This window comes from Pseudophryne corroboree, chromosome 9, assembly GCF_028390025.1.
Source record: "Pseudophryne corroboree isolate aPseCor3 chromosome 9, aPseCor3.hap2, whole genome shotgun sequence".
Lineage (NCBI taxonomy): Eukaryota > Metazoa > Chordata > Amphibia > Anura > Myobatrachidae > Pseudophryne > Pseudophryne corroboree.
In genome coordinates this window covers 89840940-89913028 of record NC_086452.1, presented here as the reverse complement: position 1 = coordinate 89913028, position 72089 = coordinate 89840940, and the positions used below count along the sequence as shown (strand labels likewise).

At 47.0% G+C, this 72089-nt stretch overlaps 1 protein-coding gene across 2 annotated transcripts; it reads left to right on the top strand.

Annotated features, from left to right (window-relative positions):
• The first annotated feature begins 13906 nt into the window (after positions 1-13906).
• Positions 13907-68748, top strand: LOC134957587 (protein kinase C delta type-like). 2 transcript variants are annotated; one of them, XM_063939592.1, is made up of 12 exons: positions 13907-14141; positions 21091-21173; positions 28345-28464; positions 33549-33649; positions 35964-36134; positions 36510-36601; positions 38103-38165; positions 41500-41638; positions 56195-56317; positions 59803-59931; positions 64664-64878; positions 66473-68748. In XM_063939592.1, exons 5-11 carry the CDS (start codon positions 36015-36017, stop codon positions 64835-64837), a joined length of 840 nt encoding a protein of 279 aa, XP_063795662.1. In that variant the 5' UTR covers positions 13907-14141; positions 21091-21173; positions 28345-28464; positions 33549-33649; positions 35964-36014; the 3' UTR covers positions 64838-64878; positions 66473-68748. The 2 variants fall into 2 exon arrangements, with proteins under 2 accessions (XP_063795662.1, XP_063795661.1); XM_063939591.1 differs by having other exon boundaries at positions 28345-28485.
• Positions 68749-72089: the final 3341 nt, after the last annotated feature.

The following is a 72089-nucleotide window of genomic DNA, read 5'->3' as shown; positions in this document are numbered from 1 at the left end:
CCACAGTCCAAAACATACTCAAGCAAGGACTTTGTCCATAGCCCTCCTAAATTATTCCCCCTGATCAATGGTGGTGTATAGCTGGGGTGATATAGATATCAGTGAGGTCACTCTGAATCCTCCTGAGCTCCGAGTGTCTGTGGCTTCTGCTGCTGCAGGGTAAGGTCTGGGATCTGATTGGCTCTCTGAGTTAGTGAGAGCCAATCAGAGTTTGCATTGGGCCCTGTTGCCTAGCAGCAGCCTAGAGAGGGGAGGGGGTGAGGGGACTGGCTGAGCAGGCTAATGTCTGAAACAGACAGCTTCCAACGGACTTAGGAAGTTTCCCTGATAGACACAGCAGCAAGGGGAGGCATAGCTATTTGGAATTAGAAAAAAACAAGCCACCATCGGAAGACCATCGAATGACTATCATTCGATAGTGAAAAACATCGGGAGGGCACCATTAAATGCTAAAAACACTACCATCGAAACGAAAACATCGATGGTTCGGAAACATCGACCATCGATGTCCATCCCTAGGACAGGCACAGCAGCCGGCAGCTAGTGGCCATCCTCACCTCCATACTGTAAGGTAGGGTCTTGCACCTGACTGCTGCTGGCGCTGGGTATGGAGTAGCTCCCTGCAGCAGATGCAGTTGACTCCGCCCAGCTCTGTGACTCCGCCCAGCGTTACGAGCACAGAGTCACAGATTAAGGAAAATATATAGGAGATGTATGGTACGTTGCAGTGGGCTGTAGCTCGAGCACAGAAGTGATAGTATTTTGTGGTGGCGTCCTAGTGAAATTAGGTATGTGTTTCCCTCAGATCCCTCGGTATCACAAAAATGTTATTTTGCCCAGTCACTACTCCCTGTCGTCGACACGAATACTATGTTCTATGTCGGCCATAATGTTTCCTGATTAGATCCGCAACACTGGCATTCAGTACATGTTCATACACAATCAGAACACATTAATGTCACTAGGGACCCTGATGTTCCTGACAGATTATATATATATATATATATATGAGATGTATATATAGGTATATGTGTATATATGTGTATTTAAATGTGTACAATTATATTACAATTTATTATGAATGCTGAAATAAAGTTATTCTTTCTCATGTGCTGGTCGCTCTGTTGATAAAGCTCTAGGTCAGCCGTGACAAGATGGTCTCAAATCCTCACGAGGAGTCCGAGTGTTTATTCTTTTCCTGCCGTGGATAGAATATAGTGAATGTCTACCCCTGGTCTACACGGGGCCCTGTCAACAAGTATCGTATACAGGAAGCTAAGTTATAATTTTAATTATATGCTTTGATGATAGTGGCGTTACATGCGCATGGGGGTGTAATTGTATTCAAAGATGGTCGGTTACCTGGTTATCCGATATATATTTAATTCCTTGGGTCTTATCTAGAACATTGCAGCATGCTGCCGTGCGGCTACAAGAGGTATACACTGACTCCGAGAAATACTGGAGCATCTTCCCTATGTAGGGATAATCTGGTTTGGGGATGGCTTGGTTAAGTGGATCTCGGCAGATACCACGGGTATGTCTACCGTCCTGAGCTATGTTCCCTCACAACGGTTGCTGACGCATTTTTTTGTGGATTGTAGTAATTTTGACCGGTTGGATACCGTTTTTCAAGTTCGCAGAGCAAGATATCGTCCTCTGTTTCTACCACGTCCACCGCAGATCGCTGGGTTTATCTTGCTGGAGCCCTCACCGGTGGGAACTCGTCTAATGCTCCTCAGTCAGTCCTGGAATGGACTTGACACAGTGGGTAAGAATACAGTCCATAGGGGGACATACTCGAGTTTCCAGATGATTCCCCTCGCTGATTTTTAAAATAGATCTTACGATTCTCCTATGGACGGGGAGGTAGTAGGCGACGCCATACAAGGTTTGGTTCTGGATCAGGACATTGTCCTGCTGTCCCTAAAAAAAAAAAGAAAAAAAATAGGGGGGATAAACTGGCTTTTTCGGGCTTCTGAGACCAGACAGCTCGGTCAGAACAATCCCAAGAAGATTTCTTCTTAAGAAGTTAGAACTACAAGTCTCTCAGGGCAGTGATTTCCGACCTGTAAAAGAAGAAAGAGGTTTTAAGTGCGGTGTCATCCGCGTTAATCTTACCTATTTTTGCTATTCAGGTTTGTCATTGCTAGTTCACCAGACTGATGGTGGCAGGATGGTTTCCTTCTATAGTAAGAGCCATTATTTCTCTAACGTCCTAAGTGGATGCTGGGGACTCCGTAAGGACCATGGGGAATAGCGGCTCCGCAGGAGACTGGGCACATCTAAAGAAAGCTTTAGGACTAACTGGTGTGCACTGGCTCCTCCCCCTATGACCCTCCTCCAAGCCTCAGTTAGATTTCTGTGCCCGACGAGAAGGGTACACACTAGGGGCTCTCCTGAGCTCTTTGTGAAAGTTTTAGTTTAGGTTTATTATTTTCAGTGAGACCTGCTGGCAACAGGCTCACTGCATCGAGGGACTAAGGGGAGAAGAAGCGAACTCACCTGCGTGCAGAGTGGATTGGGCTTCTTGGCTACTGGACATTAGCTCCAGAGGGACGATCACAGGTTCAGCCTGGATGGGTCCCGGAGCCGCGCCGCCGGCCCCCTTACAGAGCCAGAAGAGCGAAGAGGTCCGGAAAATCGGCGGCAGAAGACGATCCTGTCTTCAGATAAGGTAGCGCACAGCACCGCAGCTGTGCGCCATTGCTCTCAGCACACTTCACACTCCGATCACTGAGGGTGCAGGGCGCTGGGGGGGCAGCGCCCTGAGACGCAATAAATCGATAAAAACCTTATATGGCTAAAATAAATGCATCACATATAACTCCTGGGCTATATGGATGCATTTAACCCCTGCCAAAACATACAGAAAAACGGATGATAAGGACACCGAGAAAGGGGCGGAGCCTATCTCCTCAGCACACTGGCGCCATTTTCCCTCACAGCTCAGTTGGAGGGAAGCTCCCTGGCTCTCCCCTGCAGTCACTACACTACAGAAAGGGGTTAAAAAAGAGAGGGGGGCACAAATTAGGCGCAGTATAAACAATACAGCAGCTATAAAGGGAAAAACACTTATATAAAGTTATCCCTGTATATATATAGCGCTCTGGTGTGTGCTGGCAAACTCTCCCTCTGTCTCCCCAAAGGGCTAGTGGGGTCCTGTCCTCTATCAGAGCATTCCCTGTGTGTGTGCTGTGTGTCGGTACGTTTGTGTCGACATGTATGAGGAGAAAAATGATGTGGAGACGGAGTAGAGTGTCTGTAATAGTGTTGTCACCCCCTAGGGGGTCGACACCTGAGTGGATGTACTGTTGAAATTGCGTGACAGTGTCAACTTTGTATTAAAGACAGTGGTTGACATGAGACAGCCGGCTACTCAGCTTGTGCATGTCCAGACGTCTCATACAGGGGCTCTAAAGCGCCCGTTACCTCAGATACAGACGCCGACACGGATACTGACTCCTGTGTCGACGGTGAAGAGACAACCGTGATTTCCAATAGGGCCACACATTGCATGATTGAGGCAATGGAAAATGTTTACACTTTTCTGATAATATGAATACCACCAAAAAAAAAGGGGTATTATGTTTGGTGAGGAAAAACTTCCTGTAGTTTTCCTGAATCTGAGAAATAAAATGAGGTGTGTGATGATGCGTGGGTTTCCCCCCGATAACAATTGATAATTTCTAAAAAGTTATTGGCAGTATACCTTTTCCCGCCAGAGGTTAGGGTGCGTTGGGAAACACCCCCTAGGGGGGATAAGGCGCTCACACGCTTGTAAGAACAAGGGCTCTATCCTCTCCTGAGATGGCCGCCCTTAAGGATCCTGCTGATAGAAAGCAGGAGGGTATCCTAAAATGTATTTACACACATACTGGTGTTATACTGCGACCAGCAATCGCCACAGCCTGGATGTGCAGTGCTGGGTTGGCGTGGTCGGATTCCCTGACTGGAAATATTGATATCCTAGATAAGGACAGTATATTATTGCCTATAGAGCAATTAAAAGATGCATTTCTATATATGCATGATGCACAGCGGAATATTTGCCGACTGGCATCAAGTATAGGTGCGTTGTCCAATTCTACCAGTAAAATGGTCAGGTGATGCGGATTCCAAACGGCATTTGGAAGTATTGCCTTACAAAAAAAGGGGATGTACCCCTGGTCGCCTCTCAACGCAGTCCTGGTCGGCAAGCGGACAAAAGGGTTCCTCTTTTCTGCACGTGACAGAGGGAGAGGAAAATGGCTGCAGAGATTAGCCAGTTCCCAGGAACAGAAACCCTTTTCTGCCTCTGCCAAGCCCTCAGTATGACGCTAGGGCTTTACAAGTTCAGGCACGGTGGGGGCCCGTTCTCAATGAATTTCAGTGCGCAGTGGGCTCACTCGCAAGTAGACCCCTGGATCCTTCAGGTAATATTTTCAGGGGTACAAATTGGAATTCGAGACGTATTCCCCTCGCCGTTTCCAAAAGTCTGTTTTACCGACGTCTCCCGCTAACAGGGAGGCAGTTTTGGAAGCCATTCACAAGCTGTATTCCCAGCAGGTGATAATTAAGGTACCCCTTCTGCAACAGGGAACGGGGTATTATTCCACACTATTGTGGTACCGAAGCCAGACGGCTCGGTGAGACCGATTTTAAAATCTAAAATCTAAAATCTTTGAACTCTTACATACAGAGGTTCAAATTCAAAATTGAGTCACTCAGAGCAGTGATTGCAAACCTGGAAGAAGGGGACTACATGAGGTCTCGGGACATCAAGGATGCTTACCTTCATGTCAAAAATTTACCCTTCTCACCAAGGGTATCTCAGGTTATGGTACAGAACTGTCACTATCAGTTCAGACGCTGCCGTAGGGATGGGCCACGGCACCCCGGGTCTTTACTGAAGTAATGACCGAAATGATGATATTCCTTCGAAGGAAGGGAATTTTAGTTATCCTTTACTTGGACGATTCCCTGATAAGGGTAAGATCCAGGGAACAGCTGGAGATCGGTGTAGCACTATCTCAGGTAGTGTTGCGGGAGCACGATTGGATTCTCAATATTCCAAAATCGCAGCTGGTTCCGACGACTTGTCTTCTGTTCCTAGGGATGATCCTGGACACAGTCCAGAAAGAAGGTGTTTCTCCCGGAGGAGAAAGCCAGGGAGTTATCCGAGCTAGTCAGGAACCTCCTAAAACCGAACCAAGTCTCAGTGCATCAATGCACAAGGGTTCTGGGTAAAAATGGTGGCTTCCTACGAAGCAATCCCATTCGGCAGATTCCACGCAAGACTTTCCAGTGGAACCTACTGGACAAATGGTCCGGGTCGCATCTTCAGATGCATCAGCGGATAACCCTGTCACCAGGGACAAGGGTATCCCTCCTGTGGTGGTTGCAGAGTGCTCATCTTCTAGAGGGCCGCAGTTTCGGCATTCAGGACTGGGTCCTGGTGACCACGGATGCCAGCCTGCGAGGCTGGGGAGCAGTCACACAGGGAAGGAATATCCAGGGCTTATGGTCAAGCCTGGAGACATCACTTCACATAAATATCCTGAAGCTAAGGGCCATTTACAATGCTCTAAGCTTAACAAGACCTCTGCGTCAAGGTCAGCCGGTGTTGATCCAGTCGGACAACATTACGGCAGTCACCCACGTAAACAGGCAGGGTGCCACAAGAAGCAGGAGGGCAATGGCAGAAGCTGCAAGGATTCTCCGCTGGGCGGAAAATCATGTAATAGCACTGTCAACAGTATTCATTCCGGGAGTGGACAACTGGGAAGCAGACTTCCTCAGCACGACCTCCACCCGGGAGAGTGGGGACTTCACCCAGAAGTCGTCCACATGATTAAAAAACTCGACAGGTATTGCGCCAGGTCAAGAGACCCTCAGGCAATAGTTGTAGACGCTCTGGTAACACCGTGGGTGTACCAGTCAGTATATGTGTTCCCTCATCTGCCTCTCATACCCAAGGTACTGAGATTGATAAGATGGAGAGGAGTAAGCTCTATATTCGTGGCTCCGGATGGGCCAAAAAGGACTTGGTAACCGGAACTTCAAGAGAGGCTCACGGAGGATCCGTGGCCTCTACCTCTAAGAAGGGACCTGCTCCAGCAAGGACCCTGTCTGTTCCAAGACTTACCGCGGCTGCGTTTGACGGCATGGCGTTGGAACACCGGATCCTGAAGGAAAAAAGGCATTCCGGATGAAGTCATCCCTATCCTGATCAAAAGCCAGGAAGGATGTAACCGCAAAAACATTATCACCGCAATTGGCGAAAATATGTTGCGTAGTGCGAGGCCAGTAAGGCCCGACGGAGGAAATTCAACTGGGTCGATTCCTACATTTCCTGCAAACAGGAGTGTCTATGGGCCTGAAATTGGGGTCCATTAGGGTTCAGATTTCGGCCCTGTCAATTTTCTTCCAAAAAAGAACTAGCTTCAGTCCCTGAAGTTTAGACGTTTGTAAAAGGGGTACTGCATATACAGCCTCCTTTTGTGCCTCCAGTGGCAATTTGGGATCTCAATGTAGTTTGGGTTCCAAAAGTCACATTGGTTTGAACCACTTAAATCTGTGGAGTTAAAATATCTCACATGGAAAGTGGTCATGCTGTTGGCCCTGGCCTAGGCCAGGCGCGTGTCAGGATTGGCGGCTTTATCCTGTAAAAGCCCTTATCTGATTTTCCATTCGGACAGGGCGGAATTGAGGACTCGTCCTCAGTTTCTCCCTAAGGTGGTTCCAGCGTTTTCACCCGAACCAACCTTTTGTGGTGCCTGCGGCTACTAGGGACTTGGAGGAATCCAAGTTGCTGGATGTTGTCAGGGCCCTGAAAATATGTTCCAGGACGGCTGGAGTCAGGAACTCGCTGTTTATCCTGTATGCACCCAACATGCTGGGTGCTCCTGCTTCTAAGCAGACTATTGCTCGTTGGATTTGTAGTACAATTCAGCTTGCACATTCTGTGGCAGGCCTGCCACAGCTAAAATCTGTAAAAGCCCCTTCCACAAGGAAAGTGGGCTCATCTTGGGCGGCTGCCCGAGGGATCTCGGCTTTACAACTTTGCCGAGCAGCTACTTGGTCAGGGGCAAACACGTTTGCTAAATTCTACAAATTTGATACCCTGGCTGAGGAGGACCTGGAGTTCTCTCATTCGGTGCTGCAGAGTCATCCGCACTCTCCCGCCCGTTTGGGAGCTTTGGTATAATCCCCATGGTCCTTACGGAGTCCCCAGCATCCACTTAGGACGTTAGAGAAAATAAGAATTTACTTACCGATAATTCTATTTCTCGTAGTCCGTAGTGGATGCTGGGCGCCCATCCCAAGTGCGGATTGTCTGCAATACTTGTACATAGTTATTGTTACAAAAATCGGGTTATTATTGTTGGGAGCCATCTTTTCAGAGGCTCCTCTGTTGTCATACTGTTAACTGGGTTCAGATCACAAGTTATACGGTGTGATTGGTGTGGCTGGTATGAGTCTTACCCGGGATTCAAAATCCTTCCTTATTGTGTACGCTCGTCCGGGCACAGTATCCTAACTGAGGCTTGGAGGAGGGTCATAGGGGGAGGAGCCAGTGCACACCAGTTAGTCCTAAAGCTTTCTTTAGATGTGCCCAGTCTCCTGCGGAGCCGCTATTCCCCATGGTCCTTACGGAGTCCCCAGCATCCACTACGGACTACGAGAAATAGAATTATCGGTAAGTAAATTCTTATTTTTTCTGTACGGGGACGCTCTCCTGACTACGGCGAGGTCAAGAAACAAATGGTAAAATTCGTTGTTTTTCTCTGACAGTTCTTCGTCACAAATAATCACTGTTGATCCCAACGACGCTGAGGTCGGCGTTGGGTATAAGTTTGGATACTGATCGGTTAAGAGTTGTTTTTTTCCTGTGGAAAGAGATCTGATGATCCAGAGTCAGATCAGGTTTGCAACAGTGTAAACCCGTCGATACCTTTCGTTTATGCGGAAGATGGTTACGGCCTACAAGGCCATTTGGTGAGCAGGTCAAATGCCAGAGTGGTTTTGCGGGACCAGTTGAACATATGGTCCGGATCTTACCTGCACATGCACCGGTGAATATTCCTATTTTACAGGACCAGGATATCTCTCTTGTGGTGGCTTCACAGTGCTCACCTCCTAGAGGGACGAAGGTTCGGGATCCAGGATTAGGTCCTGGTGTCCATGAATACAAGTCTCCAAGGCTGGAGAGCAGTTTTTCCAAGGGAGGAATTCCCAAGGGGAAAGGTCAAGCCGAGAAGCTTGTCTGCAATAAGCATTCTTGGATTAAGAACTATTTACAACGGAACATCTTCTTCGTGTTCTGCCCGTCTTAATTCTGCCGGACGACTAAACAGCAGTGGCGTAAGTAAGCCACTAGGGCGGAATGAGGAGCAGAGCAGAAATGGTGGAAGCCAAAAAAGTTTCCGATGAGCGGAAAGGCAGGTAAATGCTCTATTAGAGGTCGTCGTTCCGGGTGAAGACAACGGAGAAATAGACTTCCTCAGCACGATCTTCATCCAGGAGACTGAAATCTGCATCAAGAAGTTCACAGAAATGACAAGTCTTTGGGGAATTCCTCGATTAGATGTGAGGGCGTGTTCGCCTCAACAGGACACTTCGGGGATATTGGTCAAGGTCAAGGGACACTCAAGATATAGCGATGGACCCCCTCGTGACACCTTGGGTGTTTCAGTCGCTCTATGTGTTCTCTCCACTTTCACTCTTTCCGAAGGTGATAACCATAAGAAAGAACAAAGATTCAGGCGATCTTCATTGTTCCGGTCTAGCCAAGGAGGGCTTGGTATCCAGATCTTCAAGACTTACTCATAGAAGATTCCTGGCCTCTTCCTCTAAGAGTGGTCATGTTACAGCAGGACAGGCCATGTACAAAGATTTACCGGGGCTGCGTTTGCCGGCTTGGCGGTTGAACGCCATATCCTGGCCGTAAGGGTATTGCCGGTAAAGTCATTTCCACATTGCTTCAGGCTAGTAAAGGAGTAACGGCGAGGATTTACCACCGTATTTGGAGGAAGTATGTGTCTTGGTGTGAATCCAAGAAGGCTCCTACGGAGGAATTTCGGCTGGGTCGTTTTCTCCATTTTTTTCATGCAGGTGTGGATGCAGGCCTAAGGCTAGGCTCCATTAAATTGCAGGTTTCGGCCTTATCTGTTTAAAAAAAAAAAAAAAAAAAAAAAAGGAAGAGTGGGCCACCTTTCCAAAAGTTCGGACTTTCGTGAAAGGAGTGCTGCACTTCCAACCTCCATTTGTGCCCAGTGGCACCATGGGACCTTAATGTGGTGTTGCAGTTTCTTATGTCACACTGGTTGGAACCTTTACGTAAGGTACAAAAGTTCTCTCTTGAAAAGTGGTCATGCTATTGGCATTGACGTCCGCAAGGCGGGTGTCGGAATTGGTGGCTTTGCCTCACAAGAGCCCTCTTTGATCTTCTTTGTGGATAGGGGGGAATTGAGACATTGGCAACAGTTTCTGCCTAAAGTGCTTTCTGTGTTTTCACAGGAACCATCCTATTGTGGTGCCTGGGACTGCTTAAGCCATGGCTGATTCGAAGTTTCTTGTGGTAGTCAGAGCTTGAATTTTTGAGTCGCCAGGACGATTCAGATTGGGGAAACAGAGGCTCTGTTTATCCTGTATGCTCCCAACAAAATTGGGGCTCCTGCTTCTGAGCAGACTATTGCACGCTGGATCTGTGATACGATTCGGCAGGCTCATTCTACGGCTGGATTGCCGTTACCGAAGTCGGTGGAGGCCCATTCTACCGGGAAGGTGGGCTCTTCTTGGGCGGATGCCCGTGGAGTCTCGGCGGTTCAACTTTGCCGAGCGGCTACTTGGTCGGGTTCAAACATTTTTCCTATGTTCTACAAGTTTGATACCCTGGCTGATGAGGACCTCATGTTTGCTCAATCGGTGCTGCAGAGTGGTCCGCACTCTCCCGCCCGGTCTGGAGCTTTGGTATAAATCCCATGGTCCTTTTGGAACCCCAGCATCCTCTAGGACGTAGGAGAAAATAGGATTTTAATACCTACCGGTAAATCCTTTTCTCTTAGTCCGTAGAGGATGCTGGGCGCCCGTCCCAGTGCGTACTATGGCCCTCATTCCGAGTTGATCGGTCGCAATGCGAATGTAGCAGAGTTACACACGCTAAGCCGCCGCCTACTGGGAGTGAATCTTAGCTTCTTAAAAGTGCGACCGAAGTAATCGCAATATTGCGATCACAAACCTCGTAGCAGTTTTGGAGTAGCTTCAGACTTACTCTGCCTGTGCGATCAGTTCAGTGCTTGTCGTTCCTGGTTGACGTCACAAACACACCCAGCGTTCGCCCAGGCACTCCCACCGTTTCTCCGGCCACTCCTGCGTTTTTTCCGGAAACGGTAGCGTTTTCAGCCACACGCCCCTAAAACGCCGTGTTTCCGCCCAGTAACACCCATTTCCTGTCAATCACATTACGATCGCCGGAGCGATGAAAAAGCCGTGAGTAAAATTACTTTCTACATAGCAAAGTTACTTGGCGCAGTCGCAGTGCGAACATTGCGCATGCGTACTAAGCGGATTTTCATTGCGATGCGATGAAAAATACCGAGCGAACAACTCGGAATGAGGGCCTATATCTGCAGCTATTGTTTGTCGTTGCACTCATGTGGTGTTTCTTGCAGTCATGTCTGTTGCTGCAGTTATTTGTGCCATGACATGCGATATCTGATTATCGGTCATGATGCACACAAGTCGTGTTACGTTTTCGGTCAGCATTTTGCTGTATGGTTTTTCCATGCCGTCAGCTGGTGTTCTGTTGAATGCCACGTTCTGCGGCATGTTTGCGGTGTGAGCTGGTATGACACTCACCGTGTTTAAACATTAAATTCTTTCCTCGAAATGTCCGTCTCTCTGGGCAAAGTTTTCTAACTGAGGTCTGGAGGAGGGGCATAGAGGGAGGAGCCAGTTCACACCCATTCAAAGTCTTATAGTGTGCCCATGTCTCCTGTGGATCCCGTCTATACCCCATGGTCCTTTTGGAACCCCAGCATCCTCTACGGACTAAGAGAAAAGGATTTACCGGTAGGTATTAAAATCTTATTATTAGGTGATGCCTGGCACTACTGGTATTACCGTGGTTACGTATCCTGGTGCCCTCCGCGAAGCAGCTTGTTCATAAGAGTGAAAAGAAGCAGCGGCACTCAGAGATTTAAATGGTGCAAAAAATTCTTTGTATTGAAAGTCTCACATCACAACCAACGTTTCGGGGTTCGTAGCCCCTTTGCCAAGGTGTAGAACAGTGCATAAGGAAAACCTCTTACCTTTTAAAGGCAGTGATCCCCACAGGTGAAAATGAGCTTCGTCCGCGCCGCCAGCATTTTAGGACGCCGTAGAACTTCCGGTGACCAGCGGACGTGACATCGCGCTCGGTATGTGATCTGGTTGCCTTAGCAACCAATGCCGCTTTCCGATGCGGACTCTGCAGGAAGCGAAACAAGTGTGCATAGTAAAAGCAGTAGTATCCCGTGGAGTAGATAACATTACATGTTGGTGTATAGAGAACTCAGTGTATAAATAGTGACAAAAATGTATAAATAAATATCGTTGTAAAAGGCTACTATATAGTCAGTGTATGGGCATTATTTCAAGGGCTAGTGTACAAATACCTGCACCCACGTTGTGCCGGTGTATTACCTTATCAAATACAGAGTATTCAACTACTGATAAATGTATCTGACGCAATACCTAGTTGAAACTGAATAATGGGGGGGGCGAGACTACCGATCTACACAGGGGCGTCTCTAGAAAGGAGGGGACCTGTGTGCAGACTCCGTGTGTGGGCCCCCTCCTCTCCCGTAGCCGTCGCGCCGCTGCTAGCGCTCTGAGCACAGTGCAAGAGTCTACAGCACATGCGCAGGACTAAAAAAAAAAGGACGCCTCACCATTTTTTCTCCTGTGCATGCGCTGTAGATCTACATATGTATAGTGTCCAACACATGTTTATAAAAATCCCTATCTACCCAGATAAATTATTACCATGATGTAATAATTAACTGTATTGTCTGGTGTAGTGTAATGTCCCCTTAAAAGGAAGTTGGTGTAAACACCACACCGAGCCGTGGTAAGAATAGTCTGAGTAAGGATATATACAGAATAGAAAAACTGAGGCTAGATATAATTGTCTAATATAGAACAAATTGTGGACCAGGAGTTGTTAGTAGATGTTAGCAGAATGCATGAATAAAAAATAAAAAATTATATATATATATATATATATACTGTATATAATATAATACACACACACACACACACACACACACACACACACACACACACACACACACACACACACACACACACACACACACACACACTATGCAGGGTATAAAGGGAAAACATATATACCTATATCCTATACACATCATAGATGGTATATATAGGGCATACATATATAGATTATGCAGGGTACATAGGGCGTATACATACATTACACAGGGTATATAGGTCACATATATACATTATTAGTATGTTACCTCTCCGGTGGTCCCTCTTCCTGCCGCTGCATTCACTCCCTGATGCCGCCCTCGCTCCCGACGCTGCCAGGTTTCCGCCTCACACACAGTGCTGGCCGCCATCTTCCTCACTGACAGCTAGCACCCGCTGTGTGTATATAACACCACTCCCTGACCTGTTGTGCCCGGGCCGGCCCCACACTGCCCTGGCTGCTGCTAGATCATACTTTCAGGTTGCTGCATAACCGCAGCGGCTCCGGCCGGCATCAGTGAGTTCCTGTGCGTGCACAGGAGCTCAGTTTGCTGCAGCCGCAAGTTAAATTAATTGTGTGTGAGGGTGGCTTGGGGAGGGGGGGCACAACCACTGAGGGGAGCTGTATAGGGAGAGAGGGGGCTGGGGAGAGAGTGTGGGGGTAGGGGCAGATAGAGACTGGGGGACAGAAAGTGTTGGGGTAGAGGCAAATAGGGACTGGGGGAGAGAGAGTATGGGGATAGAGGCAAATAGAGACTGGGGAGAACTCAGATGTGGGTCAGGGGCAAATAGGGACAAAAGTGGGTGGTAGGGGTAGCTAGGGATGGGAGAGAGGGTGGAGTGGTAGGGGCAGATAAGGACTGGGGAGAGAGAGATGCAAATATTTTACATACAGAATGACATATTATTAATAATGAATACCCCTTGCCCTCTGGTAATACCGGGAGGCTAGGGGATGGAACTTTGAGCTGAGTCATTGGGAATGTCTCCATCATATCTTGTGTAGAATATGACAATATGTAACTTGACTATTTCCATCATAAATTCTGGCTGCCGAAACGTGGCACAGACTACATTAGCTGTCCGGAACGGTGCTCTTACCACCTTAGCTATTCTGGATACTAGAACGTGGCGCAAACTACCTTAGTTAGCAGTTCTGGGTGCCAGAATGGGGCACAGACCATCTTACATCTGGCAGGTGCCAGATTGATGCTCTTAACCCTGTAGATTGCCGATATGTGTGACGGACTTGGAGCAGACCACTTTAGATAGCCATTTTGGGTCCCAGAACGGTGCTCTACCACCTTTGATATCCGTTCCTGTGCCAGACAATGCACAGACTACCTTAGCCATTCATTCTGGAATGGGACGCAGACCACCTTAGATAACTGTTCCAGGTGTTGGAATGGGGCACACACCACCTCGGATAGCTATTCTGGGTGCCGACATGCCCGCTTCTAGCTAGCAACTTCCCTGTTACCACCCAGAGTTTTCTGACTCTCAGGCAAGCTGTTTCTATGGCAGTGGATGCAGATTGGCTGAGAGTGGCTGAAATGTAGAGACACATGTAGAGACACAAGGAATCGTGGGGAAAAAACATATGCATGCTAAAATAAATACATGCCCATATTTGTGCATGTATTTATTTTAGCATGCATATGTTTTTTCCCCACGATTCCTTGTTGACAGTAACATTATATATGATTTGTCTGTTTCCTTCAGCCACTGTGGGAGGCCGGGGAGGCGACACAGCTGCGGCGTCCGGTTGCCAGGCAACGCAAGACGTCCGCCCGGATCACCGCCGCCGCCAGCGGCATGACGTCATTGGTCAGCGCCCGCAGTGGACGGATGCCACGTGGAACGCTGCCGCACCCCGGCTTCCTACAGCGGCGGGGGGTATTTAGGTAAGTGACTTTTGTCTTTTCTGTTTGTTCTGTTTGTTGTGTTTCAGCTAGACAGCATGTGGCTTGAAAACGGTACCTGCGAGTACCGAAACGTTGCCTGATGCAGTGCTGTCATGATATTTTAAACTAATATACTTTCTCTATCGTCCTAGTGGATGCTGGGGTTCCTGAAAGGACCATGGGGAATAGCGGCTCCGCAGGAGACAGGGCACAAAAGTAAAGCTTTCCGATCAGGTGGTGTGCACTGGCTCCTCCCCCTATGACCCTCCTCCAAGCCAGTTAGATTTTTGTGCCCGGCCGAGAAGGGTGCAATCTAGGTGGCTCTCCTAAAGAGCTGCTTAGAGAAAGTTTAGCTTAGGTTTTTTATTTTACAGTGAGGATCACTGCAACGAGGGACTTAGGGGAGAAGAAGTGAACTCACCTGCGTGCAGGATGGATTGGCTTCTTGGCTACTGGACATCAGCTCCAGAGGGACGATCACAGGTACAGCCTGGATGGTCACCGGAGCCTCGCCGCCGGCCCCCTTGCAGATGCTGAAACATGAAGAGGTCCAGAATCGGCGGCAGAAGACTCCTCAGTCTTCTAAAGGTAGCGCACAGCACTGCAGCTGTGCGCCATTTTCCTCTCAGCACACTTCACACGGCAGTCACTGAGGGTGCAGGGCGCTGGGAGGGGAGCGCCCTGGGAGGCAAATGAAAACCTATTTGGCTAAAAAATACCTCACATATAGCCTCCGGGGCTATATGGAGATATTTAACCCCTGCCAGAATACACTAAAGAGCGGGAGACGAGCCCGCCGGAAAAGGGGCGGGGCCTATCTCCTCAGCACACAGCGCCATTTTCCTTACACAGCTCCGCTGGTCAGGACGGCTCCCAGGTCTCTCCCCTGCACTGCACTACAGAAACAGGGTAAAACAAGAGAGGGGGGGCAAAATAGTGGCAAAAATTATATTATAAAAGCAGCTATACAGGGAGCACTTATTATAAGGCTATCCCTGTCATATATAGCGCTTTTGGTGTGTGCTGGCAAACTCTCCCTCTGTCTCCCCAAAGGGCTAGTGGGGTCCTGTCTTCGTTAAGAGCATTCCCTGTGTGTCTGCTGTGTGTCGGTACGTGTGTGTCGACATGTATGAGGACGATATTGGTGTGGAGGCGGAGCAATTGCCAAATATGGGGATGTCACCTCCTAGGGGGTCGACACCAGAATGGATGCCTTTATTTATGGAATTACGGGATAGTGTCAACACGCTAAAGCAGTCGTTTGTCGACATGAGACGGCCGGACAATCAGTTAGTGCCTGTCCAGGCGCCTCAAACACCGTCAGGGGCTGTAAAACGCCCTTTGCCTCAGTCGGTCGACACAGACCCAGACACAGGCACTGATTCCAGTGGCGACGGTGACGAATCAACCGTATTTTCCAGTAGGGCCACACGTTATATGATTTTGGCAATGAAGGAGGCGTTACATTTAGCTGATACTACTGGTACCACTAAACAGGGTATTATGTGGGGTGTGAAAAAACTACCTATAGTTTTTCCTGAATCAGAAGAACTAAATGATGTATGTGATGAAGCGTGGGTTGCCCCCGATAAAAAGATGCTAATTTCAAAGAAGTTATTAGCTTTATACCCTTTCCCGTCAGAGGTTAGGGCGCGCTGGGAAACACCTCCTAGGGTGGATAAGGCGCTCACACGCTTATCTAAACAAGTGGCGTTACCCTCTCCTGAGACGGCCGCACTTAAAGATCCAACAGATAGGAGGATGGAAAATATCCAAAAAAGTATATACACACATACAGGTGTTATACTACGACCAGCTATAGCGTCAGCCTGGATGTGCAGTGCTGGAGTAGTTTGGTCAGAGTCCCTGATTGAAAATATTGATACCCTGGATAGGGACAATGTTTTACTGTCTTTAGAGCAAATAAAGGATGCATTTCTTTATATGCGTGATGCACAGAGGGATATCTGCACACTGGCATCACGGGTAAGTGCTATGTCCATTTCGGCCAGAAGAAGTTTATGGACGCGACAGTGGTCAGGCGATGCGGACTCAAAACGGCATATGGAAGTTTTGCCGTATAAAGGGGAGGAGTTATTTGGAGTCGGTCTATCAGATTTGGTGGCCACGGCTACAGCCGGGAAATCCACCTTTTTACCTCAAGCTACTCCCCAACAGAAAAAGACACCGACTTTTCAACCGCAGTCCTTTCGTTCCTTTAAAAACAAGAGAGCAAAGGGATATTCATATCTGCCACGAGGCAGAGGAAGGGGGAAGAGACACCAACAGGCAGCTCCTTCCCAGGAACAGAAGCCCTCCCCCGCTTCTACAAAAGCCTCAGCATGACGCTGGGGCTTCTCAAGCGAACTCGGGGGCGGTGGGCGGTCGTCTCAAGCATTTCAGCGCGCAGTGGGCTCACTCGCAGGTAGATCCCTGGATCCTGCAGATAATATCTCAGGGGTACAGGTTGGAACTAGAGACAGATCCGCCTCGCCGTTTCCTGAAGTCTGCTTTACCAACGTCCCCCTCCGAAAGGGAGACGGTTTTGGAAGCCATTCACAAGCTGTACTCTCAGCAGGTGATAGTCAAGGTACCTCTTCTACAACAGGGAAAGGGGTATTATTCCACTCTATTTGTGGTACTGAAGCCGGACGGCTCGGTAAGACCTATTCTAAATCTGAAGTCCTTGAACCTGTACATAAAGAAGTTCAAGTTCAAAATGGAGTCACTCAGAGCAGTGATAGCGAACCTGGAAGAAGGGGACTTTATGGTGTCCTTGGACATCAAGGATGCGTACCTCCACGTTCCAATTTACCCCTCACACCAGGGGTACCTCAGGTTCGTTGTACAAAACTGTCACTATCAGTTTCAGACGCTGCCGTTCGGATTGTCCACGGCACCTCGGGTCTTTACAAAGGTAATGGCCGAGATGATGATTCTTCTTCGAAGAAAAGGCGTATTAATTATCCCATACTTGGACGATCTCCTAATAAGGGCAAGGTCCAGAGAACAGCTAGAGAGGGGATTAGCACTGTCTCAAGAAGTGCTAAAACAGCACGGCTGGATTCTGAATATTCCAAAATCCCAGTTAATGCCGACAACTCGTCTGCTGTTCCTAGGGATGATTCTGGACACGGTTCAGAAAAAGGTTTTTCTCCCGGAGGAAAAAGCCAAGGAGTTGTCCGAGCTTGTCAGGAACCTCCTAAAACCAGGAAAGGTGTCTGTACATCAATGCACAAGAGTCCTGGGAAAAATGGTGGCTTCTTACGAAGCAATTCCATTCGGCAGATTCCATGCACGAATTTTCCAGAGGGATCTGTTAGACAAATGGTCAGGGTCGCATCTTCAGATGCACCAGCGGATAACCCTGTCTCCAAGGACAAGGGTATCTCTTCTGTGGTGGTTGCAGAGTGCTCATCTATTGGAGGGCCGCAGATTCGGCATACAGGATTGGATCCTGGTGACCACGGACGCCAGCCTGAGAGGCTGGGGAGCAGTCACACAAGGAAGAAACTTCCAGGGAGTGTGGACGAGCCTGGAAACGTCTCTTCACATAAACATTCTGGAACTAAGAGCAATCTACAATGCTCTAAGCCAGGCAGAACCTCTGCTTCAAGGAAAACCGGTGTTGATCCAGTCGGACAACATCACGGCAGTCGCCCATGTGAACAGACAGGGCGGCACAAGAAGCAGGAGTGCAATGGCAGAAGCTGCAAGGATTCTTCGCTGGGCAGAGAATCATGTGATAGCACTGTCAGCAGTGTTCATCCCGGGAGTGGACAACTGGGAAGCAGACTTCCTCAGCAGACACGACCTTCACCCGGGAGAGTGGGGACTTCATCCGGAAGTCTTCCACATGCTGGTAACCCGTTGGGAAAGACCAATGGTGAACATGATGGCGTCTCGCCTCAACAAAAAACTGGACAGGTATTGCGCCAGGTCAAGAGATCCGCAGGCAATAGCTGTGGACGCGCTGGTAACGCCTTGGGTGTACCAGTCGGTGTATGTGTTTCCTCCTCTGCCTCTCATACCAAAAGTATTGAGAATTATACGGCAAAGAGGCGTAAGAACGATACTAGTGGTTCCGGATTGGCCAAGAAGGACTTGGTACCCGGAACTTCAAGAGATGATCACGGAAGATCCGTGGCCTCTACCTCTAAGGAGGGACTTGCTTCAGCAGGGTCCCTGTCTGTTTCAAGACTTACCGCGGCTGCGTTTGACGGCATGGCGGTTGAACGCCGGATCCTAAAGGAAAAAGGCATGCCGGAAGAAGTCATTCCTACTTTGATTAAAGCAAGGAAGGAAGTAACCGTGCAACACTATCACCGCATTTGGCGAAGATATGTTGCGTGGTGCGAGGATCGGAGTGCTCCGACGGAGGAATTTCAACTGGGTCGATTCCTACATTTCCTGCAATCAGGATTGTCTATGGGTCTCAAATTGGGATCTATTAAGGTTCAAATTTCGGCCCTGTCGATTTTCTTTCAAAAAGAATTGGCTTCAGTTCCTGAAGTCCAGACTTTTGTTAAGGGAGTGCTGCATATACAGCCTCCTGTGGTGCCTCCAGTGGCACCGTGGGATCTCAATGTGGTTTTGGAATTTCTAAAATCTCATTGGTTTGAACCACTAAAAAAGGTGGATTTAAAATATCTCACATGGAAAGTGACCATGTTACTAGCCCTGGCTTCGGCCAGGAGAGTGTCAGAACTGGCAGCTTTATCTTACAAAAGCCCATATCTGATTTTCCATTCGGACAGGGCAGAACTGCGGACTCGTCCGCATTTTCTCCCTAAGGTGGTGTCAGCATTTCATCTGAACCAGCCTATTGTAGTGCCTGCGGCTACAAGTGACTTGGAGGACTCCAAGTTACTGGACGTTGTCAGAGCATTAAAAATATATATTGCAAGGACAGCTGGAGTCAGAAAATCTGACTCGTTGTTTATATTGTATGCACCCAACAAGATGGGTGCTCCTGCGTCTAAGCAGACGATTGCTCGTTGGATCTGTAGCACAATCCAACTTGCACATTCTGTGGCAGGCCTGCCACAGCCTAAATCTGTAAAGGCCCACTCCACAAGGAAGGTGGGCTCATCTTGGGCGGCTGCCCGAGGGGTCTCGGCATTACAACTTTGCCGAGCAGCTACGTGGTCAGGGGAGAACACGTTTGTAAAATTTTACAAATTTGATACTCTGGCTAAGGAGGACCTGGAGTTCTCTCATTCGGTGCTGCAGAGTCATCCGCACTCTCCCGCCCGTTTGGGAGCTTTGGTATAATCCCCATGGTCCTTTCAGGAACCCCAGCATCCACTAGGACGATAGAGAAAATAAGAATTTACTTACCGATAATTCTATTTCTCGGAGTCCGTAGTGGATGCTGGGCGCCCATCCCAAGTGCGGATTATCTGCAATAATTGTACATAGTTATTGTTAACTAATTCGGGTTATTGTTAAGAAGCCATCTTTCAGAGGCTCCTCTGTTATCATACTGTTAACTGGTTTTGATCACAAGTTGTACGGTGTGATTGGTGTGGCTGGTATGAGTCTTACCCGGGATTCAAAATTCCTCCCTTATTGTGTACGCTCGTCTGGGCACAGTACCTAACTGGCTTGGAGGAGGGTCATAGGGGGAGGAGCCAGTGCACACCACCTGATCGGAAAGCTTTACTTTTGTGCCCTGTCTCCTGCGGAGCCGCTATTCCCCATGGTCCTTTCAGGAACCCCAGCATCCACTACGGACTCCGAGAAATAGAATTATCGGTAAGTAAATTCTTATTTTTTTGCATTTGGAGTGCCGCAGTCTTCTTGTTTTCTACTGCATTATTTATTTGCTGAGGGCACCCTCTCATTAATTATTTTGTCAGCATTGAGTGCGGGTTCTTAATCTGGACTATATATATATATATATATATATATATATATATACTTCCTTTATAGTGGGGGCAAATGTGCCAGCAAGCCCTTAATGTCCGACCATGCTGGCACTTGTGGTATGGGGTGAAATTAATATGCACACATGATGGGCCAATATAGAGGTGATCACAAGCCCTTGTGTTTTGTGTGTTTACGCACTGCACATGGGGGGTAATTCAGACCTGATCGCTCGCTAACGTTTTTTGCAGTGCTGTGATTAGGTCAGAACTGCGCATGCGTATGCACCACAATGCGCAGGCGCGTCGCACAGGTACAAAGCGGATCGGTGCTGTGCGATGGGTTTTACGAAGAATCCATTCGCACAACCGATCACAAGGAGATTGACAGGAAGAGGGCGTTTGTGGGTGGCAACTGACCGTTTTCAGGGAGTGGTTGGAAAAACGCAGGCGTGTCCAAGCGTTTGCATTGTGGGTGTCTGACGTAAATTCCGGCCTCGGACAGGCTGAAGTGATCGCAGCGGCTGAGTAAGTCCTAGGCAATTCAGAAACTGCACAAAGTTTTTTTGTACCGCACGGCTGCACATGAGATCGCACACTTGCACAGCTAAAATACAGTCCCCGGTGGGCGGCGAATATACGAACGCAGGACTGCAAAAATTAGCTAGCGAGCGATCAGGTCTGAATTACCCCCATGGTCTGGAACCAAACCTTCATAACTACAGGTGATGCAGAGTCATACACAACTCAGGCACAGAATCATATATAACTCAGGCACTAATCCACTTTCAGCTGAAGGGACGTAACTGGGCTGTAACAGATTGTTCTCACCCAGGCAAAGCTTAGGGCTATGTAAAGTTGTACGTTTTCAGACGTATCTTTTGCAGCAAGAAAATGACTGGTACAAGTGCGCACTGATGGTAATGACAGCTTAGAAACCAAGTGTACGGATAGGATCAAAAATATAATTTAGTTCTGTGCAATGTGATAACAATTATGGCCGACCTGTGCTCAACTCTGCATTGGCCCTGTTATGTCTAGGGCAATTTTTATGCATGTACTGTATCTCTATCCATCCACAGGGTACATGCTTGATCCAGATCCAGACAAGACGCCAAGTTTCCTGTATTGAAGCTACTGAGAGTGCCCTGTACCTAACAGCCTTGTAAGTTTCTGCATTGGTTTTATAAGACTTAAGCTGGGTACACACTACAGAGATGTCGGCACAATATGCCGTTTCATAACAACATTATCTACATCGCTCAGTGTGTACAGGGGATTGCGCACTCCCGCGGACGCTAGCGATGTACGCTTGGTTCTTTGTGCTGCACATAAAATCAAGTGTTGTCGCTAGAGTCCTGTATCATGCCAATGGAGGACGGAACACGTTTGTTCCGACCTTCATTAGCATCTCCTCAGTGTGTACACACAATCTAGGGCTGACGGGGATTCGTTCCGAAGTCGGACCGAATCCCCGTTGCTCTAGTGTGTACTCACCTTTAGGATCTTTGCCACTGGTAAATGAGTCATTACATGCACTGTACATGTACTTTGTGTTGTAATAATGTGTGGATCAGAGCCAGCCCTAGGCATAGGCAAACTAGGCAAATGCTTATGCTGATTAAAATGATATGCGGCATGCCTATATTCTGTGTGTGACGGTATCTGGATATGAAATGCTTCATTACAGTGTATTCCTGGAAATCACTGTCACGTAGCATTTTGTATGCAGATACAGCCACACACAGAACATAGGTATGTTGCATATCATTTTAATCAACAAAAGCTGCTTGTTCATCCTAGCCATATAGCTATGCAAATAAGATGCATTTTCGGCAAAAAAGGTGCTTGACTTTTCGGCAAAAAAGGCATCTCCTTCTGCATGGCATATTGAGGTAAGATGTATGAGGACACATCTGTATCCAAGCAGCGGTAGAGGTCACAGTATTAGCAGCCGTGTGTGCTGGTGAGTTGGTTGTGCAATAGTGTTCGGCATATGTGTAATGTGCATTATGTGTGTCATGTGTATAAATGCATTAAATATGTGCGGCATATGTGTATGGGACATTATATGTATAAGGGCATTAATATAGGTTGGCATCATGTGTAAGGCGCATTATGTTTATAAGGATATTAATAATGTGAGTCATGTGTTAGGAGCATTTCTGTTTGGTATTTTGTGTATAAATGCATTACTAATGTGTGGCATTATGTGTATAAGGTGCTGTATTGTGTGACTTAATGTATAGAAAGGGCACTACTGTGTGGTGTAATGTGAATAAAGAGCAATATGATGTGGTGTAATGTGAATAAGGGGCACTACTGTGAGGCGTAACATATAAAGTATAGTGGTACTACTGTGTGATATAACATGAATAAAGGACACTATCGCATGATAAAATGTAAATAAAGTTGCACAGCTTTGTGGCCTAATTTCTCTAACGTCCTAGTAAATGCTGGGGACTCCGTCAGGACCATAGGGGGGATTAGCGGCTCCGCAGGAGACAGGGCACAAAAATAAAGCTTTAGGATCAGGTGGTGTGCACTGGCTCCTCCCCCTATGACCCTCCTCCAAGCCTCAGTTAGGTTTTTGTGCCCGTCCGAGCAGGGTGCAATCTAGGTGGCTCTCCTAAAGAGCTGCTTAGAAAAAGTTTTTAGGTTTTTTATTTTCAGTGAGTCCTGCTGGCAACAGGCTCACTGCATCGAGGGACTTAGGGGAGAGAAGTGAACTCACCTGCGTGCAGGATGGATTGGCTTCTTAGGCTACTGGACACCATTAGCTCCAGAGGGAGTCGGAACACAGGTCTCACCCTGGGGTTCGTCCCGGAGCCGCGCCGCCGACCCCCCTTGCAGATGCCGAAGATGGAAGAGGTCCAGAAGCAGGCGGCAGAAGACTTTTCAGTCTTCCTGAGGTAGCGCACAGCACTGCAGCTGTGCGCCATTGTTGTCAGCACACTTCACACAGCGGTCACGGAGGGTGCAGGGCGCTGGGGGGGCGCCCTGGGCAGCAATGTATAATACCTTTTTTATGGTTAAAAATACATCACATATAGCCCCTGGGGGCTATATGGATGTATTTAACCCCTGCCAGGTCTCAGAAAAACGGGAGAAGAAGCCCGCCGAAAAGGGGGCGGGGCCTATTCTCCTCAGCACACAGCGCCATTTTCCCTCACAGAAATGCTGGTGGGAAGGCTCCCAGGCTCTCCCCTGCACTGCACTACAGAAACAGGGTTAAAACAGAGAGGGGGGGCACTGATTTGGCGATATGACTACATATATTAAAATGCTATAAGGGAAAAGCACTTATATAAAGGTTGTCCCTGTATAATTATAGCGTTTTTGGTGTGTGCTGGCAAACTCTCCCTCTGTCTCCCCAAAGGGCTAGTGGGTCCTGTCCTCTATCAGAGCATTCCCTGTGTGTGTGCTGTGTGTCGGTACGTGTGTGTCGACATGTATGAGGACGATGTTGGGAGGCGGAGCAAATTGTCTGTAATGGTGATGTCACTCTCTAGGGAGTCGACACCGGAATAGATGGCTTATTTAAGGAATTACGTGATAATGTCAACACGCTGCAAGTCGATTGACGACATGAGACGGCCGGCAAACATATTAGTATCTGTCCAGGCGTCTAAAACACCGTCAGGGACGTTATAATGCCCATTTTACCTCAGTCGGTCGACACAGACACAGACACGGACACTGACTCCAGTGTCGACGGTGAAGAAACAAACGTATTTTCCTTTAGGGCCACACGTTACTTGTTAAGGGCAATGAAGGAGGTGTTACATATTTCTGATACTACAAGTACCACAAAAAAGGGTATTATGTGGGGTGTGGAAAAACTACCTATAGTTTTTCCTGAATCAGATAAATTAAATGAAGTGTGTGATGAGGCGCGGGGTTCCCCCGATAGAAAATTATTGGCGGTATACCCTTTCCCGCCAGAAGTTAGGGCGCGTTGGGAAACACCCCTTAGGGTGGATAAGGCGCTCACACGCTTATCAAAACAAGTGGCGGTACCGTCGCCAGATACGGCCGCCCTCAAGGAGCCAGCTGATAGGAGGCTGGAAAATATCCTAAAAAGTATATACACACATACTGGTGTTATACTGCGACCAGCGATCGCCTCAGCCTGGATGTGCAGCGCGGGGGTGGCTTGGTCGGATTCCCTGACTGAAAATATTGATACCCTTGACAGGGACAGTATTTTATTTACTATAGAGCATTTAAAGAATGCATTTCTATATATGCGAGATGCACAGAGGGATATTTGCACTCTGGCATCAAGAGTAAGTGCGATGTCCATATCTGCCAAAAGATGTTTATGGACACGACAGTGGTCAGGTGATGCAGATTCCAAACGGCACAAAGATGTATTGCCGTATAAAGGGGAGGAGTTATTTGGGGTCGGTCCATCGGACCTGGTGGCCACGGCAACTGCTGGGAAATCCACCGTTTTTACCCTAAGTCACATCTATGCAGAAAAAGACACCGTCTTTTCAGCCTCAGTCCTTTCGTCCCCATAAGCATATCTGCCCAGGGATAGAGGAAAGGGAAGAAGACTGCAGCAGGCAGCCCATTCCCAGGAACAGAAGCCTTCCACCGCTTCTGCCAAGTTCTCAGCATGACGCTGGAGCCGTACAGGACCCCTGGATCCTACAAGTAGTATCCCAGGGGTACAGATTGGAAAGTCGAGACGTTTCCCCTCGCAGGTTCCTGAAGTCTGCTTTACCAACGTCTCCCTCCGACAGGGAGCCAGTATTGGAAACAATTCACAAGCTGTATTCCCAGCAGGTGATAATCAAAGTACCCCTCCTACAACAAGGAAAGGGGTATTATTCCACACTATATTGTGGTACTGAAACCAGAAGGCTCGGTGAGACCTATTCTAAATCTGAAATATTTGAACACTTACAAAGGTTCAAATCAAGATGGAGTCACTCAGAGCAGTGATAGCGAACCAGGAAGAAGGGGACTATATGGTGTCCCGGGACATCAGGGATGCTTACCTCCATGTCCCAATTTGCCCTTCTCACCAAGGGTATCTCAGGTTCGTGGTACAGAACTGTCACTATCAGTTTCAGACGCTGCCGTTTGGATTGTCCACGGCACTCCGGGTCTTTACCAAGGTAATGCCCGAAATGATGATTCTTCTTCGAAGAAAATGGACGACCTCCTGATAAGAGCAAGGTCCAGAGAACAGTTGGAGGTCGGAGTAGCACTATCTCAAGTAGTTCTACGACAGCACGGGTGGATTCTAAATATTCCAAAACCGCAGTTGTTTCCGACGACACGTCTGCTGTTCCTAGGGATGATTCTGGACACAGTCCAGAAAAAGGTGTTTCTCCCGGAGGAGAAAGCCAGGGAGTTATCCGAGCTAGTCAGGAACCTCCTAAAACCAGGAAAAGTGTCAGTGCATCATTGCACAAGAGTCCTGGGAAAAATGGTGGCTTATTACGAAGCGATTCCATTCGGCAGATTCCACGCAAGAACTTTTCAGTGGTATCTGCTGGACAAATGGTCCGGATCGCATCTTCAGATGCATCGGCGGATAACCCTATCTCCAAGGACAAGGGTGTCTCTCCTGTGGTGGTTACAGAGTGCTCATCTTCTAGAGGGACGCAGATTCGGCATTCAGGATTGGATGCTGGTGACCACGGAGGCCAGCCTGAGAGGCTGGGGAGCAGTCACACAGGGAAAAAATTTCCAGGGAGTGTGATCAAGTCTGGAGACTTTTCTCCACATAAATATACTGGAGCTAAGGGCAATTTATGATGCTCTAAGCTTAGCAAGACCTCTGCTTCAAGGTCAGCTGGTATTGATCCAGTGGGACAACATCACGGCAGTCGCCCACGTAAACAGACAGGGCGGCACAAGAAGCAGGAGGGCAATGGCAAAAACTGCAAGGATTTTTCGCTGGGCGGAAAATCATGTGATAGCACTGTCAGCAGTTTCATTCCGGGCAACTGGGAAGCAGACTTCCTCAGCAGGCACGACCTCCACCCGGGAGAGTGGGGACTTCATCGGGAAGTTTTTCCACATGATTGTGAACCGTTGGGAAAGACCAAAGGTGTACATGATGGCGTCCAGCCTGAACAAAAAACTGGACAGGTATTGCGCCAGGTCAAGAGACTTTCAGGCAATAGCTGTGGACGTTCTGGTAACACCGTGGGCGTACCAGTCGGTGTATGTGTTTCCTCCTCTGCTTCTCATACCCAAGGTATTGAGAATTATAAGACGTAGAGGAGTAAGAACTATACTCGTGGCTCCGGATTGGCCAAGAAGGACTTGGTACCCGGAACTTCAAGAGATACTCACAGAGGACTCATGACCTCTGCCGCTAAGAAGGGACTTGCTTCAGCACGTACCATGTCTGTTCCAAGACTTACCGCGGCTGCGTTTGACGGCATGGCGGTTGAACGCCGGATCCTAAGGGAAAAAGGCGTTCCGGAAGAGGTCTTTCCTACCATGGTCAAAGCCAGGAAGGACGTGACCGCACAACATTATCACCACATGTGGCGAAAATATGTTGCGTGGTGTGAGGCCAGGAAGGCTCCACGAAGAAATTTCAACTCGGTCGATTCCTGCATTTCCTGCAAACAGGAGTGTCTATGGGCCTCAGATTGGGGTCCATTAAGGTTCAAATTTCGGCCCTGTCGATTTTCTTCCAGAAAGAATTGGCTTCAGTTCCTGAAGTCCAGAAGTTTGTCAAGGGAGTACTGCATATACAACCCCCTTTTGTGCCTCCAGTGGCACTGTGGGATCTCAACGTAGTGCTGGGATTCCTCAAATCACATTGGTTTAAACCGCTCAAATCTGTGGATTTGAAATATCTCACATGGAAAGTGACCATGATGTTGGCCCTGGCCTCGGCCAGGCGAGTGTCAGAATTGGCGGCTTTGTCTCACAAAAGCCCATATCTGATTGTCCATTCGGACAGGGCAGAGCTGCGGACTCGTCCCCAGTTTCTCCCTAAGGTGGTGTCAGCGTTTCACCTGAACCAGCTTATTGTGGTACCTGCGGCTACTAGGGACTTGGAGGACTCCAAGTTGCTAGATGTTGTCAGGGCCCTGAAAATATCGGTTTCCAGGACGGCTGGAGTCAGGAAAACTGACTTGCTGTTATCCTGTATGCACCCAACAAACTGGGTGCTCTTGCTTCTAAGCAGACGATTGCTAGTTGGATGTGTAGTACAATTCAGCTTGCACATTATGTGGCAGGCCTGCCACAGCCAAAATATGTAAATGCCCATTCCACAAGGAAGGTGGGCTCATCCTGGGCGGCTGCCCGAGGGGTCTCGGCATTACAACTCTGCCGAGCAACTACGTGGTCGGGGGGAGAACACGTTTGTAAAATTCTACAAATTTGATACCCTGGCTAAAGAGGACCTGGAGTTCTCTCATTCGGTGCTGCAGAGTCATCCGCACTCTCCCGCCCGTTTGGGAGCTTTGGTATAATCCCCATGGTCCTGACGGAGTCCCCAGCATCCACTAGGACGTTAGAGAAAATAAGATTTTACTTACCGATAAATCTATTTCTCGTAGTCCGTAGTGGATGCTGGGCGCCCATCCCAAGTGCGGATTGTCTGCAATACTTGTACATAGTTATTGTTACAAAAAAATCGGGTTGTTATTGTTGTGAGCCGTCTGTTCAGAGGCTCCTACGTTGTCATACTGTTAACTGGGTTCAGATCACAAGTTGTACGGTGTGATTGGTGTGGCTGGTATGAGTCTTACCCGGGATTCAAAATCCTTCCTTATTGTGTACGCTCGTCCGGGCACAGTATCCTAACTGAGGCTTGGAGGAGGGTCATAGGGGGAGGAGCCAGTGCACACCACCTGATCCTAAAGCTTTATTTTTGTGCCCTGTCTCCTGCGGAGCCGCTAATCCCCCCTATGGTCCTGACGGAGTCCCCAGCATCCACTACGGACTACGAGAAATAGATTTATCGGTAAGTAAAATCTTATTTTAAATTGGGGTTACTAATGTGTGGCCATGCCCCTTCCCAGCAAGAACATGCTTCTTTTTGGGATGTGTGCCGAATGTGCACACTGTTCCTATATAAAATATAGGGGGTAGGAGCACCAAAATGAGGACTGCTATGGGTGAGTGGTGATGGTGCTGGGAAAGGGGTGCAGGGTCAGAGGTGGAACTAGCAGTGGTACTAAGGGGCCACCAGCCAAAAACTTGCCTTGGGCATCATATTGCAGCTCTGGTGTGGATGATGGATGTACATTTGTTGCTGGCCACAATGAAGATAGTATAGTGTAGAGTATTCTTGCATGGTAAAACTCTTTGGAGCAGTGAGAGTAACCTCCCTTTGTGCCATTTTTCAGGCTACAGATCCTGTACCAACAAATGAAACCAAAATTGCTCCTCACCAGAGGCCAGAAGCTGGTCCAATGCAGCGGAACCTGGGATGCTTCCAATGTAGCAGCACTGACATTGAAGAAAAGGTACAGCCACTTCCACACCAGGTTTGTTGGTCCCAATGTTATTCTGGTCTCCCAAAAGAAACAGATGGTTTGGAAATGAACACATGGGGCCTGATGTAGAGCTGGAGGGAAATGTTGCTCCCGAACTGTATGCATAGAAAAAATGTGTATAATTAGCTGTATAGAGAGATGTACACATCCTTTGTGTATGTATAGGCTTAGCTTGCTACCAGTCATCATCAGTGTGCAGTTGCACCTACATTATACTAAGTGTAAAAGATACAACACCTGGAAATAGACCTATAATAGCTCAGTGCTGCATAGCCCACTGTCCTGTCCACATTCTATGTGAGAACATCCTGTCTCAGCCCAGTTACACCTATTCAGCCAAAGTGTGATCATACTGCATATACACCTGCATCACTCACACTTGGGTACACTAGGTTTGCAGGGCGGGTGTCTGACGTCAATTCTGGGACCAAAAAGACTGAAGTGATCGCAGCGGCTGAGTAAGTCCAGAGCTACTCAGAAACTGTAAAACACTTTTTTGTGCCGTCAGCTGCAAAAGCGTTCGCAAACTCGCAAAGCTAAGATACACTCCCCCATAGGCAGTGACTATCTGATCACAGCGCTGCAAAAAGTTGCTAGCCAGCGATCAACTGAGAATGACCCCCAATGTACAGCCAGACTTCTGAGTTCTGCTCATCTCTAGCAGTTATATATAGGTTGTTTTGAGTAATATTACAGCTAGCTAAGTTAGGACCATGCTATCCCTGGTTTATAATAGGGTTACATAGAGATAATGATAATGGATATGCACATTGCTGGACACAGTGTAGGATGCTGAGGAAAGTGAGACCTTGTATCCCAGTAATAATAACAGCATTTATGAGAATTGCCACGTCAATGACTGAGTACTATGTTTACCTAAACCAGGCATGTCCAAACTGCGGCCCTCCAGTTGTTGAGAAACTACACATCCCAGCATGCCCTGACACAGCTTTAGCATTCTCTGATAGCAAAACTGTGTCAGGGCATGCTGGGATATGTAGTTTCACAACAGCTGGAGGGCCGCAGTTTGGACATGCCTGACCTAAACTATAAGACTCATCTGAGTTCAGGTGTAAAATAAATAACTATTTCTTCATACATGAGGGATACTGGAACCGCTGGGTATACAGATAAATCCTTTCACATCTTTGCTGCACATAGCAGCGTTCAGTAGCTGTACCACATTGCGCATGCATCAGGGTATACCGTGTACATTCGCAACCCCCCTCCAGGCCCATTGTAATGAATGCAGAGCGGGAGTGTGCGTAGGCACGAGACCTGCTATGCCACTAATCACTTGCATCGATGTTAAAGGACGCATCTGTAGATGATGCTGGAGGAGGCTGGGGCACTAAAAGTTACAGGTCAGAAGCACAGGCTCCTCCCCCCTATACCTCACCCTCTGACCCGCCCTAAGGAGCTGGACACTGCTTTAGCTGCTCCTGCTGCTTAGGTGATTTTTTTATGTTTATTTATTATTTTATTTTTGACACCTCTGAGCGGCCGGCGGGGACAGGTCCATGACTGAGCACCATTTTCAGTGTAACCTGTAATACACATCTGTGTCCACCTCTCAGTGCAAATAATGGGATTTATTTTACATCTGTTTGTCCTGTGTTTTATCTTTTTAATAACTATTTGGTATTGTTATAAACTGTCCATATGATAGGGCGCAGGTTCTCACACTCGGCCCTCAGGACCCCACACAGTTCATGTTTCCAGGTCACCTGTAGATATGTCACATGTGACAGTTGGTCATACACAGGGCACCTGCCGGGGGACTGGGACATGTGACCTGTGTGGTGTCCTGGGAACCACTGTGATAGGGAATACAGATTGTAAGCTCCACTGGGACAGGGGCTGATGTCAGTAACTGAAATGTTACCGGTGAAGCACTGTCCAACATGTGTATGCTATATAAATAACGTAATAATGTATAAATAAATAATCAATCTTTTTAATAAAAAAAATTAATAAGTGACAAACCCAGTTCAATAAGATACATTTTATTCTAATCAGTCTGCATTGATAAAATTACTCCCACCCCATAATTTAGGAAACCCCTATTTAGTCCAGTCCTAATTTCACACATGCCTCCCAATTGATGTTACATGCACATAGACATATCCAGCATACAACATGTATGTAGCACAGGGATATGGGCAGCTGTCGTCATTTCAACCGAGCTGTTTACATTCAACCACTGGTGCCAGAATGACAGTTGGACCAGAGAGGAAGCCGGCGGCCATATTGGAGACGACAGTAGTAGTAGACAGCGATGCAGAAGAGAGCCATACAGAAGACAGCGACAGATAACTCAATTAATTACAACACCTGTGAGAATAAAAATATGAACATCATGCCCAGTTTTGTCTGGAAGAGGAGGATTTCCTCTGATTCCTCCGATAGTGAGAAAGTTTCCATCAAGAGAAAGAGAGTAGCTAGAAAGTTGTCATCCAGCTCAGATGAGAGTACCAGCAATGGTAGCGTGAAAGGCGCTGCAGAAAGAAAGAGTACGTGAAACCCATACATACAAACTGGTTTTATACAGACACAATGTATTTTGGTAGGCTGTACTATAGTAGACAAGTGCTGAGGCCTCTATTACTAATATCTGAAAATACATTTCTATGAATTCATTTACACCATGCTAAGCTACTTGCATAATAATTTAATTTACTGGTATTTGTCTTTTTTGTAAATCCAAGAATGCTTATAAATGACAATATCTGTATTTATTGATATAAGGTTTGAATAATATCCAGGGTACAATATTGTGCCCATGGATAACAACCCAACTTTTATGTATGGTATCTTCTCCACAAGTGTCGGTAAAGCCCCATTTACACCACATGTATTATGGTGCAATCAGTTTTTGCCATAGTTCTGCTCTTTGGAATCAGAGACAAATAAGAGCTCTGGTTTAGAGTAATGATACTCAGGATAAGGATGCGGGTGATGTAAGTGTATGTGTAGAGGGTAATGTGGAGCTGCCAGTGACAAGGAAGCATCAGTCACTTGCAGTGTGCATAGTATTTAGCTATACTGATTAATGTGAATTAGAAGTAAAGATTATGGGCTAAATGTAAAGTCTGTGGGTTGCAGGCAGTCGGGAGATTTTGGCGATTTAACCTTTAGATGTAAAGCGGCAATAGTCTAAAAAGCAAAACCACGTTTTCCAGTATAAATCCTATATCTAGAAGCTAAATGGCCCCCTCGTGTGTAACCCACCATACATCAAGGAGATCCCGCTTCCTCCCCGTGCGTGTCACACACACATACCACCCCCCACGCCGTGCAGAACACATACACCATGGAGACACCGGTACCCCCCCTCACACCCTGTGCTTGACACATACACACCTCGCAGAGACCCCGTTACCCCTCCCTCGTGCATGATACACTCACAGCCCTAGACCATCACAGAGGAGCAGTAGCCGGCGGCCGGAATCCCAGAGCAGCAGCCGGAAGGACAAGCGCACACCACACTACATGCTGCCGGCTCAGGGGGACACAGCAGTATGTGGGGGGCCCTAATGTGTTGGGGCCCAGGGACAACCTCCCCTGTTGCCCCTGCTTTAATCCAGTTCTGGTGAGAGAAACCTATACACTAATTTACATTAATATTTGTCAACATAATTTTGCATTATAAAATACAGGATACAGAATTGCCACCTTAATCGTAAACATTGTTAACTTTCAATCAGATATATTTATTTATTAAGTTTCTTACATAGTGCAGCAAATTCCATTGCGCTATACAATTGGAAACAACAGTAATAAAACAAAACTGGGTAATAACAGACAGACATAGAGGTAAGAAGTTCCTGCCCGCAAGTTTATAATCTATAGGGAAATAGGCCTTGATACACAAGGATAGGTGTTATATATTGCATAACAGATTGCAAAGATTCCAAAGGTTCTTGTTGGGCTGTATGATGGGGTCACCCAGCAATGACCTGGGGTCAGGACGATGGAAGCATGATTATCTCTTTCCTTCATCTGGGGGACACGTCTTACCATGAGGGATAGAAGCATCAGCACTTAATGAGATAACTATTTTCTAGCGGTATATAAGCTCCTCCCCCAACCCCTTTCTCAGTTTAAACTTAAAAAGCATTAAGGGTAGGTTGAATAAACAGCTACTAGCATCCATCTCATATACTCATCCAATAAGGGTGAGAGCGAAGTGTCCCCCAGATGAAGTCTCCACCCAACCATATTACAAATCTTCTGACCATGTAATGTACTAAACCAGTAATTATTTGTTGCACACCCTCCCCTTTCTGAAGATGGCATTACAAAATGAGGTCAAGGTATATTTTGTGGAGTCTGATAACTACTTCTCCCCAGAGACAGAACTAGCGGGTGGTGGGCCCAGGTGTAAAATATGCTTTGGGCCCTCCCCGCCACCACCACTACACAAAAGAGTGCTCTCAATTCACATACTATGCACACTGACCCCAATTATCATTATATTGTACAATGTGCCCCAATACACATTATACTCCACACTGTGCCCCAAATCACATCAAACACCCCAGTGTTCCCCTGAAATCACATAATATGTCCCAGTGTATCCCCAAATCACATATGCCCCAGTGTTCCCTGAAATAAAATGCCCCAGTGTGCCTCCGTATCACATAATAAGTTGCTGTGCGGTGTGAACAGGTTGCCGGGCTGACGCGACCCTCTACCCATTCACTTTATGGGTGTAGGCGGCACTTGGAGGCCATCGCATGTGACGCAGTGACATCATTGACATGGCAATATGCTGTGTCGGGGCCGCCAGTCTGATAGGGGTCTCAAGCAGGTCACACCAAGGAAGGACCCGTGCACAAGTGTCAGGTGCAACCCGCTAAACGCAATGTGAAAGCGGTATTAATTACTATGTATGACTGCACTGAGCACTCAGTAGGAAGTAGGATAATTGAATGGAAATCTTCATATCCCTGGTTTCCTACTGTAATAAAGATGTGAGCTTATTAATGTTCTACAGTATAATCTATGGGAGTTGTTGCAATGGTCTCATGTCCCTTTTCTCCCTCCATTAGGAACCAGCAGTGCTTCATCCCCCTGCCTAAGAGATGCAGTCTCTAGCACCATCCAGAGACTGACGTTTTACCATCACTTAGGCCAAGGTGCTTTTGGGAAGGTAAGGAATGAGGTTTCAGTTGTCACAGGGGATTTACTATATGTCTGATTGTGGATGTTATTAGAGATGAACAAGGCTGCCGTGCAATTTCAGTCAGTGTCAGTTTTGATTCACCATTCTATGCAATGACCATTCTACCCACACAGACAGTTCTGTGGCTCTTAGCGGCTCCTCCACAGCTGCAGCAGGTGGGGTAAAAGGAGGCCAGACTGGCACACAGCTCCCCTGCTCCTCAGATAAGATGATGAGTAAAAATGGAAGATGTAAAGGGTGAAGTGATCCCCATTTTGGAGGAATCACACATGTAATTTATAGTGCTGTGATAGTGACAGTGTCACGTCATTGTGCTCTGTGGTGTGGTTGTGGTATAATAAGGAGACAGTATGTGGGGTGATAGAAGCATGGAAAGATAGACGCACTGTGCAAAAGTGTAAAGTCTGACCTCCTACAACTATAGTCACCCCTTTTATTAACTGTACATTTCCACTTTTATTCTTATCTTTTCAGTGCAGCATCAGTTATAACTTCAATTAATGCTGCCTTTATTGCATGTGGCACTTTTATATGTGTGGCATGTGTCGTTACATTGTACAATGCTACGTCACTGACATCAACCTGCAAGGTGCAAAGTTTCTGTCATTAAAACTATTAGAGCAAATGAAACAGTAAATATACTAAAGTGTGGTTTAGTAGGCAGTTTGCAAACCATAAATCAGATGGGCTTTCATATTTAAATATCCAGGCCCCTCCGTGTACTCCTGGTCATTGGATAACGGGGTAATACTTTAAAAATATATTACATATCATATCCATAACTAAAAAAAAAACTATGGCCTAAACAAATAAAGTATACCCTTGAGCATAGGGCCATAAGTATGGGTGTGTGACAGGTGTGGCCCCCTATGCGCAAAGATGGCAGGGTTGGCACAGGATGCTCAGACCCTTTTTACGCCACTGCTTGAGACTAAACACATAAATCATGTTCCTTATTATAATCAATCATGTCACTGATTATAAAGAGATAAATCTTGCCAGCATAACTAATAATAGTTAAAAAACAATGCTGTGCCCATAATAAATACTTACCTAACATCTTCATTCTTTCGTGGTCTGATGTAATAAGGGGAATATGGTAATCCACACGGGAAATTGAATAAACACATGTGTATAATTAGGTTTTGCAGTCCAGTCTCTCCCCCTCTTCCATACACTCTAAATTATGTACTTGTCTACATTTGAAGGTGGAGACTCCTTTAGCTAGGATTGGCACCCCTCCCTCCCACCTGCCCAAGGGTGTTTTTAATTAGCATGGGTATTTAGCACAGACATACTACAGATTGGGAAAGGCACGATTATGGTAAGGCCTGAATAAATTTATACAATTTGTCAGTCTTGGATGTGATCTTGAGGCACGGGGCCCCTGAGTCAGTGTAGCCTGGCTAATTGGGGCATCACATTGTAACACTCAATTTAGCACTTTAACATATCTCCCAACTGTCCTGATTTTCACGGGACAGTCCCTTTTTTTAGGTCTGTGTCGCTGTCCCTCCTGCGGGCAGCAGTGTCCTGTGGTGGGGGCAGTTGGGAGACCCCCTATCACCTGCTGCTCTGCTTGGTGCAAAATAGAGCAGCAGTGAAAACACACAGGAGCCAGAGGGACTAGGCATGGCCAGCAGCTCACAGAGCACTGGGCATGCCCCCACTGTGACTGAAATGGGAGTCGTGGCCCACAATTGCGGCATTGCAGTGAAGCCACACCCCTTTCCCACAAGCCATGCCCCCTTTTGATGGTACATGTGGCTTTGCCGCTGGGGGGGTCTCAACTGGGCAGAAACAGATGTTGGGAGGTATGCGTTAGTATTTTGTTTACCAGTTTAACACTTTATAATTTGTCTTTCACATATGTACAGTAATACTCCTTAGCACATCTATTTTTCTTATGAACACTCTAGCCTATCACTAGTGTGGTGGCTTGCGGTTGCTGGGCTTTGCTGGCTTGGCGGGTTCCATGCTCCAGACTTGAATCATAGTGTTAGGGACTCACAAGATGAGGTCACCGTCCAGCTGGTTGGTGGGCTGGTATTTATTGGCCAAAAAGTATGCCAAGCACCTTGATTTTGTTCTATGTTAGATTGCAGAGGTCATTGTAATTATCCAGAATAGCACTTGGTACTATGGATGTGCATCTGCATTTTTTCTTCTTTTTTCTTTTACATTAATAAGACTTAAATACATAATCCTTGTTGGACAACAATGTATTTGCTTTTATGTCCCTGTGTTGTTAATGAGGCTGACACTGTAATATTTCCTCTAGGTCCTGCTGGCAGCAGACTCGCACACCAGTCAGTTGTTGGCGGTAAAGATAATGAGCAAGAAACAACTGCTAGAGATAGATCCCGAAATGGCCTTTGTGGAGAGGAAAGTGTTAGAACTTGCATCTGGGTGCCCTTTCCTCATTCACAGCCACTTCGCTGACCAGACCAAGGTACGGCTGTGACTGCCTCTTTATTGCTAAATGTCTACTCACCAACACACATATAAGCATATATATGTATACACTCCTATTCTTCTGCTGTGACTTAATAACTCAGTGTAAACATGTTCCATAAACTGCAGTATAGTAAGATACTTCTTTGCCCCTTTTGTCCCCTGTCCTCTCTCTGTTCTCCTTGTCCTCCCCTTGACTGTACATTATATTCCCATGAGGAGAAAAGAAGTAAAGGACTTTTTTAAAATTAATAATGTATATAATTTATCTTTACTTATTTTGGTCAGAAGATGACATTCCCCACGGCCCACCTCCCCCCCCCCCCGGCTTTCCTGGCATGTATAATAACACTATTCCTTCTCCCATAAACAGGAACACGTACTCCTTGGGATGGAATACGCGAGTGGCGGTGATTTAGAACATCTCCTAAAGAGGAATGGGCCTGTTACCATCTCCAGTGCAAGGTGAGGACATAGAATAATATCTTGTTAGAGCCACAGGATAGAGGAAGGACTTAATGATAGGTTATATATAATAAATATACTTTTTTATTCAGTGGAAAGGGATCTCCTGATGTGTAGAAACAGATAACACAATATATAAAGGCGTGAATTATATGCGTCATATCTTAGAATTGGGTTATTAATACTCTGGTATCCGGGGTATAGATCTACACTAAAAAATCTAAAGTCAAATGGTCGACCACTAATGGCTGACATGCTTTAACTCGACATGGTCAAAAGGTTGACATGTAAAAGGTAGACAGTTTAAAATGTCAACAGGTTCTAAAGGTGGTCATGACAGTAGTCGATACACATATGGTCGACACACATTTTTTTATAATTTTTTTCAACATTTGCATACTTTACCATCCATGTGGACTACGACCGGGAATAGTAACCTGTACCGAGCACATCGGTAGCGGAGCGAGGCACCTTGCCCGAAGCATGGCGAGGAAAGCGGTACACTAATGGGGCTTTTTTTGTAGCAGGAAAGTGACAAAACCCCCCTCCCAAAACATTTGTGTCAACCTTTTTTTGGGTCGTCTGTTTCAATGTTGACATTCTGACCCTGATGACATTTTCTACTGTCTACTTATTCCAGGTCGACCTTATGACCCTGTTGACCTTTTGATCCTGTTGACCTTATGCATGTCGACCATTAGAGGTCGACCTATTGACTGTAGACCTTGTTAGTGTAGATCACCTAAATGGCATATACTCTGCACGAGCCAAGCCTACACAGTGTCGGCCTGGTCGGCTAGGGGGAACCTGAAACATGGTCCTAAAGGTGCTACTGTTTATGTTATTTAGCATGGAGACCCTACTATATACGTTATTTGTCACTGGTCATTACTCTATTGTTTATCAAACGAGCTTTACACTTTATGTTATTTATTACAGGGAACCTACTCCTTATTTATTACTGGGGCCCTCTTCATTTTATTTATTATGGGGCTCTACACTTTTATTTAATCATCACGGGGGTGCTTTAGTTACCTCAGGGAGAAGAAAACTTGGGTGTAACACCAGCCACTTAGGAAACAGCTGGGGATGAGCTTATGGCTTATAAAGGTGCTGCTTTCCAGTGGGTGGGGTACCTGCCCGATCTAATAGAGGGATGAGTGCTGCTAGATTAGTGAAAGGGATACCTAAAGATAAATGTTTCTGTAAGTTGTCTTCCATCCTGATAAATAAAGCAGCTGTTATTATAGAAAAATACTTTGTGAGCGTCATCTTGAAGGCATCCCAATACTCCTCTTACATAAACAGTTATAGCCATATACAATATATAGGGACTTGCATCAATGCAGTAACACAGAAACAGCGTATTAGGCAGCTGATAAATTTGAAACAAAATAAATGGGGAAATTGTCAGAAAATGTGGGGAGTGTTGGCTGGAAATCCCTCAGCCATTATTTACACATCCTAACAATGTAACATGAACTTATTTTCTATCCAACAGATTCTACTGTGCAGAGCTTGTATGTGGGGTTCAATTCCTGCATTCCAAGGGCATCGTCCATGGGTAAGTATAGAGTTACACTATAACAATAGTATAATAAAGTGATATTACTATGTATTCTAATATGCAGAATGTAATATACACTGCTCAAAAATATAAAGGGAACACTAAAATAACACATCCTAGATCTGAATGAATGAAATATTCTTATTAAATACTTTGTTCTTTACATAGTTGAATGTGCTGACAACAAAATCACACAAAAATTATCAATGGGAATCAAATTTATTAACCCATTGAGGTCTGGATTTGGAGTCACCCTCAAAATTAAAGTGGAAAAACACACCTCAGGCTGATCCAACTTTGATGTAATGTCCTTAAAACAAGTCAAAATGAGGCTCAGTAGTGTGTGTGGCCTCCACGTGCCTGTATGACCTCCCTACAACCCACACAAGTGGCTCAGGTAGTGCAGCTCATCCAGGATGGCACATCAATGCGAGCTGTGGCAAGAAGGTTTGCTGTGTCTGTCAGCGTAGTGTCCAGAGCATGGAGGCGCTACCAGGAGACAGGCCAGTACATCAGGAGATGTGGAGGAGGCCGTAGGAGGGCAACAACCCAGCAGCAGGACCGCTACCTCCGCCTTTGTGCAAGGAGGAGCACTGCCAGGGCCCTGCAAAATGACCTCCAGCAAGCCAAAAATGTGCATGTGTCTACTCAAACGATCAGAAACAGACTCCATGAGGGTGGTATGAGGGCCCAACGCCCACAGGTGGGGGTTGTGCTTACAGCCCAACACCATGCAGGACGTTTGGCATTTGCCAGAGAACACCAAGATTGGTAAATTCACCACTGGCGCCCTGTGCTCTTCACAGATGAAAGCAGGTTCTCACTGAGCACATGTGACAGACGTGACAGAGTCTGGAGATGCCAAGGAGAACATTCTGCTGCTTGCAACATCCTCCAGCATGACCGGTTTGGCAGTGGGTCAGTAATGGTGTGGGGTGGCATTTCTTTGGGGGGCCGCACAGCCCTCCATGTGCTCACCAGAGGTAGCCTGACTGCCATTAGGTACCGAGATGAGATCCTCAGACCCCTTGTGAGACCATATGCTGGTGCGGTTGGCCCTGGTTTCCTCCTAATGCAAGACAATGCTAGACCTCATGTGGCTGGAGTGTGTCAGCAGTTCCTGCAAGACGAAGGCATTGATGCTATGGACTGGCCCGCCCGTTCCCCAGACCTGAATCCAATTGAGCACATCTGGGACATCATGTCTCGCTCCATCCACCAATGCCACGTTGCACCACAGACTGTCCAGGAGTTGGCGGATGCTTTAGTCCAGGTCTGGGAGGAGATCCCTCAGGAAACCATCGCCACCTCATCAGGAGCATGCCCAGGCGTTGTAGGGAGGTCATACAGGCACGTGGAGGCTACACAGACTACTGAGCCTCATTTTGACTTGTTTTAAGGACATTACATCAAAGTTGGATCAGCCTGTAGTGTGTTTTTCCACTTTAATTTTGAGGGTGACTCCAAATCCAGACCTCCATGGGTTAATAAATTTGATTTCCATTGATCATTTTTGGGTGATTTTGTTGTCAGCACATTCAACTATGTAAAGAAAAAAGTATTTAATAAGAATATTTCATTCGTTCAGATCTAGGATGTGTTATTTTAGTGTTCCCTTTATATTTTTGAGCAGTGTAATTTCTACATTTTATACATTTATTCACTGGCACATATCTTCCACTTACATGTTACACGCTGCCTCCCTTCCACAGTAATGTACAATCTTTATTTACAGAGGATCTCTCTGCACACATGCTCTATTCTTATAATGTCATTTGTGGGTGAGGAGAGTTTTGAAATATTTGTAGTAACATTCATCCCAGAAGCTTTTCAGTGGCATCACGTGGGGTCTATTGGTTGTGCACCCTCACATTGGGAATTGTCATGGCAGCTGCTTAGTGGTCTGCAAGCGGAGTTTCAGAGACCCCTGCTCTCTGCTTAGGGAAGTCCCTTTCTCCTGTACTATAGTGATGTCACACTCTTCCTGCACTTGTCTAATGCTGTCAGAGAGGACCCCTGAGGAAGAGGAGTGAAACATTATTTTTAGACATTTTTACAGACATTTTATTACTTTACCACACACCTGCCACCCAGCTCTGTAACTATATACATCCGGCAGGTCATGGGGGGGCTGCACTGAGACCCCAGATCATGTACACCCAGAATGTGCCTTCCGTGCCATCCAATCTGGGTCTCACAAGCTGAGTGAGAGAGGGAAGGAGCGTTCTAGGGATGACAGAGGGAAGTAGGGAGTGAGAAGTGCAGAGAAAGGAGGGAGTGAGAAGTGCAGAGGAAGGAGGTGGAAGGAGGGAGTGAGAAGTGCAGAGGAAGGAGGGAGTGAGAAGTGCAGAGGACGGAGGTAGAAGGAGGGAGTGAAAAGTGCGGAGGAAGGAGGTGGAAGGAGGGAGTGAAAAGTGCAGAGGAAGGAGGTAGAAGGACGGAGTGAGAAGTGCAAAGGAAGGAGGTGGAAGGAGGGAGTGAGAAGTGCAGAGGACGGAGGTAGAAGGAGGGAGTGAGAAGTGCAGAGGAAGGAGGAAATGAGAAGTGCAGAGGAAGGAGGGAGTGAGAAGTGCAGAGGAAGGAGGTGGAAGGAGGGAGTGAGAAGTGCAGAGGAAGGAGGTGGAAGGAGGGAGTGAGAAGTGCAGAGAAAGGAGGTAGAAGGAGGGAGTGAGAAGTGCAGAGGAAGGAGGTGGAAGGAGGTAGTGAGAAGTGCAGAGGACGGAGGTAAAAGGAGGGAGTGAGAAGTGCAGAGGAAGGAGGTAGAAGGAGGGAGTGAGAAGTGCAGAGGAAGGAGGTGAAAGGAGGGAGTGAGAAGTGCAGAGGACGGAGGTAGAAGGAGGGAGTGAGAAGTGCAGAGGACGGAGGTAGAAGGAGGGAGTGAGAAGTGCAGAGGAAGGAGGTAGAAGGAGGGATTGAGAAGTGCAGAGGACGAAGGTAGAAGGAGGGAGGGTAATAGAGGGATAGAGGGTATGAGAGGTGCAGCCTCCAGTTGTCGCTCCCTGTGTGACATCAATATCACTAATTATTTATGCAGTAATCACACATATTAGCATCAAAAGGGTTAATGGGCTGAGTAGGCCTACACTATTAAATAACATAGAATTCTGCTGAACACATATAAATGTACATGACATAGTGGAATCACATGGACACTAACCTACAAATGATTACAGTAGGTACTGACACTCTAGTTCTTGCGCATAAACATACATTCAAAGCTACTATTATTTAGAACATACACATATAAAGCGCAATATCAATGTATGTATATCAAGATAAATCATGTTTGTATGAAAGCGCAGTGCCTACAAAGATGTTATTTTCTTCACAGCGACCTCAAGCCAGATAACATCTTAGTGGCTGCAACAGGCCACCTCAAGATCGCCGACTTCGGTCTCGCAAGTAACATCATGCATGGAGACCGGAGTGCTACCGGCTGTGCTGGAAGATGTGGCGACATTACTCCTGAGGTGAGATGCAAAGGGTTTCCTGCTGTGTACTCATGTAAGGGAATCATTCAGCAATTGTGATGTGAGCATATTTTTTTTCGAATGATCCGCAGTAAATTGAACGCCTCTGTCTGATTGACAGGCGGAGATGTTCGTGAGGCAGCATAACTCCATTTTCTAGGCGGAAACGTAGCATTGTGGGGCAGGAGCTTAACTAACGGGGCGTGGCAGCGTGACCAGGGGGCATGGTGGCGGTATTTTTGGGGCAGGTGCATGTTGTCACACACAGCCGCTCTGAACTAAAAAATGGCGGCGGGTATCCTGTCATCACAGCCAGGCTGCACTGGCAAGAGACATCCACAATTTCAGTGATCACACTGTAATGGCAGTACGAACGCAATTTCAGCGTGATCGCAGTGGGTGGGGTGTGGGCTGCATGCTGGGCGGCCTTGCCCTGCGATAGGGGGCCCCCAGCATGCGATTCAAAGGATTGCAAATTCTGCAGAATATACACCGGGCCTTTTTCTAAAGGTACACATATCCCTGTATGCGGCCTCATGTAGCCAATAAGGGCATGCTGGGCATGCACTGTAGCAGTGTAACACACATGCATCTTTGTGTATTTCCGGGTGATTCTGAGTCTGATGGAAGTTGCCCATTTCTCTCCATATGTGAAATGGGTGTTTCTGGGTGGTAACTGGGCGGAAGCAGAGAAGAGGAGCGTCTGGTGGCAGTGTCACGCTTATGCATGAGGGACACCTATCTCTGACAGGTCTTCCCCACTGAGCATAGGGTAGATGTGCGGATACTGATGACAGCTATGCTAGCAGACAGAAACAGTGGGGCAGTGCAATGCATACACATGAAGACCTGCATATAGTCACGTTACTATTCCGTTAGCAATATATCTGCGTTATGAATGCGGCCACCTACAGAGTTGGGTGCTACTCAGACATTTTTAGACAGGCCTGGAGAGTGCAGTATGGCTACAAAAGGCACACTTTAGTGACAGCCGTACATAGGGCCAAATTCAGACCTGATCGCAGCAGCAAATTTGTTCTCTAATGGGCAAAACCATGTGCACTGCAGGGGGGGGAGCAAATATAACTGGTGGAGAGAGAGTTAGATTTGGGTGGGTTGTGATCAAACTGAAATCTAAATTGCAGTGTAAAAATAAAGCAGCCAGTATTTACCCTGCATAGAAACAAAATAACCGACCCAAATTTCTCTAACGTCCTAGTGGATGCTGGGGACTCCGTAAGGACCATGGGGAATAGCGGGCTCCGCAGGAGACTGGGCACTCTAAAGAAAGATTTAGTACTATCTGGTGTGCACTGGCTCCTCCCTCTATGCCCCTCCTCCAGACCTCAGTTAGAATCTGTGCCCGGCCGAGCTGGGTGCTCCTAGTGGGCTCTCCTGAGCTTGCTAGAAAAGAAAGTATTTTGTTAGGTTTTTTATTTTCAGAGAGCTTCTGCTGGCAACAGACTCTCTGCTACGAGGGACTGAGGGGAGAGAAGCAAACCTACTCACGGCAGCTAGGTAGCACTTCTTAGGCTACTGGACACCATTAGCTCCAGAGGGATCGAACACAGGTACCTAACCTTGATCGTCCGTTCCCGGAGCCGCGCCGCCGTCCCCCTCGCAGAGCCAGAAGAACAGAAGCAGCAGAAGCAAGAAGACATCGAAATCGGCGGCTGAAGACTCCTGTCTTCACTTAAGGTAGCGCAAAGCACTGCAGCTGTGCGCCATTGCTCCCACAGCACACCGCACACTCCGGTCACTGTAGGGTGCAGGGCGCAGGGGGGGCGCCCTGGGCAGCAATTAAGTACCTTTTTGGCAAAAAGAGGCATATATACAGTCTGGGACTGTATATATGCCCGAGCCCCCGCCATTTTTTACACATTAAAGCGGGACAGAAGCCTGCCGCTGAGGGGGCCTTCTTCCTCAGCACACCAGCGCCATTTTCTCTTCACAGCTCCGCTGGAAGGACGCTCCCCAGGCTCTCCCCTGCAGTATACAGGTGCAATAAAGGGTAAAAAAGAAAGGGGGGGCACATAAATTTAGGCGCAGTATATATATATATATATATTAACAGCAGCTACAGGGTAAACACTAAGGTACAGTGTAATCCCTGGGTTATATAGCGCTGGGGTGTGTGCTGGCATACTCTCTCTCTGTCTCCCCAAAAGCCATTGTGGGGTCCTGTCCTCAGTCAGAGCATTCCCTGTGTGTGTGCGGTGTGTCGGTACGAAACCTGTGTTGACATGTTTGATGAGGAAGGATACGTGGAGGCAGAACAAGTGCAGCTGAGTGTGGTGTCGCCGCCGACGGTGCCGACACCTGATTGGATGGATATGTGGAAGGTGTTAAATGATAATGTAAACTCCTTGCATAACAGATTGGATAAAACTGTAACCGGGGGACAATCAGGGTCTCAACCCATGCCTGATCCTACAGCGCAGAGGCCGTCAGGGTCTCAAAAGCGCACACTATCCCAGATAGTTGACACAGATGTCGACACGGAATCTGACTCCAGTGTCGATGACGATGAGGCAAAGTTGCAGCCTAAAATGACTAAAGCCATCCGCTACATGATTGTAGCAATGAAGGATGTATTTCACATTTCTGAGGAAAATCCTGTCCCTGACGAGGATTTATATGTATGGGGAGAAAAAGCATGAAGTGACTTTTCCCCCTTCACATAAATTAAATGAATTATGTGAAAAAGCGTGGGATTCCCCTGACAGGAAGGTGATAGTTTCCAAGAGATTACTTATGGCGTATCCTTTCCCGCCAACGGACAGGTTACGCTGGGAATCCTCCCCTAGGGTAGACAAGGCGTTGACACGCTTGTCCAAGAAGGTGGCCCTGCCGTCTCCGGATACGGCCGCCCTAAAGGATCCTGCGGATAGAAAGCAGGAAGCTATCCTGAAGTCTGTTTATACACATTCTGGCACACTGCTGAGGCCAGCAATTGCTTCGGCCTGGATGTGTAGTGCGGTAGCTGCATGGACGGATTCTCTGTCTGAGGAGTTAGATACCCTGGACAGGGACACTGTTCTACTGACCCTGGCACATATCTAGGATGCGGTCCTATATATGCGGGATGCCCAGAGGGACATTTGCCTGCTGGGCTCTAGAGTTAACACAATGTCCATTTCTGCCAGAAGGGTCTTATGGACTCGGCAATGGACAGGGGATACCGACTCTAAAAAACACATGGAGGTTTTACCTTATAAGGGTGAGGAATTGTTTGGGGACGGTCTCTCGGACCTAGTTTCCACAGCTACGGCTGGGAAGTCAAATTTCTTGCCTTATGTCCCTCCACAACCTAAGAAAGCACCGTATTACCAAATGCAGTCTTTTCGTTCTCAGAGGAGCAAGAAGGTCAGAGGTGCGTCCTTTCTTACCAGAGGCAGGGGTAGAGGAAAAAAGCTGCACCATGCAGTTAGTTCCCAGGAACAAAAGTCTTCCCCGGCTTCCACTAAATCCACCGCATGACGCTGGGGCTCCGCAGGCGGAGCCAGGAGCCATGGGGGCGCGTCTCCGACTTTTCAGCCACCAGTGGGTTCGCTCACAGGTGGATCCTTGGGCTATACAAATTGTGTCTCAGGGACCTAAAATCGGCCTTACCAACTTCCCCCATGGAAAGGGAGATAGTGTTGGAGGCAATTCACAAACTTTTTCTCCAGCAGGTGGTGGTAGAGGTCCCCCCCTTCAAAGGGGAAGGGGCTACTATTCCACTATGTTTGTGGTACCGAAACCGGACGGTTCGGTCAGACCCATTTTAAATTTAAAATCCCTGAACATTTATCTGAAGAAATTCAAGTTCAAAATGGAATCGCTCAGAGTGGTCATTGCAAGCCTGGAGGAAGGGGATTTTATGGTGTCTGTGGACATCAAGGATGCTTACTTGCACGTCCCCATTTATCCGCCTCATCAGGAGTACCTCAGGTTTGTGGTACGGGACTGTCATTACCAATTCCAGACGTTGCCGTTTGGCCTGTCTACGGCACCGAGAGTTTTTACCAAAGTGATGGCGGAAATGATGGTGCTCCTTCGGAAGCAAGGGGTTACAATTATCCCATACTTGGACGATCTCCTCATAAAGGCGAGGTCCAGGGAGCAGTTGCTGATCAGCGTAGCACACTCTCAGGAAGTGTTATGTCAGCACGGCTGGATTCTGAACATTCCAAAGTCGCAGCTGATTTCTGCGACGCGTCTGCCCTTCCTGGGCATGATTCTGGACACAGACCAGAAGAAGGTGTTTCTCCCGGAGGAGAAGGCTCAGGAGCTCGTGACTCTGGTCAGAGACCTCCTAAAGCCAAAACAGGTGTCGGTGCATCGCTGCACGCGAGTCCTGGGAAAGATGGTGGCGTCATACGAAGCCATTCCCTTCGGCGGGTTCCATGCGAGGATCTTTCAGTGGGATCTGCTGGACAAGTGGTCCGGATCGCATCTTCAGATGCATCGGATGATCACCCTGTCCCCCAGGGCCAGGGTGTCTCTTCTGTGGTGGCTACAAGGTGCTCACCTCCTCGAGGGCCGCAGATTCGGCATACAGGACTGGGTCCTGGTGACCACGGATGCAAGCCTCCGAGGGTGGGGGGCAGTCAATCAAGGAAGAAACTTCCAAGGGTTGTGGTCAAGTCAGGAGACTTGTCTGCACATCAATATCCTGGAACTAAGGGCCATATACAACGCCCTGAGTCAAGCGGAGCCTCTGCTTCGAAACCAACCAATGCTGATTCAGTCAGACAACATCACGGCAGTGGCACATGTAAACCGCCAGGGCGGCACAAGAAGCAGGGTGGCAATGGCAGAAGCCACCAGGATTCTTCGGTGGGCGGAGAATCACGTACTAGCACTGTCAGCAGTGTTCATTCCGGGAGTGGACAACTGGGAAGCAGACTTCCTCAGCAGACACGACCTCCACCCGGGAGAGTGGGGACTTCATCAAGAAGTCTTCACGCAGATTGCAAATCGATGGGAACTGCCACAGGTGGACATGATGGCGTCCCGTCTCAACAAAAAGCTAAAAAGATATTGCGCCAGGTCAAGGGACCCTCAGGCGATAGCTGTGGACGCACTAGTAACACCGTGGGTGTTTCAGTCGGTCTACGAGTTTCCTCCTCTTCCTCTCATACCAAAGGTGCTGAGAATTGTAAGAAAAAGAGGAATGAGAACAATACTCATTGTTCCGGATTGGCCAAGAAGGACTTGGTACCCGGAATTGCAAGAAATGCTCACAGAGGACCCATGGCCTCTGCCTCTCAGACAGGACCTGTTGCAACAAGGGTCCTGTCTGTTCCAAGACTTACCGCGGCTGCGTTTGACGGCATGGCGGTTGAACACCGGATCCTAGCAGAAAAGGGCATTCCAGAAGCAGTTATTCCTACGCTGATAAAGGCTAGGAAGGACGTGACAGCAAAACATTATCACCGTATATGGCGAAAATATGTTGCTTGGTGTAAGGCCAGGAAGGCCCCTACAGAGGAATTCCAGCTGGGTCGATTCCTGCACTTCCTACAGTCAGGTGTGACTATTGGCCTAAAATTAGGGTCCATAAAGGTCCAGATTTCGGCCCTATCCATTTTCTTTCAAAAAGAACTGGCTTCACTGCCTGAGGTTCAGACGTTTGTTAAGGGAGTGCTGCATATTCAGCCTCCTTTTGTGCCACCAGTGGCACCTTGGGATCTTAACGTGATCTTGGCTTTCCTGAAATCCCACTGGTTTGAGCCACTTAAGACGGTGGAGCTAAAGTATCTCACGTGGAAAGTGGTCATGCTGTTGGCCCTAGCCTCAGCTAGGCGTGTGTCAGAATTGGCGGCTTTGTCATGTAAAAGCCCCTATCTGGTTTTCCATATGGACAGGGCAGAATTGCGAACTCGTCCGCAGTTTCTGCCAAAGGTGGTGTCATCTTTTCATCTGAACCAACCCATTGTGGTGCCTGCGGCTACTCGTGACTTGGAGGATTCCAAGTTGCTTGATGTAGTCAGGGCTTTGAAGATCTATGTTGCCAGGACGGCTGGAGTCAGGAAGACTGATTCGCTGTTTATCCTGTATGCATCCAACAAGCTGGGTGCTCCGGCTTCAAAGCAAACCATTGCTCGCTGGATCTGTAACATGATTCAGCAGGCTCATTCTGCGGCTGGATTGCCGTATCCAAAATCAGTAAAAGCCCATTCCACAAGGAAGGTGGGCTCTTCTTGGGCGGCTGCCCGAGGGGTCTCGGCATTACAGCTTTGCCGAGCTGCTACTTGGTCGGGTTCAAACACATTTGCAAAGTTCTACAAGTTTGATACCCTGGCTGAGGAGGACTTGGTGTTTGCCCATTCGGTGCTGCAGAGTCATCTGCACTCTCCCGCCCGTTTGGGAGCTTTGGTATAATCCCCATGGTCCTTACGGAGTCCCCAGCATCCACTAGGACGTTAGAGAAAATAAGAATTTACTTACCGGTAATTCTATTGATGCTCTGTTGGTTATTCATACTGTTAACTGGGTAAGTTTATCACAAGTTATACGGTGTGATTGGTGTGGCTGGTATGAGTCTTACCCGGGATTCCAAAATCCTTTCCTTGTAATGTCAGCTCTTCCGGGCACAGTTTCCTTAACTGAGGTCTGGAGGAGGGGCATAGAGGGAGGAGCCAGTGCACACCAGATAGTACTAAATCTTTCTTTAGAGTGCCCAGTCTCCTGCGGAGCCCGCTATTCCCCATGGTCCTTACGGAGTCCCCAACATCCACTACGGACTACGAGAAATAGAATTACCGGTAAGTAAATTCTTATTTTAACTCTCTCTGCACGTTATATCTGCCCCCCCATCCCTGCAGTGCACATGGTTTTGCCCGTTAGAGAACAAATTTGCTGCTGTGATCAGGTCTGAATTAGGCCCATTAACTGCATCTGCAAACTATCCAATACTGAGGAGCTAATTCCCGCACCCATTGCCCCCCTGCTTTAGCAGTACAAAGCACTGGCTATAGCACTGGTGCTGGTAATATATTATGAGAGGATGGGAGAGATTTTACTACTTATTTAGATTTTTAACATGGCGATCATCATGAAGTGATTTATAACGTTAGGTCTTGTGATGTCACTAAACTAATAGTAAGAAACGGCGAGCAAGGTAGGAGACCAAGGGATATATTCAATACGGAAACGGGGATAAAGCCTGTCAGGTTTGACTGCACTTCCAACAATACACGCAGCTCAGTGGCTGAAGCCACCGATCTGCGTGTAATCCGACAGCTTTCCGACAAGAATGCAGCTTCCAACACTTATTAAATATACCCCCAAGACAGCAACTATTACATATTTTGATTCTACCTTCACATATCCTGTCTCCACATAAGCACATATACCACTGGTGCATGTAGGCCTGGTTTCTAAGTACCAAGAAACCTCCCTATTCAATGGCCGATACCCCTTTCCCAGTGGCCGCAGTTAGGGCGCGGGGCTATTGTGACAACCCCATATCCTAACGAATTGCAATATTATACCACAAGGAGGTAGAGCCTACTGATATGATGTCCCTGTAATATGTATGTACAGGGTGAATGAATTTCCGTTCCATGGCCTCATTAAGATGCACTGAAAATTAGGCAACATTACGATAAGTAATTTTTGTTGTAGACTGTTTGGAATAGGAGAACTTTAATTATAGACACCCTGCATACTATTATAGTGTGTATGTGTGTGTTAGTGTGTTATATAATATATTTATAGAAATAGCACCAGGATGTACTATGGGAAGACAAGCGGTGGAGGCAGTGTAATGCCCTGGGCACTGTTCTGCTGGGAAACCTTGGGTCCTGCAATTCATGTAAATGTTACTTTGACACGCACCACCTACCTAAACTTTGTAGAAGATAAATACACCCTTAATGTCAGAGGTACTCCCTGATGGCAGTGGCCTCTTCCAGTGGGAAAAAATTGTTCAGGAATGATTTGAGAAACAGGACAAAGAGTTCAAGGTGTTGACTTGGCCTCCAATTCCCCAGATCTCAGTCTGATTGATCATCTATGGGAATGGCTGGGAAAATAAGTTCAAGCCATGGAGGCCCCACCTCACAACTTACAGGACTTGTCACGTCTGGCAGGGTTTGAGGATCCGGCAGCTGAGATTTGCCCGAGGAGGTAGCAGGCTGTGAATGAACCAGATGAGGGGGCTGGATATAGTTCCTTTGCATGGGACACGGAGCAATGAAGAACGTAGGCGGGGTTTGAGAGTCAATGGAAAGTATTTATTATGTACAGGGCTGAGGTAGGGAACTGAGGCTGAGGCACAATGGTTAAAGACGTGGCTGGAGGTGAAGAACTGCGGACTGTGATTTGAAAGACGAGACTGTAGATGATGAACTGTGGAACTGTGGATGGTAGTTAAAAACGTGGCTGGAGACCAGGACTGTGGACTGTGGTTTGGAAAACGAGGCTTGAAGATAATAATCTGCAGGCTGTGGTCAGAGGTACAAAGGCGTGGCTGGTGAAGGAGATCTGTGGAGTGTGGCTTGAAAGACGAGGCAGAAGACCCGGGGCCGACTGTGCCCAAAGGGTCTTACTGGACCGGGTTTTCCAGGAGCGCTTCCACAGGCAGTAGCAGGCAAGAAACGTCAGGGCTGCAGCAGCAACAGAGAACCGACTAAGCAGGATCAGGAGAAACCAAGATACAGCAGGAATCCTGGGAGCACAGGCTAAAGCACCTACAACAGGGTTGTAACTTGAAGCACTGGCGTCCCTGTCCTAAACGAGCCCCCTTTTATAGGGAGAGCTTCCCCTGGATTGGCTGGAAGAAACAGGAAACAGGAACTATGCTTAAAACTTGGTCTCCAACATGGCGGCGCCCAGTAATGCAGACCTTTTTGCAAAGCCACATTGCTCACTGCCCCTGGTCTCCAAGCAACGGTTCAGCAAGAGCGACCCGCTGTAGCGGCGTCCCGCCGCCACGAGCGGACCCCCTCACCTCCGCTACTGCTGCCCACGGATCCGGCGCAGCAGCCCACCTCCGCCGCTGCCCGCACAACGCCAAGGAAGCTAGCCCCGCGGCCCCAGCGTACCGGTAAGACTCCGGACGCTGACAGTACCCCCCCTTTTGCGGGTGGACTCCGGACACCTATGTGGTTTAGTTGGAAACTTGGCATGAAATGTCCAAAGAAGTCTTGGAGCATGGACATCCTCTGCATCTACCCAAGATCTCTCCTCTGGCCCATACCCTTTCCAATCAACAAGGTACTGGATGCGACCATAACGTCTGCGAGAATCGAGGATCTTGTGAATCTCAAATTCATCTCCATGTGCTGATTGGATCTTGGGTGATTTAGGCAGAGCGGCTCTGAACCGATTAAGTACCAGTGGTTTTAAGAGAGAAATATGAAATGCATTAGGAATTCTTAACTGCGGAGGTAATTTCACTTTGTAAGCCACAGGATTCAACACTCTTTCAATAGGGTAAGGCCCAATCAATCTGGGAGCAAACTTTTTTGTAGGAACCTTTAATCTTAGGTTACGTGTGGAAATCCAAACCCGATCTCCTACCTTAAGGCTTGGTACAGCTTTTCGTTTCAGATCTGCATAGGTCTTATATCTCTGGGATGTCTTGAGCAAAGTCTTGTGAACTTGTTTCCAGGCTTCAGTAAATTGACGAAGTGTTGACTCTGCGGCCGGAACCTCGAGTGTAGGCAGAAGTTGGAAGTCAGAAACTCTTGGATGGTAACCATAATTAATGAAGAATGGAGAAGATTTTGTGGCAGAGTGATAAAGATTGTTATGGGCAAATTCTGCGAACGGGAGGAAGTCCAGCCAGTCGTCCTGTGAGGAGGACATGAATAAACGCAAAAAAGTCTCCAGATCCTGGTTCACTCTCTCTGTTTGACCATCCGTTTGAGGATGATATCCTGAGGAGAAGTTTAATTTCACGCCAAGAGCAGAACATAGGGATCTCCAAAACCTGGCCACAAATTGAGGACCTCTATCAGACACGATCTCCTGGGGTAGACCATGGAGTCGAAAGATCTCTGCTATAAACAATTTTGCCAACTGGGATGCAGATGGAAGATTAGCCAGAGGAACAAAGTGTGCCATTTTAGAGAATCGGTCAACTATGACCCATACGGTGTTCGGCCCACCAGACATAGGTAAATCTGTAATAAAGTCCATAGAAATATGCGTCCATGGTCTTAGTGGTACCGGCAAAAGATGGAGTAACCCGGCTGGTGGACCTTTGGGACTTTTATGCTGGGCACATTTTGGACAGGCAGCTACGAATTCCTGAACGTCAGTCCTGAGATGAGCCCACCAGTAGGAGCGTTGAATGAATTTAAGTGTCTTATGACCGCCTGCATGGCCCATGAAGGAGGAGGAGTGAGCCCATGTAAGAAGTTTTTTGCGAAGATTTGGTGCAACGAAGATCTTCCCTGGAGGAGGAAGTGGAGAGGTATTAGTTGCAGAAAAAGAGGTGGATTCCAGGATAAAATGCTCTTTTGAACGGTCAGAGGGTTCTTCTGAACTTAGGGAGCGAGATAATGCATCTGCCTTTTTGTTGAGGGAACCTGGTCTGTAACTGAGTTTAAAATTAAAACGGGTAAAGAAGAGTGCCCATCTTGCTTGGCGTGGGTTCAGACATCGGGCTGACTGTAGATACAGGAGGTTCTTGTGATCCGTGGTCACCGAAATTGGATGCTGAGCTCCCTCCAACAAATACCTCCACTCCTCAAAGGCCAACTTAATTTCCAGTAATTCCTGTTCCCCAATAGCGTAATTCTGTTCAGCGGGGGAGAATCTTCGCGAGAAGAATGCACAAGGATGGACCTTCTTGTCCTCGAAAAGCTGGGATAATACTGCTCCTACTCCTACAGTTGAGGCATCAACCTCCACCAAGAACGGACGGCTGAGATCGGGTTGTCGAATAACTGGAGCAGTCGTGAAGGCCTCCTTTAAAGATGAAAAAGCTTCCAAAGCCTCCGGAGACCACTTGGCAGGATCAGCTCCCTTCCTAGTTAATGCGGTTATAGGAGCTATGACAGAAGAATAATTTTGAATGAATCTTCGGTAGAAGTTAGCAAACCCCAGGAAACGTTGAATTCCTTTAAGGGTAGCTGGAAGTGCCCAATCCTGAATCGCCTGGACTTTAGCGGGGTTCATCTGTAACCTCTGCCCTGAAAGAATGTAACCGAGGAATGGAATCGTGGGTACTTCAAAGGTGCACTTCTCTAACTTACAGAATAACTGATTCCTTCGTAAACGAGTTAACACTTCTTTGACTTGTTCCCGGTGGGTCTTCAGATCCCTAGAAAAAATGAGGTTGTCATCCAGATACACTACCAAGCAGTCATAGAGGAGATCTCTGAAGATTTCGTTAACAAACTCTTGAAAGATGGCTGGGGCGTTGCATAGGCCAAAAGGCATTACCAGGTATTCGTAATGGCCGTCGCGGGTATTAAATGCCGTCTTCCATTCGTCCCCTGGGCGAATACGTATAAGATTGTAGGCCCCCCGTAAGTCCAACTTAGTAAATACAGTAGCTCCCTTAACACGGTCGAACAGTTCTGGAATCAGAGGTAACGGATATCTGTTCTTAATTGTTATGTCATTGAGACCTCTATAGTCAATACAGGGCCGCAACCCCCCATCCTTCTTTTTGACGAAGAAAAACCCTGCTCCGGCCGGAGATGTAGAAGACCTGATGAACCCTTTCTCCAAGTTCTCCCGTATATACTCCGACATGGCCTGTGTCTCGGGAAGTGAGAGAGGGTAAATTCGACCTCGGGGGGAGGAGTCTTACCGGGTACTAGCTCAATGGGACAATCCCAAGTACGATGCGGAGGCAAGGTGTCCGCCCCATGCTTACTGAAAACATCTTGAAAAGATTGGTATTCCACAGGAAGGCTGGAAGGGTTGGAAGAACAGAGAGGTCTAACTGAAGGTGAACAGTTCTGAAAGCAGTCTTGTCCCAAAGAGAGAACATCCATAGTTTGCCAATCTATGTGGGGATTGTGTCTGATTAACCATGGAAACCCTAGGATTAGTTCATGAGAGGCTTTAGGAATTACAAGGAAAGAGATTTTTTTCTGAATGGAGAACTCCGACCTTCATCTTGAGAGGAATAGTACGAAAGGATATAATACCCTCTGGGATATAACTTCCATCCACTGCGGTAACAGAAATGGTACGATCCAAAGGAACCGTTTGTATTCCAGATCGTTTGACTAGAGCTGACGTAATGAAGCTTTCGGCGGCTCCGGAGTCGAGTAGTGCAGGGATGAGAAGAGAAGAAGAAGGGAGCTCCAATTGGGTTAACAGGACAGACTCTTTCTTGGTATGTAATTCTGAGAATTCTCCTAGCTTGACCTCTCCAGCACAAACTAGGAGCAGGCGTTTCCCGGATGTAGACTGCAAGTTTTAACAAAGTGATCAGATGCACCACAATACAGGCAGAGGTTCCCTTGTCGCCGTCTCTGACGTTCTTCATTGGAGAGGTGGGAGCGATTAATCTGCATGGGTTCCTCCACAGTTGGTGATGATGGTGTTGGTGGAAGAACAACTCTAGGCTTAGGGCGATCTGACCGCAACCTCTCCATACAGCGTTCCCTGTACCTCAGATCTAACTTATTGCATAAAGAAATTAGTTTATCCAACTTATCAGGTACGTCCTGAGTTGCGAGGTCATCTTTGATCTTTTCGGAGAGACCGCTCCAGAAAGCTGCAATGAGAGCCTCCTCGTTCCAGTTCAGTTCTGAGGAAAGCGTGCGAAACTGGATCACGTACTGACTGACCGTACGCGTGCCCTGACGCAGGCGCAGGATCTCCAATGAGGCGGCAGAAGTCCTGCCCGGTTCGTCGAAGATTCTTCGAAAGGTGGCCATGAATTCTGGATAGTTAGATAAGATGGGATCCATCCTCTCCCACAAAGGTGAAGCCCATTCCAACGCTTGCCCGGTAAGTAAAGAAATTATATAGGCTACTTTGGTTCGTGCTGATGGGAAGTTGGCCGACTGTAGTTCGAACTGGATTTCGCACTGGTTAAGAAACCCGCGGCATTGTTTTGGATTCCCATCAAATTAACTGGGAGGTGGCAAATGCAAACGTGGAAGTGGTACTGGTACAAGAGGAAGCAGGACCGGAGGTGCCAATGTGGGAGCAGCTGTAGATACTTGAGGTGCCGTCATGGCAACACAGAGAGACCAGATATCTGCAGTTAAATCCCCTCCTGAGGCCTGATCACCCGTCGAATCCATTTGGCCAGTTACTGTCACGTCTGGCAGGGTTTGAGGATCCGGCAGCTGAGATTTGCCCGAGGAGGTAGCAGGCTGTGAATGAACCAGATGAGGGGGCTGGATATAGTTCCTTCGCATGGGACACGGAGCAATGAAGAACGTAGGCGGGGTTTGAGAGTCAATGGAAAGTATTTATTATGTACAGGGCTGAGGTAGGGAACTGAGGCTGAGGCACAATGGTTAAAGACGTGGCTGGAGGTGAAGAACTGCGGACTGTGATTTGAAAGACGAGACTGTAGATGATGAACTGTGGAACTGTGGAGGGTAGTTGAAAACGTAACTGGAGACAAGGACTGTGGACTGTGGTTTGGAAAACGAGGCTTGAAGATAATAATCTGCAGGCTGCGGTCAGAGGTACAAAGGCGTGACTGGTGAAGGAGATCTGTGGAGTGTGGCTTGAAAGACGAGGCAGAAGACCCGGGGCCGACTGTGCCCAAAGAGTCTTACTGGACCGGGTTTTCCAGGAACGCTTCCACAGGCAGTAGCAGGCAAGAAACGGCAGGGCTGCAGCAGCAACAGAGAACCGACCAAGCAGGATCAGGAGGAACCAAGATACAGCAGGTATCTGGGAGCACAGGCTAAAGCACCTACAACAGGGTTGTAACTTGAAGCACTGGCGTCCCTGTCCTAAACCAGCCCCCTTTTATAGGGAGAGCTTCCCCTGGATTGGCTGGAAGAAACAGGAAACAGGAACTATGCTTAAAACCTGGTCTCCAACATGGCGGCGCCCAGTAATGCAGACCTTCTTGCAAAGCCACATTGCTCACTGCCCCTGGTCTCCAAGCAACGGTTCAGCAAGAGCGACCCGCTGTAGCAGCGTCCCGCCGCCACGAGCGGACCCCCTCGCCTCCGCTACTGCTGCCCACGGATCCGGCGCAGCAGCCCACCTCCGCCGCTGCCCGCACAACACCAAGGAAGCCAGCCCCGCGGCCCCAGCGTACCGGTAAGACTCCGGACGCTGACAGGACTTAAAGGATCTACTGCTAACATCTTGTTCCTCCCTCGATGGGTCAGAGCTGTTTTGATAGCATGAGGGCGACCTACTCAATATTAGACAAGTGCTTTTAATGTTATGGCTGATCAGACAAATAGTGTGTGTGTGTGTGTGTGTGTGCGCGCGTATGTGTGTGTATATATATATATATATATATATATATATATACATACACACGCATTATATATATATCTACATACATATACAGTATATGTATGTATACCCCAAAACAAAGTCTTGTGTTTGCCCCTTTATATTGAGCAATTGAGGTGATTGTTAAAAACTTGATCCTGACTATCTCTCTTCTGGTAGGTGCGTTCAGGCGAGGAGAGCCGTTTTGGTGAAGACTGGGCTGGCGTCGCTGTCATCTTAAGCCAAATGGTTAATGGAACATCTTATGCACCAGGCACCGAAGTGAGAGACATCATTGACGAGGTAAATAAGATGTTACATTTATAAATTATTACTGTAAATTAGGTAATTGGCTATAAATAACTTCATATGATGTGGGAGTTTTTCTGTCTCTTTTTTGTTGCAGAAAGTCAGTATTGATGCAGTTTATTAATAAAATATCCCCTGATCAGTGAGTGATACTCAGATTCTTTTCACTACTGGGCAGGAGCTGTAAGGCCTAACTTACTTCTTCCCTGGGTCAGTCTCAGCGGTAAGCTGGGTCACACATGCACAATGGAACTGAATACCCAGCCCTGGCTGCTCAGGCCCACTTATAAATGAAAAAAAATCATACAAAACAAATAGTAAAAAAGTATATTTATGTTGTAATGCTATTTTACGATACTGACAACAAGAGAAGAAAGATTGTGACTGTACCTTTATGGGAAATAGACTAATCTTTTCTCTGGCGAGGGCTGCAGTTGCTATTAGCAATGCTATAACTATTGGGCCTAATTCATACCTGATCACAGCAGCAAAATTGTTCTCTAATGGGCAAAACTATGGGCCTAATTCACACCTGATCTCTGGGGTGCGTTTTTTTCCTTGTGATCAGGTAGTCGCCGCCTACAGGGGAGGGGAAATCGCTGTGCAGGGGTGCGATCGCATGTGCAGGAGAGCTGCAGACAGAAGTTTGTGCAGTCTCTGCACAGCCCAGGACTTACTCTTCCAGTGCGATGATCGGGGCCGGAGCTGACGTCAGAAACCCTCCCTCCAAAGTCCAAACGCCTGGAACCTCCTGCGTTTTTCCGGACACTCCTGCAAAACGGTCAGTTGCCACCCACAACTGGCCTCTTCCTTACAGTCACCTTGCAATCACTTGTGCGATCGCTTTTTTCACACCATCCCGTCGCTGCCTGGCGCTCCCCGTAGCTGCAGACCGGCACGCCTGCACTAAACCTCCTAATGATAATGTGTGGACCCTTATTCAAAAAGTAAAGCATTCAATACCTTTAATACCAAGAAATAATGACACGGAGACTTGAATTTGGCAGAAAATTGTTAGCTATTTATTGTACCCTAACCATTAGAAAAAAACTGTAAAGTAAAATTTAAGTTAACATGCCGATTCAGCCGGCATATGGTGGCAGAAAAAAGAACGGCTATATTCCACTGACGATAACCTCAAAAAACATTAAAACCCAAACGATCCTAATTTACCACAAACCATACATAGGTAATAGGTGCCCGACTCAGACCTCCACGCTGACTGCCCACCCTGATGGGTGATGACGCTGCCCCCTGATGGGTGATCTAGCGGCCTTAAAAGTCAATGGAGGTGAGTGCACCTAAACCACACCAATACTGTAAACAACTGTAACTAACAAGTCAAACTACAACCTGCCGTTCTTTTCCGCCAACAATAGCCAATGATAAACCACAACTAACAATTCAGAGCCAAGGCACTCCGTGCCAAAACCTCTACCAAATGGGGTGGGAGGGCGGGAAGGCAAACCAGCAGCAAGAGAGACTTAGCTAGCCTATACATCCCTATATATACTGATCCCTCCCCTCTCTACCATTGGCTGTACTTTTCATAACAGTTAGGTCCACCCCTCACAGGAGGTTTAACTCTCTCCATTCCTATGTCTGTCATTTCGCTCTCCATTGCAGTGCATATGCATGCGCAGTTCAGACCTGATCGCAGGCTGTATGAAAACGCACAGCAGCGATCTAGTCTGAATCACCCCCATGTGCACTGCAGGTGGAGCAGCTGTAACATGTGCAGAGAGAATTAGATTTGGGTGGGTTATATTGTTTCTGTGCAGGGAAAATACTGGCTGCTTTATTTTACACTGCAATTTAGATGTCAGTTTGAACACACCCCACCCAAATCTAACTCTTGTTTAACAATTTTGCTGCTGCGATCAGGTCTGAATTGGGCCCTTTGTTAGGTAGACGATCTAAATGGGTGTTTTTTCATTGAGCGTGGGCTTTTCTCCATTTGATAAATAGGCTTAATAAATAGAACGTGCATTTCAGTGGCGTTCTTACACAGCAATCTGCATCATCCCACTGTTTTCTCTGCAGTCATCCTTGTTAGAGAAAGACATTTAGGGGGTAATTCAGACCTGATCGCTAGGCTGCGTTTTCGCACAGTGGCCGATCAGGCCTAAACTGCGCATGTGTATGCACCGCAATGCGCAGGCACGTCGCACGGGTACAAAGTGGATCGCCGCTCAGCAATGGGTTTGTGTGATGGATCCATTCGCACGGGCGTTCGCAAGGAAATTGACAGGAAGAGGCCGTTTGTGGGTGGCAACTGACCGTTTTCTGGGAGTGGTTGGAAAAACGCAGGCGTGTCCAAGCATTTGCAGGGAGGGTTCCTGGCGTCAATTCCGGTCCCGGACAGGCTGAAGTGATCGCAGCGGCTGAGCAAGTCCTGGGCTGCGCAGAGACTGCACAAAATCTGTTTGTACAGTTCTGCTACACATGCGATCGCACACTTGCACAGCTAAAATACACTCCCCCTGTAGCCGGCAACTATCTGATCGCAGGGCTGCAAAAATCGCTTGCTAGCAATCAGGTCTGAATTAGGCCCTTAATCAGATAAGTAATAGAAGACTATTGTATAGTGAGACAAACTGGAGACAATACAAATCATTCCAGAAATTTTTCTTCCAAAGCCCAATAAATATATTTCTAGTGATCACAGGTATTGGAAAGCTCTGGCCGTGTCCACTTGGCTTAGTACCATGATGTTGCCTATATTTATATGTTGTATTTAATATGATGTATAGAAGTAATATTCTCATTTGCAAAGTTCTATACAATTGTCAGACAGCAAGACCTGACCACCCATTGTTGCACAGACAATTCAACATTAGGGCAAATATGACAAGAAATGGCTCAGTGGTTAGATGTTTGTGGTATGGAGGGGGGAGGGGGTAATAATGTGAGTCAGACTACAGACCCCAGATACAATCTCATACCCCTTTTCCACTTACGAGCACGGGTCGCAGCCGGGAGCCTGACACGGGAGCTGCCCCCTGCTGCGACCCGTGCTTGGCCCCTTTCCCATCAGCAGTCACAACCCGGCATATGCCGGGTTGGTGACGCTTCTAGTGACGCGGCAGGGGCGGCGCTGGGGGATCACATGATCTCCCAGCGCCGCCCTTCCATACAGTGTAAATGGGAGCCGTGTCGCATCGACACGGCTCCCGTTTACACTACAACCCTACCCGGATCATTCCCGTGTCCTACCCAGGTAAATAGCCGGGTAGGATTCACGGGTCACTTGATCCGGGTTTACCCTTTTCCACTTGCAAAAAACACGGGTAAATGCGCGCCCCCGTGCATTTACCCGTGTTTTTTGAGCTAGTGGAAAAGGGGTATAAGTAATAACATACTGTGGCCATGGAGCAATCACTTTATATTCCCCTGTACCAGGCAGTAGAAATGTTTGTAACATGATTGTATTGAGCAGCTGTGCTGTATAAGTCATTAAATACAAATTACTTTTTCAGCTCTTCAATTACAACCCAGCCAAACACCCAGGAGATAATGATAACATCCGCCACCATCGTTTCTTCCAGCATATCAACTGGGTCGCCTTGGAGGCCCTTGAGATTGAGCCCCCATACATCCCTGCACCAGTAAGTATAAAGCAGACCTTCCATGAGCTACTCAATGCCGGTCAGCAGATAATGTATAGATGTCAGACATGTACATTTGGGTGTGAATTGAAGGATAGGCACTGTCTAGATAGACAGTCAAAAGGTCGACACAAAGAGGTTGACATCCAGTAGGTAAATAGGGTCACTAATTAGACAGTTTATAAGTAGACAGAGTCAAAAGGTCGACAGACAAATTGTTGACACATTTTTGTTATTTTAGCCCTAACCTCCCCCTAGTGCCTAACCCAAACTGTCCCCTTCCACAGCCTAACCCTACCCCTGCCTAACCTTATTCTAGTGACTAACAGTAACTGTCCCCTTCCACAGCCTAACCCTACCCCTGCCTAACCTTATTCTAGTGACTAACAGTAACTATCCCCTTCCACAGCCTAACCCTACCCCTGCCTAACCTTATTCTAGTGACTAACAGTAACTGTCCCCTTCCACAGCCTAACCCTACCCCTGCTTAACCTTATTCTAGTGACTAACAGTAACTGTCCCCTTCCACAGCCTAACCCTACCCCTGCCTAACCTTATTCTAGTGACTAACAGTAACTGTCCCCTTCCACAGCCTAACCCCGCCCCTGCCTAACTTTATTCTAGTGACTAACAGTAACTGTCCCCTTCCACAGCCTAACCCTACCTCTGCCTAACCTTATTCTAGTGACTAACAGTAATTGTCCCCTTCCACAGCCTAACCCTACCCCTGCCTAACCTTATTCTAGTGACTAACAGTAACTGTCCCCTTCCACAGCCTAACCCTACCCCTGCCTAACCTTATTCTAGTGACTAACAAGTAACTGTCACCTTCCACAGCCTAACCCTACCCCTGCCTAACCTTATTCTAGTGACTAACAGTAGCTGTCCCCTTCCACAGCCTAACCGTAACCCTGCCTAACCTTATTCTAGTGACTAACAGTATCTGTCCCCTTCCACAGCCTAACCCTAACCCTCTGCCTAACCTTATTCTAGTGACTAACAGTAACTGTTCCCTTCCACAGCCTAACCTTATTCTAGTGACTAACAGTAACTGTCCCCTTCCACAGCCTAACCCTACCCCTGCCTAACCTTATTCTAGTGACTAACAGTAACTGTCCCCTTCCACAGCCTAACCCTACCCCTGCCTAACCTTATTCTAGTGACTAACAGTAACTGTCCCCTTCCACAGCCTAACCCTACCCCTACCTAACCTTATTCTAGTGACTAACAGTAACTGTCCCCTTCCACAGCCTAACACTACCCCTGCCTAACCTTATTCTAGTGACTAACAGTAACTGTCCCCTTCCACAGCCTAACCCTACCCCTGCCTAACCTTATTCTAGTGACTAACAGTAACTGTCCCCTTCCACAGCCTAACCCTACCCCTGCCTAACCTTATTCTAGTGACTAACAGTAACTGTCCCCTTCCACAGCCTAACCCTACCCCTGCCTAACCTTATTCTAGTGACTAACAGTAACTGTCCCCTTCCACAGCCTAACCCTACCCAACCTTATTCTAGTGACTAACAGTAGCTGTCCCCTTCCACAGCCTAACCCTAACCCTGCCTAACCTTATTCTAGTGACTAACAGTAACTGTCCCCTTCCACAGCCTAACCCTACCTAACCTTATTCTAGTGACTAACAGTAACTGTCCCCTTCCACAGCCTAACCCTAACCCTCTGCCTAACCTTATTCTAGTGACTAACAGTAACTGTTCCCTTCCACAGCCTAACCCTACCCCTGCCTAACCTTATTCTAGTGACTAACAGTAACTGTCCCCTTCCACAGCCTAACCCTACCCCTGCCTAACCTTATTCTAGTGACTAACAGTAACTGTCCCCGTCCACAGCCTAACCCTACCCCTGCCTAACCTTATTCTAGTGACTAACAGTAACTGTCCCCTTCCACAGCCTAACCCTACCCCTGCCTAACCTTATTCTAGTGACTAACAGTAACTGTCCCCTTCCACAGCCTAACACTACCCCTGCCTAACCTTATTCTAGTGACTAACAGTAACTGTCCCCTTCCACAGCCTAACCCTACCCCTGCCTAACCTTATTCTAGTGACTAACAGTAACTGTCCCCTTCCACAGCCTAACCCTAACACTCTGCCAAGTGCCTAACCCTAACCCTAACCCTCTGCCAAGTGCCTAACCCTAACCCTAAAAATGATGAAACATCATGAAAAACTGTGTTTACATGTTTTTGTGTTACCATTTGTCTGTTGGCCTTTTGGTTCTGTCTTTCTGAGACATTGTCTACATAGTGACTGTCTACCTAGTGACCCTGTCTACATAGTAGCATAGTAACATAGTATCTGAGGTTGAAAAAAGACAATTGTCCATCGAGTTCAACCTATTTGTGGTCTCCTATGCATGATGATTTTACTAAAATTTCTGACTGATGCTGCTGTCAGCCGTTGCATTTTATCCCTATTTATAGTAACTATAATGCATGACTATGCACCATACCCCTGGATATCCTTATCCATTAGGAATTTATCTAACCCATTCTTAAAGGTGTTGACAGATTCCGCCATTACAACTCCCTCAGGCAGGGAATTCCAAACACGTATTGTCCTTACCGTGAAAAAGCCTTTACGACGTATTGTGCGGAATCTCCTCTCCTCTAACCTGAGCGAGTGTCCACGAGTCCTCTGTTGATCTAACCAAAAACAGGTCCCGCGCAAGCTCTGTGTATTGTCCCCTTATATATTTGTAGATGTTGATCATATCCCCTCTTAGTCTCCGCTTTTCCAATGTAAACATGCCTAGTCTTTCAAGCCTTTCCTTGTATTCCATCGTCTCCATGCCCTTAATTAGTATGGTCGCCCTCCTCTGTACCTTTTCTAGCTCCAGGATATCCTTTTTGTAGTACGGTGCCCAGAATTGTACACAGTATTCAAGGTGTGGCCTCACTAGTGATTTATATAACGGGAGTATAATACTCTCGTCCCTAGCATCAATACCCCGTTTTATGCATGCTAATATCTTATTAGCCTTCTTTGCTGCAGTCCTACTTTGGGTACTACTGCTTAGCTTGCTATCTATGAGGACACCTAAGTCCTTTTCCAGTACAGAACCCCCTAATTTTACCCCATTTAGTAGGTAGGTGTAATTTTTGTTCTTCTTACCACAGTGCATTACCTTACACTTGTCTGTGTTGAAGCGCATTCTCCATTTGGCTGCCCATGCTTCTAATTTAACTAAGTCGTTCTGAAGAGACTCGGCATCCTCCTCTGTATTTATAGCCTTACACAATTTGGTATCATCTGTAAAAATTGACACCATAGTGACTGTCTACCTAGTGACCCTGTCTACCTATTAAATGTCAACCTTTTGGTGTTGACCTATGGACTGTCTATCTATACAGTGTATATCCCTATACCCATAGATCTAGAGACAGGTACACATGTGTATGTATATTCCAGTTGTCACTCAACCAATTGACATTTATTATTATTTATACAGTGCCACCAATTATGCAGAACTATACAAAGAGCAGTTGTCATCACATCAGTCCCTGCCTTATTGGAGCTTACAGTGTAAATTCCCTAACACAAATGCACACAACACACATACACACAACACACATTTCAGTCACTAGTCACTAACCTGCCAGTATGTGGTAGAAGTGTGGGAGGTAGCTGGGAAAACTTGAGGAAACCCACACAAGCACTGTGAGAACATCCAAACTCCACACAAATAGAGCCTTGATTGAGAACTGAGATCATGACCCCAGCACTGTGAGGTAGCAATGCTGACCAATGTGCCACTGGGCTATCCTCTTTTAATGAAATAAAACATGTCTGCTCTTACACAACTATAAATAGAAAATGGAAAATAAGTTCTCTTAGTGGTCAGGGCCACATAACAATGACTGACATGTTTAAGAGTTTTCTTTCTACCAGGGGACACATAGAAGTAGAAAGGACTTAATTACTACTTTACCAATACGTTATTGTCACATATGGGAATTCAGCTCTATCTATCTGTTTTATGTAACTGATTATCCTGCACCTCATAATAGGCTCATAGGAAGACCAAGTGGACTTTAGAGCAAAGTTTACACTTTCCCATAGTGATCCTCTGGAAATTCAGTCTCCTCTCTGCACTTGTAGTTACGTAGCCTTCTCCTGAGGGCACAGAGCAGACAGACACCTTCACTTGTCCCAGAGCAACTTGTGCCTACTGCAATACTGTGGTTATATATGGGATTCAGTATGATTTACCAGTGGCCGGGATGCCGGCTGTCAATATACCGACAGCGGCATCCGGCCAGCAGCGGGGCAAGCGCAAAGAGTCCCCTTGTGAGCTCACTGCGCTCACCGCGCTGCAGGCTCAGTGGCTCGCTGTGCTCGCCACAAGATCTATTCCCACTCTATGGGTGTCATCGTCACCCACAGGTGGGAATAGTCCTGTAACGCCGGTATTCCGTCTGGCGACATTGCCATCTGACAGGATTCCGGCACCTGTATCCTGACCACTGGGATCCCGACAGCCGGCAAATTAAACGTATCCCTATATATCTGTTGAGCGACAGCGTGTTACATTTGTGCACCTGTAATGCCTCTTTCTTTAGCTTTATATAGATATGTTGTCAGGGTGTAATATGTAACTACTGTAAATAACCTCTACAATAGGAAGTTTGGTAATTGCCTCTTTTTCTCTCTTACAAGTCATATGAAAGATGTAGTAATCTCTGATAAACTTTTACTTCTTATTTCTGTAGCCGACCTTTCCACCCTCTGCCTCCAGACCTAACCATCTAGAAGTAATGGAGGCAGAAGAGGCCCTTTATCCGCCAATAACAGCTGCTGAGCAGGACCGGTTTGCAGGGTTCTCATTTACCACCTCCACCTGGAGAACCCCCCCAAAGGCACCGGGCCTAAGAACATCTAACTGAGGCAGCAGCACTGCTGGATGCAGGAGTTGGAGTTTCTGCAGGTATGTACATTATGGATTTATTTGTCTTATGTTTTAAACATGTTTAATTGAAGTTTTCAATATTAAACGGAGGAAGAATAAAGAAGGAGAAAGGTAGACAGAGCTGGGTATAGCAGTATTGTAAGAAGCATTAATACATTTTCCTAATGGAAAGTTGTACAAAAAGCTCCTCACACAAAGCAATGCAGAAACAATAACCGTCTGCAGATTATTACATAAACAGAGATATAGCGTAAGAGATATAACAATGGTAGAGGGGGAATGGAGGACAGTGGGTGAGGAAAAGGGGCATGTCGGGGGTGTTACTAGAGGGAGAACAAAGGGAGGAGGAGGAAGAGTAAGGTGCACCTGCTGCATGCTCAGAAGAAGCAATGTAGCCCTACATAATCCATTGTTTCATGGTCCTCCTGGTGTGTGATCCAAGGGGAAGAGACGCTGGTAAATGTATTCCAGCGCTCATGAAGTATGATGTAATATACATAGATGGTATATACAGCAATAGTGTGATCAGAGCATTGGAATACATGTATGGTAGTAGTAATGTAGAGAACTCAGTTACTTATATAACCTGACTTCTCTGCATTACTGATATTATATAGGAGGGGTGAATTCTGTGTTTGTGTCTGGATCTACCCCCTCCCTTGCAAGCACTGGGAATAGGCCAATACATTGGTTTTTTTTGCCCAACTTGCTACTTTTGTGTATCACTAATTTATTTTCCTACCTACTATTAATTACCGTTATTTTCCCATATTGCACTTTCTTCTAAAACTAGCATCACGTGACATTAATCATGAGTGAGGGGACTGTAGGGGATGTGGACTGTCCTTACTGTGTGTTTCCCTTTTACATATCAATGCTTTTATTACAATGAGTATTTGTGCACCTAGCAAGACACTTATATCAAAAGTGCCTGGTTGATACAAAAGCCGTCCTACTGAAAGAACATCTCTGACTTTCCAGCATCTTCTGAGAACCTGTAAAAGAAAGATCCTTAAGCAGGGAAGAGACTCTGTGACCTCTTGCTAGCCAAAGAATGCCTCTGTAGATTCTCAGTCTCCACCCCTTCAGTCTCATTGATATATGGGGGTAAATTTACTAAGATGGAAGTTCTATTTAAGATGGGATGTTGCCCATGGCGACCAATCAGATTCCACTTCTCATTTATCTAGCACCTTCTAGAAGATAATACCTGAAATCTGATTGGTTGCTATTGGCAACATCCCATCTTAAATAGAACTCCCATCTTAGTAAATTTACCCCATTGTGTCCAGTAAATGCAGCCACCCAACATTTAGCTACAAACACTGTTCCATCCAGCTTTTCCCATTACGATGTTGCTCCACACCAATGAAATAGGCCCCCCTTGATGTACAGGTCCAGGTGCTTACTTTATAAATGAGCGCATTACTGCAAAAAGAAGCATCACAAAGCATCTTATGTTCTGCGGAGCCGTCATGTTGCACTGTACTAAGTATTGTTTAAAAAAGTCTATATTTTTTCTGCATGGAGTTAAAGATGTATATTATGTTATAGTGTATCTTGTTCTAAGATGTTACCAATGTACTGATATATATTTTTTGTAATTATGTAGAACATCTGAAATAAGAAGATTGATTACATCTTGGAAGATTGTTTATTATTTTCTTATTTGTTATAAGTTTTTAAATTTTACTTTTGTTTTAAATTTTAATATTAACATTTTTTTAATTTACATTTTAAAATTTAGTGGGAGGGTATAAGTATTTTGTAATTAAACAATTTAAAATTTTACAATTTTTAAATTTTTGTATTTACCATTTTTCGTTTACATTTTAATTATTAGATTTTATAAGTATGTAAATTTTATTTAAAAGTTTTTTAAATTTTTTACATTTTTAAATTTTTTTAATACAACCATAACATCAGGTGTGTGATGGGCCAGCTAGAGGGGGCGGCTTGGAGGCCGGTATTTTTTTTTTTTACATTTTAATAGTTAGGGGCCCATTTATCAAATAATATTTGTGCTACACCTGCTGCAATCCCTCCATTTCTGCCCGTAGCCACATTCCTCATAGGTTTCTATGGGGATGCGATGCTGCCCAATAAATCAATATCGGGAACGCAAAGCATTCCCAATATTGGGAGTAATTCAAAGTTGATCGTAGATGTGCTAAATTTAGCACATCTACGATCCTTTACTTTGACATGCGGGGGGGACGCCCAGCACAGGGCTAGTCCGCCCCGCATGTCAGGCCCTGCTCCCCCTACACAGGTACAAAAGCATAGCACAGCGGTGATGCTTTTGTACCTGACATGTAGCTCCCTGCCAGCGCAGCTCCTGCTAGCTTGCAGAGGGCTAACTGCCATGTCCCGGGTCGAAGCGGCTGCGTGTGATGTCACGCAGCCACTGCGGCCCACCCACCCAACAGTCCAGAGACGCCTCCATTGCTCGGACCGTGCCTCACCAACGGCGTTCTAACACCGTTGGCACGCCCCCTCCCGTCCCGCGACTGCCTCTGCCTGTAAATCAGAGGCGATCGCACCAGTGAGATGCTTTCTCATCTCACTGCCTGCACAGTGCACCACCAGCGTACTGCGCATAGTAATTCAGACAGCAATCCCTGCCGATGCAGCAATGCAGTCTGAATTATCCCCATTGTCCCTCCAGTATTGCGGTAGCCCATTGTAGCCTATGGGCTATGGATCGCGAAAAGTAGATCCGGCTGGGTTCCCTAGGAACCCTCCGCCAGAAATGCCTCTGTGCATTGCGGTCACCCCCACAGCTACCGCAATCTTTTGATTGCGATAGCCTATTGTAGCCTATGGGATATGGATCGCGAAAGTAAATCCGTCTGGGTTCCCTGGGAACCCTCCGTCTGAAATGCCTCTGTGCACGCATGCACAGGGTGCCTAATTCAGATCGGTTCGCTCACTAGCTATTTTTTGCAGCGCTGCGAACTGATGGATGCCGCCTATATGGGAGTGCATTTAAGCTTTGCAAGTGTGTGAACGCGTGTGCAGCTGCCCTGTATAAAAACAGCTTGTGCAGTTTCTGAGTAGCTCTGACCTTACTCAGCCGCTGCAATCACTTCAGCCTATTCGAGCCCGGAATTGACGTCTGACACCCACCCTGAATACACCTCGACACACCTGCGTTTTCCAACCACAGTCAGTTGCCACCCACAAACGCCCTCCTCCTGTCACTCTCCTTGCGAATGGCTGTGCAAATGGTTTCTTCTCTAGAACCAGTGCACAGCAACGATCCGCTTTGTAACCGTACGGTGCGCCTGCGCATTGCGGTTCATACACATGCGCAGTAGTTACCTGATCGCTGGGCAGCGAAAAACGCTAGCGAGCGAACAGATCTGAATTAGGCCCAGGATCCCTGTCCCTGCGGGTGCCAGGTGATACATTCACACATATTGCAATGCGATTCTGGGTGTTAAGATCCAGTCCAGATCGCATTATATGCAACCCTTGATAAATGGGCCCCTAAGTGAGTTAAAATGTATTTTTCCATCAAACCATAACAACACAAAATAAGGTGTGTGATTGGCCCGGCTAGAGGGGGAGGTTTGGAGGCCGGCTTTTTTTTTTTTTTACATTTACATTTTTTTTTGTGTCCTACTATATATTTCCATAACACAATAATAACAAAAAAGCAGAGTAGGCCTATCGTGGGTTAAACTACGAGGCTACATGGGGGGATTGTGTGCGATACACAGTTTATTTTTATCCAGTTAGGTTTTTTTAGGGATGGGGTTCTAGGCTTTGCTGTACCAGAGGTGACACTGTCTGTGTAGTCACATTGCTCATTTCTTTTTATTATAAAAGAATAATTTATTATAAATATTTTTATTATTTGAATAAAGTTGGTGTTTAAATGTTTTTGCTGTCAATTGTCTTTCTTTCTTTACTTAGTTTCTCCAGGCCTTTATATCTCCCTCTCTAGCTTTTATTCTTTATGCTGCTCCCTGTACTCCTTATCTGTTCTTCCTATTCTCCCTGTCCTCCTTGTTTTGGTGAACCAGCATGCAGCGCCCCCACCGCCAGATCGCAGCCACTGCCCGTCTGACTGACTCCTCTGTCACGTGACATGGGACTGCAGCATGCTGTGGCTTGCTGGATACGGCCAGCACTGTTGCTCCCGGGGGGGTCTGGCTATTTTATCCGGGTTCTTCTAGTCAGTACTCCTTGCTTGATACGCGGCAGGCGTCTGCCCACAGCAGCCACTAACCGGGAGCGAAGCTCAGAGGTGGTTGTGGGACCTGCCACTTTGGGTTCTCCTGTTGTAGGTAGGGCATAAAGTTTAAACAGGTTGCCGGCCACCCACAATGCAGCCAGTAGGGTGTCCCATCATGGCTGCCATTATGCTTGCTGCAGGAGGGCTAGGTGGAAATGGCATCGGAGGCCATTTTCCCCTGAGGTTGATGACAGCCAAGTGCTAGCTACTGCTGTGCCTTCCCTCCTGACTGCAGCTGCTGTATCACTGCCTGTTTTAGACACTATGGCTGCTGGCAACCAGGCTGTATCCTCCCTGGCTACTGCTCAGCAGGCAGGATGCCCCCTACCTACCCCACACAGGCATATAGACAGGGATTCTAATGTCTGTCGGCTGGTAACCCCTTACTGTCTCCTTTACCCCTTTCCGCTGATCAATTGACCCCGATAGTTGCCCAGATGTTGCAGGCTTTAGCAACAGCTGGTTTGCCTTCTGCTGTGCCTTTGGTTTCTCCTCTCTCTCCTGTCTCTACCACTAATCCTGTTGCAGGGCCGTCCTCTTTGTCGGCCTGCGATGGGTCTTTTCCTTTATTTGCAGGGTCTGAGGAAGAGCTGTCAGATGATCTGGATGCTTTGGTGGATGTGGCGTCTGCTAGGATGTCGGTGGGTGATTGCCCTAGGACTTTCTCTGAGTCAGTTTTGGATAGCTATGGCAGGGCTAGGAAGACAGCTGCAAGGTTTGCGCAGCATGGGCAGTCAGGCGCCATAGGTGTTCTAACCAGTGTAGTAGGCAGTCGCGAACTGCATCCTATTAACACACCAAATTGTGTCCTGGGGTCTCACTGTGACAATACAGCTGTATTATGCAGTTTACACCCCAGAATTGTGCATTCCTTTATATTGATGTATTTACGCTCACAGCAAGGCGAGGGAGGAGATCAGGGAAGCTAAGAGCAAAACCAGTGTGGCTTAGACATTTTTTAAGTACTGTTCTGATTGGCTTGCCGGTTTTTACAACTTTGCTGCTTGCTATCTTCTGCTGCTTTTCACAGTAGCAGTGCTCTGAGTTGCATTACACCCGTGTCAGGATCCTGGCCCCTGGCAATGTTATGTAAGGATTCAGTGTGATATGCCGGCTAATGGGATGCCGGGCTGTCAGGATCCCGCCAGCAGCATTCCGCCAGCCACAATACCGGCAGCGAGTCTCCTCACAGGCTTCTGTGCTCACCACGCTTCGGGTCCTGTGCACGGGTTCTGTTCTCCCTCGGGTGGTGGCGTGGACCCACCACCCGAGTAGGAATCCCGGGCGCAGGTATTTTAGCAGCTGTGGGGATTCCAGCATCAGGATCCTGAATGCCGGGATCCTGACAGTCGGTATATTAGCTACATCCCATCTCCATAATCACTGTCTACATAATGAGTGTCTACCATCTGACCGCATCCCCTCTCACATCCCTACACCTGATCTGCACCTCTGTAATGGAAACTACATCACTGATCACCTCCAACAGTGGTGGCTGGGGGCTTCACATGGCTCAAGGAGGTTGTAAAATACTTGAATTTTCCTTTATTTTCTTCTGTCAGGAACAGACAGGATGAAGAAGAGAAGAGCACGTTCCCTGGTTTTCACACAGGACTCCTGACTTTGGATTTGAGGATAGTGGATGTAATTCTCAGTATATGTCACTGACAGCAGCACAGTACCACTTGTGTAATCCTTTGTAATCATGTGATTCTCAGTATATGTCACTGACAGCTGCACAGTACCACTTGTGTAATCCTTTGTACAGGTTGTAATTCTCAGTATATGTCACTGACAGCAGCACAGTACCACTTGTGTAATCCTTTGTAATCATGTGATTCTCAGTATATGTCACTGACAGCTGCACAGTACCACTTGTGTAATCCTTTGTACAGGTTGTAATTCTCAGTATATGTCACTGACAGCTGCACAGTACCACTTGTGTAATCCTTTGTAAAGCATGTAATTCTCAGTATATGTCACTGACAGCTGCACAGTACCACTTGTGTAATCCTTTGTAAAGCATGTAATTCTCAGTATATGTCACTGACAGCTGCACAGTACCACTTGTGTAATCCTTTGTAAAGCATGTAATTCTCAGTATATGTCACTGACAGCAGCACAGTACCACTTGTGTAATCCTTTGTACAGGTTGTAATTCTCAGTATATGTCACTGACAGCTGCACAGTACCACTTGTGTAATCCTTTGTAAAGCATGTAAATCTCAGTATATGTCACTGACAACTGCACAGTACCACTTGTGTAATCCTTTGTACAGGTTGTAATTCTCAGTATATGTCACTGACAACTGCACAGTACCACTTGTGTAATCCTTTGTAAAGCATGTCATTCTCAGTATATGTCACTGACAGCTGCACAGTACCACATGTATAATCCTTTGTAAACATGTAATTCTCAGTATATGTCACTGACAGCTGCACCACGGCACCTCTGTAATACTGTATACTGGATGTAATTCTCTGTATACAGTACTACAGAAGTGCTCCCTATAATATATTGTATTTACATCAAGTGGGATCCGGGAGATGTGACCTCTCTGCCATGGATGCGGGGGACTGCCCCAAAAAAATGTGAGCCCCCTGCAAGGCAAGTGTGATTTTACTCTGTTATATACTTGAGGAAAGGGGAGAGAGGAGCACGAGGGGACACCAGCTTATTCACTATTACATATGGTTCTAGAGGCATTACATATTATACTTACCTACTTCTTAAAAAGAATTTGAGGGAGATTGGGAACGCAGCACCTATGAGCGCAGTGTTGCAGTGGACGTGTGCTGGTCCGCCAGAGCATTGCTGCATTGTAGCTTAGTAACATCTACTTGTTGATGAAAAGACACTGATACATTTCATCTCTTATTCATGTATCGTGTTCTACTCAAATGTGGTTCCACATAACGGGCCACAAGAAACCTTATTTGAAAAATCATGTAGCCATAGCGATCATTGTGCCTAATAACCAATGCA

Coding starts and splice junctions, on each gene's coding strand:
- LOC134957587 (XM_063939592.1), top strand. CDS start 36,015: ATGAGCAAGAAACAACTGCTAGAGATAGATCCCGAAATGGCCTTTGTG. Junction 36,602..38,102: donor GTTACCATCTCCAGTGCAAG/GTGAGGACATAG, acceptor TCTATCCAACAG/ATTCTACTGTGCAGAGCTTG. Junction 41,639..56,194: donor GTGGCGACATTACTCCTGAG/GTGAGATGCAAA, acceptor CTCTTCTGGTAG/GTGCGTTCAGGCGAGGAGAG.